Genomic DNA, 72089 nt, shown 5'->3' with positions numbered 1-72089 from the left:
TGTCCTATAAGGTGTTTACCTTTTATAGGCACTGTTTGTATGTAAATATTTATTTTCTGTATTTTGAAATATTGATTACAACAATTAAGAAGTTTTCCAATTACCTGAGGCATGTTATAAATTGCAGTGAAAATAATTTCTTCGTTATTCAGTAATTTATAATAGTAATTTCAGTCATTTTGTTTTGGTATTTAATGTGTAAATATCATGATTTTCTATTAAAACATACCATTTAAATATAGTCATCATATTTTCACCCTTTGTGAGCATATGGCAATCGTTGATTATATGTAGAAAAAGACAACTTGGCATAGCGACGTTCTTTAAAATTTGGGTTTCAATTTGGTTTCGTTGTCTTGACCTCTAGAAGTATTTTTAGATTTTAAGGAACTTCATTGACTTATTACAACAAAAAGATACTAAATCAGCTTAAAAGGTTCAAAATAATTAAAAACAAGAAGGGGACGTTATTTTAGTGACTTTTATTTTGGTTAACTAACCGCTGTCCCCTCAGCTTTTGCTTTGGTTAACAATAGATGTCTAATCTAAGTCTATTTGTGGTAACATTTGGATTTTTATTATCATAAATACTGTATTGATAAATTGTAAGTTACTTAACGTCCAGAGGCCAATATTACACGCATATTTATGATGGATAAACACTGTAAGCATGTAACGAAGGATTAAAACATGATTAGTTTCAAATGTGTACTAATATGAAACAGAAAATAAAGTTATTGTCTAAAATTGACTGAAAACACTATATTTTTTGATAAATTAGAAATTGTATTAACTCATAAAATAGATGCCAATTGCAAAAAGTTCAGACGATTTTTTTGTCTTTTTTTTTGTCGCGGTATTAAAGTGATATATATGTATATTTTAAGACGTAAAGGCCGCCGTATATGAGAGAAATGAATCGGGTTGTACTGATAATAAAAGAGGAAAAAACTATAAAAAAAAAAAACAAACATGTATCTTATCTCATCTCTTGCAATTTTCTTTTTTTAAATTGAATTATGAGAATAAATAAGCAGCATTTTCTTCAGTATCATCAAATAAATAACTCCTTTTCATTTTCGTTAACCGTTTTTAAATATCAAAGATTTACCTTTTGTCACCGTTTTAAAGTCTTATAATCAAAAGCATGTAGGCGCGTAAATGAGGCATGTGGCTAACTCATCTCGTGCAATCATCTTTTCGAACTCGAATAATTAGATAAAATCAACAGCTATGTATTCTGTATCTTGAAATAAATAAATCCTTTTAATCCTCGAAAATCGTTTTTAAATGACAAAGATTGCTTGTGATTTCATATTCATTGATATTTATGAAATAATTTAATAAAAAACAGTGATTTTTTTTTCTTTTCATGTATGAAACAATACTACTTATAATGAACGATTTCTATATATTTCTATTATACTGTTGTTGCAAGTAGATGATATTGTAAATTTTTAATGAGCACGTAATTGGACTAATATGTATACTGAGAAGATAAACAATGCCCAAAAAAGTACAAAAAAAAGAAAAGCAATACCCAATTTTTATAAGGACTTTTTTATTTTCAATTAACCGAAAAAAAATACATTTTTTACAGCATCGGCTAGAAGTATAGGGGTATGATTGATATTTCAAAACATGTGTAACCCCGCCGCATTTGTGCGCCGTCCCACGTCAGGAACATCTGGTCTTTGTAAGTCTTGTATTTTGTTTTTTAAATTTTGGTTCATATATCATTTTGGAGTTTAGTGTAACGTCCATTTTCGCTGAGCTAGTACACATTTTTTTTCGGGGCCAGCTGAAGCCCACCTCTGGGTGAGGGATTTTCTAGCTGTGTTGAAGACCCATTAGTGGCTTAGGCTGTCTACTGCTCTTTGGTCGGGTTGTCGTCTCTTTGACACATTTTCCGTTTCTATTCTCAATTTTATGTGTATTATGTTCAATATTCGATATTTGAGTGTGAATTCACATTACTGTCAAGACGTACAAGACGTGTCACGGTACTTTTCTATCCCAAATTCATGTATTTGGTTTTAATGTTATATTGGTTATTCTCATCGGATTTTGTCTAATGCTTAGTCCGTTGCTGTGTGTGTTACATTTTAATGTTGTGTCGTTGTTTTCCTCTCATATTTAGTGCGTTTCCCTAAGTTTTAGTTTGTTACCCCGATTTTTTTCCATAGATTTATGAGTTTTGAACAGCGGTATACTACTGTTTCCTTTATTTAAAAGTGATACTCTCGGGGACGAAACGTCCATCAGCAGTGACATCGACCCAGTGGGTTGAAACTTTGGAAAAAAATGATACGACAGTACAGGAATCTCGTTAAACATTTTTAAATACTGCAATCAAGATCACAACAATTTAAAAAAATAAATGGTGAAATGCAATGTCATATTTTTCTGAGACTGTTTTAAGACGTCTCTATTTTACATCCACTGAATATGTTCTGATGATACTTTAGTCTCGTATATGTGTTGGTTAGTAAATGTGGAGTGTTTCTCTTTCTGGTTTTTTTATATAGACTAGACCATTGGTTTTTTTTTTTGTTTGGATTGTTTTACACTAGTCATTTTGGGGCCCTTCATAGCTTGCTGGTCGGTGTGAACCAGGCTCCGTGTTGAAGGCCGTGCATTGACCTATAATTGATTATTGTTTACACATTGTGAATTGGATTGACAATTGGCACTCATACCACTACTTCTTATTTCTTTGTTCTGTTGCAGGTGTTATACCATAATTGTTTCCCCTATTAGTCTTTGTTAAATTTGCACTGTTAAAAAATGTACAGAATTTATCTTGGTTTCAAATTAAAATAAATACTTGCCATGAGTAAATTTTATCCTGTCCAGTACAACAGACAAAATTTCACATAACATGTCATTGCATATAAGATAACAACCATCACTTGAAGTGAACCAATCAAATTTTCACACCTTTTTTTTCCTGTCTTCAATCTTCAGTAACCATGTAACCTCAAATTACCAAAATATTTTATAGAAATAACAAAAAAATGGTGCTTTGGAACACCCAAGATCTATATTTATGACTCCGATTTTTTTTACTGCAATGAAATGTAGGATTTATTTCCTTCAACTGTCAGATTCAAAGGAATATATTTTTTTCGACCTTTTTGTGTGCAACCGGTTGTAACGTACTATGATTTGGTGGTACTACACCTTCATATTTTGTCATGTCGGGGCTCTTTCTAGCTGACTATACAGTATGGGTTATGGGCGTGGTTGGAGACCGTACATTGACCTACATATATAATTGCTTAAATTTACGTCATTTAGACTATCTTGTATACATTTTTGTAGTTGTCTCATATCACATTTCATTATGCAATCATCAGGACAGGTGTTTCAATCATTTTCATGTGCATTTTTGTCTCAATGCACGTACATCGTTTTCTTGGGTTATTGAAAGGTATGCGTACAATATCATTTGGGCACAAAGGAAACCTGGGCTTGACTTGAAGCATAATAATAACTAAAAATATTATAAATAAAATAACATAGAAACCAGGATTAAATTTAGTATATACGCCAAACGCGCGTTTCGTCTACACTTAAAACTTAGAAAAGCTCAAAAAGGATTTAGTTCTTGAAGTAATGTGGACACTAAAACTTAGGTTTTTACATGCAACTTTTTCAGAAATTATCCAATGTTTCATTGATAGTGCCTGACACGATTTTGAAGGGTGGACAAATCCGGCATTAAAATCATCAAATTGAATTTTATGTACAATATTAGGCAGATCGGTTATAATTATTTCTATGACACTTTATATGATAATATTTTTTCAAAAAATAAAAACGCATGCTCTGTATGATGTTTTTTTTCGAAATTTTAACATTGTTTAAAGAATACACTATTGTATGGTAAAAAAATTCTGTTATACGATCATTGTGTTTAAAAGTAAGGCCTGGCCAATCGAATCTTTCAACCCTTTTGTTTCATGGTTAAAATAACATGAAGTCGTTCAGTGTCCTGTAAATAACAATACATTATAATGTATATGTAAAACTAAATGCAAATTATCCTGATTTCAGATAAGAAGTTTTTCATACACAGGATATAATATACTTTGAAGGCGAAATAAGATTCGAAACTCCCAACAAGGTTTAATAATAACTTTGTTAAAGTATTATTATTAAATAATTCAATTTTAATGCAAATGTTTATATGTATTTATATCATGTATACAGACAATCAATTATTAAATTTGCTTTCGACTTGAATTTTTTGTATACAAGGGCTGACACTATTCACTACAATAACACATAGTCTCAAATAAGAGAGATCATACCTATAAATGGTAATCCACTAAGAAGAATAATTGTATAATTTCTTACAGAATTTTAATTTCAGATCTAGAGTTACCATCCCTGTCTTTATAAACAATCATAGTAAGATGACAAAATTTCACGTTCAGTATCATACGAAAACCTGCTTTGGTCCTCAATGCTTTGCAGTTATACTGTATTCTGCATTTTTTCACGTTTTTTATTCGAGCGTCACTCATGAGTCGTGGTATCTATGGTGAGTTTATTTCGAAAGGTGTGCCGGTGTTTATATCTGTCTTTAAATCAGCGGTCTTACTGTTGGTTACTGAAATGTACAGGATTTTTATTATTTTTAGTCTTACTATATGACATATTCTGTGCTCCTCTTTGTTTCGGTCTTCGTGTATATATCATTTTTTCAGAGGAGTCAAAAGTGGTTGGTTAATACGGTCTGTTTTACTCTGCGGTATTATATGCGATGACTGATATCCCTTTCTATGTATTACTTATTTAACGACATAGATATTATAAAATCAATGTATTTGCTCAAGAAATAAAACTTTTAATTATATGAAATCTTATTTTACGTATTCTAATGTAATAATTAGCATAAGCAGCAGATAATTATACAAACTGAAAATAATACAACATAGAACAATTAACTAGTGCGTTAATTTTCCTTGTATACAAATGCCTTAGAATTTTTACCATTGCACAATAATTTAATTTTGGATGTAACGCGTCTTCTGATTGGCTGACGTTATTTTGTTATGAGCCCATAGACATAATTTAGTCATGTGACCGTGACGTCATCAACGTTTTTCATGGTTTTCTACGGTTTAAAATGGAATTTAGAATTAAATTATAAGAAATGACTGTAATATTTTTTCTGTGTATTCGAAATAACATAAAAAATGTGGTCTACACTGTTAAATAACCCGCAGTGTTGCCGTTTAAGCTAACTGACACAACATTTTTAAACTTACACCCTGCTATAAAAATGTGATTTTCGTTTGAAGAAATTGACCTTGGTGATCTTAAATTTGAATCTTCAAATGTCCAAAGAGAAGACCCTTCCATATCATAACACTGTACTATGTCACTGCAATTGTCGGAACAATAAAGTCTGTCATTTTTAACGTGGATATAAAATATACCTTCACCTTTAATCGGTAAAGAAAACCTTAATACTCCGCACAAGTCCATTATCAAAATCCCTTCACACTTGACGATAACAAACAAATTACCATTACCGTATGAAATACCATAACATTTGTTTTTGTAAAAAATTTCGTGCTCCAATTGGTAATTAGTTGTATTGATCATATCGATTCTTTTGCGAGTATTCCATGGGAAACTCAGGGCAATATTGGTATTGCCAATCACGGCGATATCAAATGGTCTACTGGACAATTTAATATTGCGATTATGAGTACCGTCCTCATTGAAAATTATTAATCTTTTATTAAGAGCTTGATAATCTACAAAAATCAACTGTTTGCTGGGTAGTATGGCACAGTTATCTATAGTGCGTTTCTGTGGTATTTTAATTTCCAAAGCTTTGCTAAATTAAAAAAGGGTTTTTAATTTATTGCCTATGGGGTATTGTCCCTTGATCTTCTTGAAAATACAGTAACCTTTATCTAATGTCTTAACTTGAATATCTCCGAATGACTTTATTTTCCCGCGTATAACAAAAATCTGGATTTTTCTCAATGTCAATGTTGATACTTTGGATTTTCTCTAAAAATGATGTTACCATTACTTCTTCGGGTTAAACATCTTTCTCGAGGGCTCTTGCGCCTATAAACGTTTGCGTATCTGACGCATATTCTTTCAAAATTCCCATCTTTTTGTTTAAACCCATTCAAATAATCGCTAAAGAACTTGACATTCTTATCGATATCCAAGTTATATTTTTCGAATCTTTCATTTACATCTTCAGTAATTTTATTTTCTACCTGGTCTGAGCATTAATGCATTTTCTAATATCTTTAACAGTATCCAGGATTTCAGTCCTTTGTTTTTCAAGTTCTTGTTTATTGTTTTCACGATCTTATAAAATGTCTTTTAATGCTTCCATGACGACAATTACATTGTTTTCTAACACTAAGACGAATGGTGAAATTTTAGCGTTCTTAGAGACTTCACTCATTCGGACAGCTGGTTCACATTTTCCATGAATAGTCTGTGTACATGTAAAAGAGGGACGAAAGATATCAAAAGGACAGTCAAACCCATAAATCCAAAACAAACTGACAACGTCATGGCCAAAAACGAAAAAGACAAACTAACAACAGCACACACGACACAACACAGAAAACCAAAGAATAAACAACACGAACCCCACCAAAAAACTAGGGGTGATCTCAGGTGCTCCGGAAGGGTAAGCAGATCCTGCTCAACATGTGGCACAAGTCGTGTTGCTTATGTGATAACAAATCCGGTAAATAGTCTAATTCGGTAGGTCACTTTCATGAAAGGGAAGGGGATTGTAGTTACGACGTAAGGAACATATCCGATATCATTTGTGAAACGGTTATTCCATGATGGTCAACCAACTCGTGATGGCGTCCGTAAAATTTCCGAAGTTATGGTTTCAACTTCACCATTTGGAACTCTTGGTTTAATAGCTTCCTTGTGAGCAGCAACCCTCTATCAAGAAAATCGTGATAGGAAATGCAAGCACGGGAATATCGTATCAATTGGGAGATATATACCCCGTATGCAGGTGCTGCTGGAATGTTGCTACTTAGAAATGGAAAGTTCACAATTGGAAAGCTGAAATCATCTCTTTTGTCGTAGGTTTTGTTTTCAACCGACCCTCATTGTCAATTTCTAGATGTAAGTCAAGATATGAGGCCGACTTAACTGTATCTGTAGTATTCTTTATCTCTAGCTCGATTGGATAGATGCGTTCCACATAGTCACCAAATTTTGAATTATTTAGTGAAAGAACATCATCTACATAGCGAAAAGTAGAGTTAAAACATATCCTCTCGCTTTGTGAGGAACAATATAAGTCCTTTTCTGGATTATGATCTTTACAATTTTCATCAGGATGTATATATTGATTCTAGCTGTTGGATCCCTTCTAATAGTATAACATGATGGTCCTTGGAATAACACATAGAGGTTCTTTACAGTCAACACACCAATTTGTAGCTTCTTTTGTCTTGCTTTTAAATTGACAAGGACTGCAAATAATTTTTTTGTCATCAATATCCATAATTTACCTCTATAATAAAGATCAGAAAATCATCATTACAACATAAGATAATTCTTTTTACACAAAATATAAGGACAAATAAAACCTAATTTATAAGTCATGGATCAAATTAGCATCTGAGTTATATAGCAATGAGAGACAACAAATACAAAAGGAGCAATCCAACGTATAAGTAAAATAAGAACTGACAATGTCATGGCAAAAACAAACAAAACAACGCACAAACCTAAACAACAGTATTCAAAAACAAAACACAGAAAACAAAAGACTGAAAACACAAACCACATCGGTTGTAATATCAAGTGCCCTAGATGGTAGTCAGATACTGATCCACATGTGGCATCTGTAGTTTTGCTGGAATAAATTTCGAATTCGGGAAGCAATTCGAGTTAATTTTCGAAATTTACTAGTTCTTAGAATCGGAGCGATAGAACCCTATAATTATCGTTTATAAATTTTGACTTTTTTTTCTCTATTCTTTTCTTCCCTTATTACTCTACTTTTTTGCCAATTTTTCTCTTTTCTGGAAAACCATTTAAACTTAAACCCTCGGATACTACATGCCTGCTTCTGAAAACCTGAACAATTTTATATGTGTTGTGCAAAGTCACGACGGACATTTGAGCAGGCACTGCGTTCTTCTTGCCTAACCGATGTTTCCAAAATAACACATTGCGCTCCGATCACGAAAGTATGAGACATTGTTCAAAAGATCAAAATTTAAAAAATCGACAATGAAGAGAAGACAAACAGATATTGTCATTTTAAAGGTACAAAATGTACGAACATTAATACTATCAATAGTTTCTTAAACAGCGAAATCAATGTTACAATGTAGTATCTTGTAGTATAGGGCACGAACTGTGTTTTGCTGCAATGAGACAGAGCATACGTTAGGTAACCTTTTTACAATGACATTTGCACATAGCCAAAGGCGATAAACTAAGGTATCTGTACAAGAGCCTTTGAATTCTTGATTGATTACGAATTTAGTTTTAATGCACCTTGTAGAAGGCATGACATCAACTGAATATTAATTGAAATTTGTGTTTCTATATAGCAATAGGCTATTTTATACATTTTTATGCTGAACAATTTATATTCTGTTTTGTTGTGTGCATTTGCATGGCTGTTTTGTACAGTGAAGCATATTCTAAAGCTAGAAATATTATTAGTATTTTGTTGTCATTATATTACAAAATAATGATGCTAATTTTACTACACTAATTTAGTGTTTCGGCGGTTTTGGTATTATATGCTAATGATAAGTGTATAAGATTTCTGAATGGATTTAAGCAAACTTCTTAGGATATTCCTCATGTAAAATCTTTGGAAACCAAAGCACACAGGAAGCTTTTCCCAACAAAACATTTGATGATTAGGACATATAAATCGAAATAAATTGTTGCATTTTCGCGTGATCAAAATAAGGAATAAACAATAAATATGTAGGCTATTTAAATACTCAGCTATCCAAAAAATTTTTTTATTGCACACTAGCTCTCACATTTGAAAAATCCACAGGGGCCAAAATGCGAAACTACACACCTAACCGTGGAGTGCTAATTTAGGTGTCACTTTAATACAAAGACTGGGAAAAGTGAGAGAGGAGTCGAGGTATGTGAGTCAATTAAACTGATTTATGCCAAATAAATTATGTCCCTTTATCAAGTAACGCTATCGGGAATATGTTTTGTGAATGACTTTTTTATCAGTGAGGTTTTTATTGACGGTTGGTATTTTTTTCTGTGTAATAGTCTTTGCGACTACAAAGTGGTATTTTTGGTCACCCCTAGGCAGTATTTATGGCAATCCCCTAGCGCTAGTATTTGCGATTCCTTGTCGGTAGTCTTGGCGGTTCCCTTGCTGTATGTTATCCGATCTCCTAGAGCTAGTTACGGCAATTCCCAAGCGGTAGTCGTGGCAATTCCCTGGCGGGAGTTTTGGCGATCCCCTAGCTCTAGTTTTAGTGTTTAAATTATTTTATGTCACATGAAATCATTGATAATATCAAATCAAGATATTTTTAAGGCACAGTAACAAAAGTTAAGTACGAACGTTTTTAATGCCAACAAAGTTATAAGGAAACGTTAGAGATAATAATATGGATTGAAAAAAAATAAATAATCAAACAATGTAACTGATAATAACCTTATTTTTTCTTGTATAAAATTGCAATTGTATTTGAACTATTGCATACTAAAAGATTGGGTGAATCAAAACATATACTTGTTGGATTATTCATCCCGTCATCTGCATTACAAATAACGTTTGCAAAAATTCCATTTAAATAAATTGACACAACTTTATTTGTCTTGCATCCTGCTATTACAATAAAATTATCGTCTGATGAAATTGATCTTGGTGATTCTAAATTAGAATCTTTAAATGTCCAAATAGAACCTCCTTCCATATCATAACACTGTACTGTGTCATTGCATTCGTCAGAACAATAAATTCTGTCATTTTTTACATGAACATAGAATATTCCTATACTTTCAATCGGTAAACACGCGCTTATATTTCCACTTAAGTCCATTATCAAAATTCCTTCAGTCTTGACGACGACAAATAATCTACCTTTATCGTATGAAATACCATAACATTTGTTTTTCAAAAATATGTCGGGCTCTGATTTGTTATTGGTTATATCGATTATTCTGATTCTATTGCGCTTACTCCATGGGAAACTCAGGGCAATTTTGTTATTGTCAATCACGGCGATATCAAATGGCTTTTTGGTCAAGTTGATATTCCGATCATGAGTTCCATCTTCATTCAGAATTATTAATCGTTTATTACGAACATATGAGTCTACAAAAATCATCTGTTTGTTCGGAAGAATGACACAACTTAGTATGGTACTTCTAAAAAAAGATTCCTGTGGTATATTGATGTCTAACGCTTTGAATAGTTTTAATTGATGGTCAATGGGGCACTGTCCTCTATTTTTCTTACTATTAGAATATTCAGTATCTAGTGTGTTTACTCGAATATCTCCGAATGACTTTGTATCTGTGCACGTAACCAATATATCTTGATTAATGTCAATATTAATGTCGATGTTTCGGATTAACTCTAAAAACGATGTAAGTTTAACCTCTTTGTGGTGCAACGTTTTTTCAATAGCTTTTGAACCAATAAAAGTCTGTGTATCTGACGCATATTCCTTTAATACATCCATCTTTCTTCGCATTTCATCAAACTCATTCAGGTGATCGTTAAGTAACTTAATATTGTTGTCAATATCCAGGTTAGATTTTTCGCATTTTTCTTTCAACTCTTCTGTTATTATGTTTTCTAACTGATCTATCTTATCGTTAATACTTTTTCTGTAATTTTTAACTGCATCTAAGATTTTAGTTTTTTGTTTTTCAATTTTTACTCTATTGTTTTCTCTATCTCTTATAATGTGTCTCAATTTTTCTAAGGTGTCATCTGTATTTGCTTCTAATATTGAGACAAATGTCGAAGTTTTAGCGTTCTTAGTGACATCACTCAAATGGACAAGTGGTGGACATTTTTCATGAGAAGTATGTGTGCATGTCAGGCATATAATCTCGTCATGCAAGGTACAGAACAATTCCTTTTCCTGATCATGAACTTCACAGTATTCATTGAGAGGTATTTGTAGTGATGCCAGCAATTGGTTTCCTTCTACTGATATCACATGATGGTTCCTTAAAAATCTGTGTGCATTGTGGTTCTCATAACAGGTAACACAAAGACGCTCTTTACATTCAATGCACCATTTTGTAGCTATCTCTATCTTGCTTTTGAATTCACATGGACTACAAAGATGTTTTTTGTCAATAACATCCATATTTTAACTCTATAATAAAAATACAGAGGAAAAAAGAATTACTAGTAGATTTTTACTGTCAATATTAGATCTTCAGTTACTTATCGTTTGTGTATTTTTGGTAGATAAAGAAAAAACACTGCGAAGCTTAAAAATTTATCTTACCTTAAACCTAGCTACAGACGAGCAAACAATATCATTACAATACACCCAACCCCATCCCACCCACCTTCCCTCCCCACTCCGAATTTCTATAATTAGTATGGCGATCGATACAATAACCATAGGTAAGATCGGATATCAATTCATTTCGGTGAATTGTTTTATTAGAACTAATTTTGAAAATTACTTTTGCTTCAATGCACATGTAAACATATAATTTTCTATATATCTGCTCATGTTTATCTATATATGAAAAACTTACAATTACTTATTAAAGACATACATATTTTACTTTCTCGATAGTATCAATCCATGCTGGTAGACCGTTATCCGTAGTTTGTTCAGGTATTTTAAAAACATAAAACTTAAATACGTTTTGCGTAAATATCATATTGCGTGTCTTTTATCTACATGTTTTGTGTGTTAAATCTAAATTGAATTTAATTTAATTAGATGATAGGTTAAATCTAGTACGTAAGCCCTCGCAAAATAAATTAAAAGATATACATGCAAGTTAGTTTTAGAATTTGTAAGGATTCCTCGGAACACAGCGTCTCACCTAGTTTATGAATATAATAAATGTTTTAAGAACTTGAACTGCAGACTGTGTGTAATGTTAACTGGACGAAAACTAAGTCCATACATAAGTAATATACGGAAAATCAGGAAATATATTTTTTGCAAAATACCCTTCTAGATACTAGCTTTTGATCATAAACAAGCTTCTATCCAAGGTTGGTACATACCAAGGATAGTTTAAGAAAGTTATTAAAACTTCAAAAACTTTAACCACAGAGTGTTGGTAATGTTAACTGACTAAAAACGTCCATTTATAAGTAAAATACGGATAAACATATTTTTTTTAATTTACTTCTAAATACTAATTTATGATCATAAAGAAGGTTCTGTACAAGTTTGGGAGAAATCAAGGATAGTTTAAGAAAGTAATTAAGATTTCAAAAAGTTTACCACAGAGTGAATATTTGTGGACGCCGCCGACGACGACGGAATATGGGATCGCTATGTCTCGCTTTTGCCACAAAAGATTAAATCCAAACAATAAAATTGTTACCAAATACACATCTGACAAACAGAAATTTTTAATTTTTTTTTTAAACATGATGGTTCCTTAAAAGTCTATGTGTATTGTGGTTCTCATAACAGGTAACACAGAGACGCTCTTTAAATTCAATGCACCATTGTGTAGCTCTTTATATCTTGCTTTTGAATTCACATTGACTATAAAGATGTTTTTGTCAATAACATCCATATTTTAACTCTATAATAAAAAAAAAAAAAAAAAAAAAAAAAACAGAAGAAAAAAAGAATTACTAGTAGATTTACTGTCAATATTAGATCTTCAGTTACTTATCGTTTGTGTATTTTTGGCAGATGAAGAAAAAAAACACTGCGAAGCTTAAAAATATATCTTACCTTAAACCTAGTTACAGACGAGCAAACAATATCATTACAATACACCCAACCCCACCCCACCCACCTTCCCTCCCCGCTTCGAATTTCTATAATTAGTATGGCGATCGATACAATAACCATAGGTAAGATCGGATATCAATTCATTTCGGTGAAATTTTTTATTAGAACTGAAATTGAAAATTACTTTTGCTTTAATGCACATGTAAACATATAATTTTCTATATACCTGCTCATATTTATCTATATATGAAATACTTACAATTACTTAAAGACATAAATATTTTACTTTCTCGATAATATCAATCCATGCTGGTAGACCGTTATCTGCAGTTTGTTCAGGTATTTTAAAAACATAAAACTTAAATACGATATATCATATTGCGTGTCTTTTATCTACATGTTTTGTGTGTTAAATCCAATTTAATTAGATGACAAGTTAAATCTAGTACGTAAGCCCTCGCAAAATGAATTAAAAGATATACATGTAAGATAGTTTTAAAATTTGTAAGGGTTCCTCGGAACAAAGTGTCTCACCTAGTTTATGAATATAATACATGTTTAAGGGCTTTAACTGCAGACTGTATGTAATGTTAACTGGACGAAAAACTAAATCCATATTTAAGTAATATCAGGAAATATATTTTTACAAAATACCCTTCTAGCTTTTGATCATAAACAAGCTTCTATCCAAGGTTGGTACATACCAAGGATAGTTTAAGAAAGTTATTAAAACTTCAAAAACTTTAACCACAGTGTGTTTGTAATGTTAATTGACAGAAAACGTCCATTTATAATTAAAATACGGATAAACAGGATTGTTATTTTCAAAATTTACTTCTGGATACTAACTTATGATCATGAACAAGGTTCTGTCCAAGTTTGGTAGAAATCGAGGATAGTTTAAGAAAGTAATTAAAATTTCAAAAAGTTTACCACAGAGGGAATATGTGTGGACGCCGCCGCAGACGACGACGGAATATGGGATCGCTATGTCTCGCTTTTGCCACAAAAATAGGATTAAATCCAAACAATAGAATTGTAACCAAACACACATCTAACATAAAAAAAAAAACTTCTTCAACTATTTTGGTTCTTATATATCCTTGGCTTTCATATATTCGGCTTTGAGTGTTCCTGATGATGGTAAATCTTAAAAAGCACTCATGAAATTATTTTTATTAAGCGTTGCATACATAATTACAAAATGGAATGCACAACGGGTAAAATCTGTATTTTAGAGGAGTTGTGTTACATCTTCGGTGTTAGATACCTACATTGTAGTTTGTCATTACTAATACTTTTGTGACATAGTTTTTAATATATGTTATCTCAATGTAATAACATGTTTGTAACCTTATTTTGCAATGTTAATCAAATTAATCCAAAAAAATCGTTACTGAAGGCTTTAAATTCTTCTTTGGGTACCCAAAAATAAAAGTCTTTTCCAGTTATCAATCGCAAAAAGTTGTGACTCAAGTATTTTAATCATTGTACTTTACAAGAGGTCGTACCTCACCAAATTAAAGCATAATTGGTATATCACTACAATAAAGCATAATTGGACTAACACAAGAACACATAATGCACTATTGGACATTCTTTCATGATTCAATTTACAGATAATGAAGATAGTTATGTCTTCCGAACAAGAGACTTCTTATGTAAATATCGCTTACTACACAGTCATAACAGATTTGAAACTCACTGCAGTTCTTATACACTACTTACTTAGATATGTATGCATTTTCGTTTGTCTTTGTTCACATAATTTTATGTTTTGATAGTGATTAAGATTATAACTCAATGTTGACCTCTGTACCCCTATTGTTGACATGTAAACCTATTATTTCTCTTTGTCTTGTTAACACATATATTTCTATATCATGGTAATGTATGCGACCGTCATAAAATTTGAGAGGTTTAGCTAGCTATAAAACCAAGTTTAATAATATTTTTACATCAGATATTGCCTGTTCAAAATCAGGAATATGACAGTTGTTTTCCATTCGTTTGATGTGTTTGAGCTTTCGATTTTGCCATTTGTTTAGAGAATTTTCGTTTTGAATTTTCCTCGGAGTTCGGTATTTTTGTTATTTTACTTTTTAATGTTTACAACTCCGGTAAGACTGGGAAAATCATCAATTTAGTGGCAGCAAACCATTAATGGTTTGTAAGATTCATCTATAAAGTTCGGGCTGATAGAACTTGGCCTAATGAACGATTTTACCAGTCAGATTTGCTCTAAATGCATTTTACCCCCATGTCCTATTTCAGTCAGGTTGCATTTTTTTTATATAGATAAAACAGAAAATAAAACACAAACTTTATATTTATTCTAGATACCCGAAGGTTCATTCAGCTTGAGTGTGGTTGGAAATGGTTAATGTGGTTATGCAGTTTGAGGAAATGTTTGAAATAGTTTACTCCGGACGGACGACGACGACGGACGTCAAGCGATGGCAAAAGATCACATGTCCTTTGGAAAGATGAGGTACAAATATGTCGAGAACTGGTCAAGTAAAGGTGGAGAATAGGTTCAAGACTGTTTCAGAATTAAAATAAATAATAGTTAAGAATTAAAATGTCAATTGTTCTTGAACAATTGAGAGGTCTTTCCTTTTCGTAATGTAAAATGCATGTTCCAATAGTCGTAGAATGCATTGAAAAGCTCTCAAACACACATAAAACCGTTACAATATGACAAAAACAACAAATTCGCTTTTTAGGACATGACCTTGACTTTTGAGCTTGTGACCTTTGTAAAGGTCATTGGTCCACGATGTCATTTTAAAAGACCCCATGGGTCTAGGACCTTTGGTTCAAGAGTTGAAGCTAATTTTGTCTTTTCAGAAACCGTTAACGGGGGTTATGCCCCTTAAGGGTATGTCAAAGCTCTTCGGTCAAATGTAAAAAAGTTGCGCCTTAGTCAACTCAACATTTTTCACTATTTACTATTTCTGCAAGTATAATCGTTTTTGAGGTATCCAATAAAAAGTTGAAAGGTCAAAGGTCAAGGTCAACCTTAAAAAGCTCGAAAACACACTAAAAATCCTTTAAATAAGGTTGAAAACACTAAATTCGCTATCTGGGACATGACCTTGACCTTTGACCTTTGTCAAGGTCATTAGTCCCCAATGTCATTGCTGAAGACCCCATGGGTCTAGGACCTTTGGTCATATAGTAAAAGCTGATTTTGCCTTTTCAGAAACATAAAACAAGAGTTATGCCCCTTACAGAAAGGTCAAATCTCTTCGGTCAAAATGTAACAAAGTTGCGCCTTAATGACCCAAACATTTTCCACTATTCAAAACTTCTGTAAGTATAATGGTTTCTGAGATTATCCGGTAACAAGGTGTTAAGTCAAAGGTCAAGGTCAACATACACATTTGACCTTGAGGTATTTTTCAAAGTCACATGAATTGATGATGAATGGTGAAGATCCTAGGTGTCTACGACTTACGGTTTCTGAGTTTTGGTGGCCAACCGACACCGGTTAATTTTCATAGGGGCATAACCCTACCAATGAGTCTTTGAATCCTTTAGATCCAAATGTAAAGAAGAACCGGGGTCTGGTCCTGAACAAATTTCACCCTTTGTTTTTTTTCTACCTATTACGGTTACGGTGTTGGAACGGTAACAAGATTTTTGGGTTTCGGAGGGATTACTCCGAACCGACAAAATATTTCGACTCACAGGGTGAGTTCCAGATAGGTATTCATGACACCGATACAAAGTGTGAACATGAAAGCGACACGTCTTACGGTTAAGGCTGCTAACTTCGTCAAAGTTTGGCGGAAGAATAATAATAAACAGAAGAAATACAGTAAGGTCTTTCCCTTTTGAAAAAGGAAAGACCTTAATTATGGCAATGGTAAAGATACGATACAAGTACAAAGCAAAACAGTCGAGTAAACTTAAGATAGAGGACGATTAATATCAATTAAAATTCAGATCAGTATAGACTGGATTAGTAAAAATGAGAAGTCAATTACAGATAAAGGCCGTTTCAGTCTTTTACTGGTTTATAGAGACAAGATACCGAATGACACAAAATTAACAACTATAGGTAAGTGCAAGGTCATCAACAATGAGCATAGTCAGCGATAAAAGTCCCCAAAATGACATTGTAAAACAATTCAAACGACAAAACTAACAGCCTTAGGTATATACAAAATAATGAACGAAAACAAATATTTTACACAACAACAAACGACAACAACTGAATGACAGGTTCCTGTTACCTTTGATAACTATCCAGACTTACGACTAGCACATAAAGGATGTGACAGGGTTACACTTTGTTGGCGCCAAGCCCTTCCTCAACCATTAGACAGTGGTCCCAAGTACACGGATGCCCCATCCCCACTATCATTTTCTATGTTCAGTGGACCGTGAAAATGTGATAAAATCTCTAATTTGACGCTAAATTTAGAAAGATCATATCATAGGGAAAATGTTTACTAAGTTTCAAGTTGATTGGACTTCAGCTTCATCAAAAACTACCTCGACCAAAAACTTTAACCTGAAGCGGGACGAACGGACAGACAAACCAACGAACGGACAAACGTATAGACGAACGAACGGAGTGGCTTAATAATGCCATTTAAATGTTCATTGTATCTGTCATATTTTCTTCAAAAGCAAATAAATAAAATTAAAAGCATTTTACCCATATGTTCCATTTTAGCAGAAGTGTTTATGTTTCTTGACGTACAAGGAAATATAAATACAAAATGTATACTAGATTCATTTGAGAAGATTTATGAAGTTTAAAAAACATAAACAAATTGTGTAAAATTGTCTTTTAAGGGCAATAACTCCTTAAGGAGTCAATTGACAGTTTTTGTCATATATAACTTTTTGTAGATCTTACTTTGCCTAAAATTTTTGCTGTTTACAGTTTATCCTTACCATGTTTACCCTTAATAATATTCAAAATAAAACCAAAAACCGAAAAATTTTCTTAAAATAACAAATTAAGTGACAGCAACCCAACAATGGGTAGTTCGATTCGTCTGAAAATTTCAGAGCTGATAGATCTTGACCAATTGAACATTTCTACCTCATGTCAGATTTTTTCTAAAAGCTTTAGATTTTGAGATATAAGCCAAAAACTGCATTTGACCCCTTTGTTCTATTTTTAGCCAATGCAGCCATGTTTGTCAACGGATCAAAACTTCGGATATAATTTATAAACTAGATACCCTAAGGAACATTTAGTCAAAGTAAGAAGGTGTTTAGCCCAGTAGTTTCAGAGGAAAAGAATTTTGAAATAGTTAACGACGAAGACAGACATCGGACCCCAAATAATGGCATAAGCTCACAAGGGCCCCGGTGAACTAAAAAAGTATGGCTTTATAGATCAAAACTTCGGATATAATTTATAAACTAGATACCCTAAGGAACATTTAGTCAAAGTAAGAAGGTGTTTAGCCCAGTAGTTTCAGAGGAAAAGAATTTTGAAATAGTTAACGACGAAGACAGACATCGGACCCCAAATAATGGCATAAGCTCACAAGGGCCCCGGTGAACCAAAAAAGTATGGCTTTATAGATTGAAAAGGGTAGAATTAACCCTGAGTTAAAAATGTCTTTCAGAGATAAAATTAAAAATAAAATTTGAAGGTCAACCATTCAGTCAGTCAATCACACATGATATTGTTTTTGTAAAACGTACATGTACATAAAATAAAATCAAAGACATTTTGCATGGAAACTCTTTTTTTATTAAAGTATAATTTTAAACATATTAACAGCAAAAATACACTATTATTTTAATAAACAACTGATATGAATGCAATATATCCTATTTACATAACACAAAGTTCTGTTTAAACTAGATTCAAAGCTAACTGGAATTGAACAGAGTCAACATACTCTAAACTGTATACTAAGTAGTACATATAATCATTGTACAACCAGTGAACATACATAAGAAATGAAGGGAAATCTAGAACATAAAAGAGGTCAAAAGATACAAAAGGGACATTCAATATTAAGTCACAAAAACACTGACAACCATTTAGTAAAAAATAAAGACATACAACACTATTAAATATTAATCATATCTCATCAGATCTAGAAAATATTTGAAGTAAAAGTCACTTTGTATTGGACTGGTTTAAAGTAAATCTGGTATTGTTTTAAATTGGACATGTTGAAGAAGTAAATATTTGCAAACAAATATTGGTTAAATGATAATACTTAATACATTTGTACATTGTAAACACAATAACACACAGCATTAATAAAAAAAACCCACAGATAGGACAAGATACTCTCTTCAACACAGGAACTAAGTGTTTACACTGAATAATAAAGTGTAAAAAGTTAAAAAAAGGAAAAAAGGGAATATATTAGAAAGGAGGACACAACAAAAAATCAACAGGTCTTTCTGAAAATAGATGAGCTATTTTTCATTGGATGCTTAATGAATGATCATCAACATCATTGTTAATCATACAAATCATAAAAGCTGACACTTTACATATGTCCAATTGAATGGTAGACCACAAAATAAAATTCCATTTTTCAGTATATGACAATAATTTAATTTATCTAATATTGTTTTGGTTAATTGATAACCCATCATGTATGTTTTTAAGTAATTTTGGAAGCTTTTAGTAATTGATAGTCTGTCTATATTGTCTGTTTGTGTGTTCAAAATATATCCAGATGCCAACCAGACTTTCTCTGGCTTGATTTGAATGAAACGTAGACAGATGGTAAGACAATGAAGAGGGGAAGGCCAACTGAAATAAGGTTCAATTTCTGTTTTCTTTTTGAGGGGTAAGTTTCCTGATGGTAACTTGAGTTTCCCTTGCTGAGTGTTATGGGTGGAATCAGAAAAAATGAAGCAAAAGTGTGACATGGGGGGTCCAATTTCAAACTTAATATTTTGTATTTCTTTTTGTCTTGCCCTATTACCAATACTTTAAATTTTATAATTCCAAAGTTTCAGGCCGAACGAAACAGACACATTGAATAATCTTAAATTTTAATAGCATACATCTCAAAAATAATTAACAGAAACCATACTACTTAAAAACAAGTTTGGTAATAAAACAGTCAAGAAAACATTGCTCAGACCTTTTCCAAATGAAAGTTAATATAAAAAGGAAAATTTTAAAACCAAAATTTCCATCTTTTCTGCTAAATCATATAATAACAATCAAATTGAATAGCTTAATTTGAAAAAAATAATAGTAACTAGTGATTGAAGTTTTTGCCAATAAAAAGAATCTTAATATATTTCAGTTACAATAGTAAACTTTGAAAGCCCTGAGATTTTGTGATCATTTGCAAAAAACAAAATGTCATTTCATTGTACCGTTTTAATGTAATTGTATGTAGAAAAAGCCTTCTATTTTCAGTATTTTGTCACACTCCTGACATATTTTATAAAGATTGAAAAATGCTTTAAACTTTCACAAAAAATCACTAAACACATTGCTATATCATTGATTTCAATTTCTGATATCTTTACCCATAGAACAGGACTTTCTTTTTAGGACCATTTAAAAAAAACACAAAGAGAGGCACCCCAAAATGTCAGGAGTGTGACAACTGTCTTTAAACATCTACCAAAGAATACAAAGGACTTAAATGTTTTATTTTTTTTATTTTTCAGAAGTGGCTATTCCAAAGAGAAGAAAAAAAATCATTACCACTGTGATATGTTTATATCATAGATGTGGGAGTGCATTATATATGTCAGGAGTGTGACGCTTTTTTAAGGCATTTTCTGTCAATTCATAATTTCACAAGAACAAGTTCCACAAGTTTCTTTGTGTAAGAAATGTTAAAACCAAGTAATATTCATATCATTTACCTCTTAAATGTGTTATTTATCATGATTGTTTTGGCACAATCAGTTTTAATTAGTCATTTTCCTATTTTTTGTGCACTGAGTAATGCAAATTTATCAAAGGAAATAAGTGTGTACAACTATAATATCATATAGGAAAGTGAGGAAATGAATTTTGTACAAAATAGAACAATTATTTTGATTTAAAATGGTATATTTAAAGATGTTTCAAGGATTAACCATTCAGATGTAATTCGTCACACTCCTGACATGAATTTAACAATTTAAGAAAAATATGAAAATTAGCTTTATTTTTAGGACAGATAATTGAAAGACAGCTAGTAAAATGAAGAAACTTTTGGTAAACCTTCCATTCCTTAAAACATCTACCAGATTTGCTGAAATAAGCAGGGCAAAATTTTCTAGAAGAAATGATTCAAAGAAAGAGACTTCGAATGAGAGAACTCGCAAATACTGGCTGAATCTGAAATTAAAAATTGATCAGCGGAAGTTGGACCATCTTAAAATAAAAACCTATAAAACCAAGCTAACAAAAAAAAGCTTAAAAAAAGAAGAACTTCAAATTCCAAATTTTATAAACAATATAAAGAAAAACAAAGGCAGTGGCAGAGAAACAGTAGAAAAAAAAGAAGAAAGATAAAAAAGAAGTTGGGTTGAATAAGGACTTAGAATCGAACAAAAACAGCTCAAAAATTAAAATGAGAACAGATCTGTGACTGTGTCAGATTCCAGATCTACAGTGAGAAAACCTGCACAACAAACAAGAAAACAATTGCCACAAAACAAAAATGCTTATAAATGATCCCTTCTAGAAGGCCCTTCTGGGTGTAGCATTTTTTATGATGTGTTTCAAAGAACTCGTCCAAGCATTTGGGTTTTGTGGCAGTTGTTTTCTTGTGTGTTGTGCAGGTTTTCTCACTGTAGATCTGGAATCTGACACAGTTACAGATCTGTTCTCATTTGAATTTTTGAGCTGTTTTTGTTCGATTCTAAGTCCTTATTCAACCCAACTTCTTTTTTATCTTTCTTCCTTTTTTTCTACTGTTTTTCTGCTACTGCCTTTGTTTTTCTTTATATTGTTTATCAAATTTGGAATTCAAAGTTCTTCTTTCTTTAAGCCTTTTTTTGTTAGCATGGTTTTGTAGTTTTTTATTTTGTTTAAGATTGTCCAACTTCCTCTGATAATTTTTTAATTTTATATTCAGCCAATATTTGCGGGTTTTCTCTTTCCAAGTCTCTTTCTTTGAATCATTTCTTCCAGATAATTTTGCCTGGCTTATGTCAGCAAGTCTAGTGGATGTTTTAAGGAATGGAAGATTTACCAAAAGTTTCTAAATTACTAGCTGTCTTTCAACTATCTGTCCTAAAAATAAAGCTAATTTTCATATTTTTCTTAAATTGTTAAATTCATGTCAGGAGTGTGACGAATTACATCTGAATGGTTAATCCTTGAAACATCTTTAAATATACCATTTAAATTCAAAATGATTGTTCTATTTTGTACAACATTCATTTCCTCACTTTCCTATATGATTTTATAGTTGTACACACTTATTTCCTTTGATAAATTTGCATTACTGTGCACAAAAAATAGAAAAATGACTAATTAAAACTTATTGTGTCAAAACAATCATGATAAATAACACATTTAAGAGGTAAATGATAGGAATATAACTTTGTTTTAACATTTCTAACACAAAGAAACCTGTTGAACTTGTCCTTGTGAAATTATGAATTGACAGAAAATGCCTTAAAAAAAGCGTCACACTCCTGACATATATAATGCACTCCCACATCTATGATATAAACATATCACAGTTGTAATAAATTTTTTTCTTCTCTTTGGAATAGCCACTACTGAAAAATAAAGAAGAAGAACATATTTAAGTCCTATGTATTCTTTGGTACATGTTTAAAGACAGTTGTCACACTCCTGACATTTTTGGGTGCTTGTATAGAAGTTAATCCAATATGTGAATTATGCACCTCAGGATGTCTGTATAGCCTTTTATGGATAGCTTATACATGTATACAATAAATACTTACCAGTTTTACACACAAATACTCCTTTAAAATACAACCATAACACTTTAATTTAGAAATTATCAAATTTTGCCAATATTAATTTTTGGTACATACCTTTTCACAATGTATATTTATTTACATAATATTTGTGCAATGATAACACCAATCTATAATCTACAAAACCTAGTATTGAAGAATGATTATAAACCATCTTCATATACATGCATTCATCATAATAATTTTTACTCAACATGTAAATTATTTTAAAAAATCCTGTCACACAAAAAGCGTCACACTCCTGACAAATTTGACATGTTTTTTTAATAAAACTTTTGGCTGGTACAAGATATCTAAATGAAATTTGGCTGCAAGTTAGCTGGTATTGAACTTGTTGGTTTGACATTTAATTTACTTTCCTAAATATAATGGGGGAAACAATATGCCCCAATTTGTTAAAATCTTCATTTTTTCTGATTCCACCCATATATCAAAATCTTTACAGATGCCAGCTACTGTGAATAAGAGGACCCCTGTTACCTACATGTTAATTTTATATTTGTGCAACCAAGCTAAAACTGAACAGCTGATATACTGATTCAGCAGCAAACTTTAAGATAAATTGTTCATAATATCTTAACTAGTTACTCAAACTAAATATAAGTACACTTTCCACCAACAGCAAGTATGTAAGTTCAGTATAAAGACTAACAGAATCTCCAAATAATCAATATTCTATCTAAAAATCTAGCATCACTATTTTAGGTATGGATGAAAAATAGTTTTGAATATTGTAGTATTGTTTTGTGATTGGTTAACATGTAAATTTTAACTTCTAATGATTGGTTTAAACTACTCAAGTGTAAGCACTCTTAATATGCCAGAAAATGATGTATTTTCTGTTCCATTTTAAATCAGTCTTTGAAATAATATCAGCAATGAAGACACTTAGTGAGTCATTCTTTTGTTATAATGTGTAGCAAACACTAAAACTGGTTAGTACATAATAGTTATGATATAAATCCTTTACAAATGATGTATATGGCACATGTATGGTTTAAGCATATTTTTGCAATATTTGCATAACTTATTATAAATAGAATTCTGTTTTCCTCCTTTAAGAGTAGTATCTATACATGTATAACATAATTTTCAGCAATAGAAATCACAGGCTTAATATAAATGTACCCTTACATGTACATGATATATTTACATTCCTAGTATATACTAGTTTTCTTAGCCAACTTTTTAATGACAGGTTTTAGATAGTGACCATGTTGACTTGATAAAAGCTATCAACTAAAATGTCCCCTATGCTAAATGATGACTTTCTATGAAACTTTAATTGAAAGTGTTTAGAAAAAGCAATTTTACACTATGTTGTACAAGATTTAGTCATACAACACAAAATGACATATCGTCGCTGTTATACAAAAACCTCGTATCTAAGGTTTTGATTATTTTACACCAGGCAGTAAAAACTGAAATCTTTTTATCGATTATTTAGAATTAAATGTGTATGTTCCACTGTATGCGAAAATATCTGATCTTCTGATGTCTGCACCTATATTGTATTTTAAAAGCTTTTCATATTATTTCTAAGCTTTATTAGCTTTGAGAACCTAAAATTGATTCTGTAAACTGTAGCTGTTATGATGCCAGCTGCCGTGCCGTGTGTTTTTCTTTTGAGATACGATATTTTCGAACAACAAAATGTCTCACCAATCCGACTACACTTTTTCGTCACATGTCAGAATTCAGGTTAATGATTGGTTAGAAGATCAGATATTTTCGCATACAGTGGAACATACATATTTAATTCTAAATAATCAATAAAAAGATTTCCACAAAAAATTGAGATACGAGGTTTTTGCATAACAGCAACGATATGTCTTTCAAATACCTGGAATGGTTTTTTTTCTAATTTCATTGCAAGATTAAAATCCTCAAGTCACACATTCTGCAAGTTAAACATGTTAAAAGTGGTACTATATTACCCCAAAAAATGAAAAAATCAGTAAAACTAAAATAGTAAAAATTTTATTTTGATGTTGGAGGGACAAGTATCTCCAAAATATTTTTTTAGCCTTTTTCCACATGTTCCATACAAATTACTGACCCAAAACAAAACCTTAGACTGAAATATTAACATGATTAATGTCCTTATCAATCATGTGTCAATTAAAGGACAATGTTAATAACAACGCAAGGGTATATCCATACCATCATACAACCAAAATGTCTAGTAGTACTTAATTTATAAATGAGATAAAAAAAAACACAGCAATGATTTTTTTAGGAATGTTGAAAGCACACAACACATCAGATCTTTTTAATAAAGTTGAGAATGGAAATGAGGAATGTGTCAAAGATTGACAACAACCTGATCATAGAACAGACAACAGCAGAAGGTCACCAATAGGTCTTCAATGCAGCGAGAAACTCCAGCACCCTGAGGCATCCTTCAGCTGGCCCCTAAACAAATATCTATACTAGTTCAGTGATAATGCATCATACTAATTCTGAATTATACAAAAGAAAAGCTTAGAAATGAAAATATCTATAACATGTATAAAAAAATATATATAATAATAATAATATTCTTGACTCTATCTTATTTAAACAAGAGGTCCAACAAGAGACCTAACATCACATAACAGTTACAGAAACTAAAGGAAAATAAAAATGGCCACACACCTTAAACAGATTTTTTGTTTTAAAAAATTGAAGATTAATGTTATGCCATAATATGAGAATTGATCACTTAGTTGATGCTGCTAAACTAAAAATGAATTAAGGTGGTATGGGAGACTAAAATGAAAATGATAGAATTTGTTCATACTTTGCCAAAACGTAGTATCTATTGATATATGTTCAAAAATATTATAAAAATGATAGGTCACCGTGCATTTTCTCAAACTACAGGTCGTGATAAAATGGCACATTTTGTATGGTTTATACAGAAAAAAAACAACCATTTTGTGATTAGAAACTAAACAAAATGATAGAATTGTAAAATAAATTAGAAAAAGATAGCTTTCAGACAATGCTTTGAGAATATCAAAAGAAAAGATAGGGTCACTGTACGTTTTTTCCGGCTAAAATACAAAATAGGAAAATTCCATGTAGATTCCTTCAGAAAATGCACTGTTTTAGAGTTACCTCCCCTTAAAATGCCAATTTGAAAACATTTAAAAACAACCAAAAATGATCTACACTTGTATAAATATTAATATTTATAAGTAATATTCTTATAAATTTGTTCTTTTAAATGAAAATTCACATCAAATATCTCCATTCATTCATCAAATTTTGCTAACTTGATTGAAAATCTGGACCCTAGGTTCTCTGTTTTTTACCATCCAAGATGGCGAAAGACACTCATACCACCTTAAAATATAATCAAGAGATGTCTTGACAATGTATATGTTTATACATATATAATGGCTGTACATTCATGACATTGTAATTTATTTACTTTTTTCATTTTTTTTTCAAATATATATTATATCATTTTTTTTATAATTTCATTGACAAAATTTCTAAATTGATTATATTAAAACTTTAAAAATATGAAAAAGGGGCAATACAGATATTTGCCCCCTCTACAAGCTCTTTCAGCTACATGTAATTATATATAACTGTTATAATATATTTTCACAATGTTACCATATTTCACCTATTTCATTTACATATATATTCTATTAGGTAATAAAACCTTTGCAAAACAAACAGGTACAAAAAAATGTACATGTACCATGTGTTATCACATTGTTAAAAGAGAAAAATATATTTTACAAGGTTGTGGATTCAATTTTTACATCTTCTGTCTGTGTTGCCATGTGGTTATCAGTCCCAAAAGAGAGAGCTGATATAGTTTGTGTTCCCATGTCACCAGTGCCACAGAACTCTTTAATAGACCGTACACCAAACTTAACACTCTCCACACCACTCGCTACTTTGATAGCAGCCGATCCTTTTATGTTGGATAAATATCCAGATCCTGTTTCTTTTAGTGTATTGTAGTGACCTCTGACCTTTTCCATCTTTTTCTCCAGCCTCACTTTAACTTCGTCAAGAGTGTCTTTGATGTTAGGCGACTTGTTCTTGTCACTTGAATCAACACTTGGCGTTGGACACTTACGAGGGGATTCCCTTGGTGTTTGTTCAGTAGGTGAATTAAATGGCGTGTCTGGTGGTTCTGGGCAAAAGTAAAATTCATTGGAAGCACAGGAATCTAGAGTAGATCGTTTGCCATCTTCCAATACATCAATTTCTTCAATGGTATATTTAATATCTTTTTCCTCCGGTACAGATTCAGCACAATTGCAACATCCGCAGCATGAGCAGCAACAACTGCATTTCTGTACGCATAAAGATATTGACCCAATGATGATTCCAGTGACCAATATTACAAAAACACCGCCAGCGCCAATGAAATAACTCATGCCTTTAGTTTCAGCAATAGCATCATGAATACCAACTTCCATCGAGAAATTAGTAGACCCAATCCCATTCAAAGTGACGCATGTGAATTGGCCTGCAAAATAACCTCTCATCACATCAATATAAAGTGAGTCGCCATCTTTCATTTGTACAATGGATTCAAGTCCTAAACTGTATCCTATATAAGACGCAGAAGAGACAGTTGAGATATTGTAGGACTGCAGAATATTTCCCACATTTTCCTGGGCAAAATTGATACCCCATGGGGATTTCCAATAGTTGACTGGTTGAGGAACTCCATAACTTTTGCATTGCAGTAAAACACTTTGACGAGCAAGTATGCTGCTTGAATTTGTGATGAAATAAACCTCAGGTGGAGCACAAGGCATAGTTATATTTTCTAATTCAAGTAAATGGTATTTTCCATTACAAATCAAATCATCTGGATTTCCATATTTAGATGGATTGGCTTTAATTTTATGGATCAATGGTTGCAGTTCACATGAACAATCAAAATTATTTTTGGAGATAATAAATTCGACAACATTGTCAGAAAATTGAGCAACTGCATTAGGAATGGTGGCCAAATCGTTATGAGAAATATTCAGTGTGTGGACTGTTTCTATGCCAACCAACATTGGCATTGTTAAATGGACCAAGTCATTCGAAGTCAGATCTAAAATTCTCAGATTTTTTAATTCCTTAAAAGCGCCAAGTGGAAGATCAGTGATTGCATTCATGCTAAGGTTCAAATACTTCAGATTTTTTAAATTATCAAATAATCTTGAATCAAAAGTGTGCAAGTTATTATGACTTAAATCCAAAGTCACTAATTCAGAAAGACTTGAAAACGTTTCAAAATTCAAAATATCAATGTAGTTATTCATTAGCTTTAAAGTTTTGAGCTTCTTATTTCCTTTGAACGCATTCTTTGGCACTTCAGAAATAACATTGCTACTCAGATCCAAATTCTCTAGCTCTGTAAATTTTTCAAAGTTTATTTTCATCAACACTTCTTCAACTCTCTTAATAGAAAGTGTCTTCAATTGATACATGTGCTTTGTATCTTTCAGTATTGAAAGACTAAAACCATTCTGACAAACAGCCTGACTTAACTGAAAATTGCATGTGCATTCATACGGACATTTAATGTTGACTTCCATCATATCTGGATGCCTCGTTGACGGGATTGGAATGTAAGCACTGGAGCTTAGATGTACAAGTATAAGTAGCATAACATTTATACTCAGCAAGCTTTTCATACCAGCCATCTTTAGCACTAATATCGGCTTCAACCTGCAATAAGAAAACAAATTATTCCAGTTTAGTTTTATCCTTGTATTATTTATTTTTAAACAAATTGAATTTTATACAGCATATTCATCCTACATGTCCTAAGAGATTGATATTCAGCACACTAAAAGTCATCTACTTTTACCTAAATATTATACAATGGCAAAATGTTTGGTCTAAAATTTATCCTGCCGAGATATAGAATAAAACAATAACTTTCTTTTCATCAGTTAATATATGTTCAGGTATGTAGTTTATTGACCTTTAAAAAACAGATATTATGATATTCTCTGAGGCAAAAACAAAACCAGATGCTCCGCAGGGCGCATCTTTATACGACCGCAGAGGTTGAACCCTGAACGGTTGGGGCAAGTATGGACACAACATTCAAGCTAGATTCAGCTCTAAATTAGGATTGTGATTAAATAGTTGACATAGCATAGGTTTCGGACACAGAATGAATGTGGTCTTGTGAACTTAAAATATTTTTTTTGTCTTTGAGCAATTCACTATGCTGTTGAATATTAATCCTCTCAAAAAAACGTTTGAAGAAATTTTCTTTATTTATGAAATCTGAAATGAGAGAAATTTAACCCCCCCCCCCCCATTTTTTTTTTCACATCCCCCTTTCCCTTTTTCCAAAACTGATCTCAATTCTAATTTCTAATGGAGTTTGCAACAATAACTACTCATTTAAATACATCATAAAATATTAAAATGTAACAAAAAGTGCTTGTTATCACTGAATGGTAAAGATTGTTTTAATTTATCAGTTGGTAGCAAAAGTGAATATACATTCTATATTGTATAAAACAATGATTTAAGTTGATTCAACTACTATTCTGGACAAAGAAAGATAACTCCAATCAATTGAAAATTTCTTGCTATTGCACAATATTGTGCAATAAGATATTTCTTGCTATTGCGCAATACTGTGCAATTGAAAATATTTGCTATTGCACAATACTGTGCAATTGAAGATTTCTTGCTATTGCGCAATACAGTGCAATTGAAAAAATTTCTTGCTATTGCACAATACTGTGCAATTGAAGATTTCTTGTTATTGCTGAATACTGTGCAATTGAAAATTTCTTGCTATTGCACAATACTTAATATAATAATTTTGAATCCTGATTTGAACCAACTTGAAAACTGGGCCCATAATCAAAAATCTAAGAACATATTTAGATTCAACATATCAAAAAAGCCCAAGAATTCAATTTTTGTTCAAAATCAAACTTAGTTTAATTTTGAACCCTTTGGACTTTAATGTAGACCAATTTGAAAACGGAACCAAAAAATAAGAATCTACATACACAGTTAGATTTGGCATATCAAAGAACCCCAATTATTCAATTTTTGATGAAATCAAACAAAGTTTAATTTTGGACCCCGATTTGAACCAACTTGATAACTGGGCCAATAATCAAAAATCTAAGTACATTTTTAGATTCAACATATCAAAGAACCCCAGGGATTCAATTTTTGTTAAAATCAAACTTAGTTTAATTTTGGACCCTTTGGACTTTAATGTAGACCAATTTGAAAACGGGACCAAAAAATAAGAATCTACATACACAGTTAGATTTGGCATATCAAAGAACCCAAATTATTCAATTTTTGATGAAATCAAACAAAGTTTAATTTTGGACCCCGATTTGAATCAGCTTGAAAACTGGGCCAATAATCAAAAATCTCAGTTGATTTTTAGATTCAGCATATCAAAGAACCCCAAGGATTCCCAAAATCAATTCCAACCTTCCTTTAATGGTCATTAACCTTGTGTTTAAATTTCCTAGATTTCTATTTACTTATACTAAAGTTACAATGTATGGTGTGAAAACCAAGAAAAATGCTTATTTGGGCCCCTTTTTGGCCCCTAATTCCTAAACTGTGGGGACCTCAACTCCCAAATTCAATCCCAACTTTTCTTTTGTGGTCATAAACCTTGTGTCAAAATTTCATAGATTTCTATTTACTTACACTAAAGTTATGGTGCGAAAACCAAGAAAATGCTTATTTGGGCCCCTTTTGGCCCCTAATTCCTAAACTGTTGGGACCAAAACTTCCAAAATCAATGCCAACCTTCCTTTTGTGGACATAAACATTGTGTTCAAATTTAATAGATTTCTTTTTACTTAAACTAAAGTTATAGTGCAAAAACCAAAAGTATTCGGACAACGACGACGCAGACGACAACGTGATACCAATATATGACCAAAAAATTTTCAATTTTTGCGGTCGTATAAAAATGGCTTCAGGGTTACGACATCTTAGGAAGGTGTCCCAGAAAAAAAATAAAATAGCCTTGTCAAAACTTCCCAAGTTGTTAATGTCTACAGGTGTCATTTTGGTCTCTTGTGGACAGTTGTCTCATTGGCAATCATACCACATCTTCTTTTTTTATATCATAATTATTTGGACTAGTAAAACTGTAGTCCAAATAATAATGACGTCTTGGGTGGCTATCTTAATTTGTTTTCTATGAAGCCTTCCTGGGAATGGCCTTTAGAGACATATAAAATAATTAATAAATCAAGTCCAGAATTCCTACATAATTTAGTAAATATTAAAGAAAATTCATACCACTTCAGGTATAAAGGCATAGCAGATATACCACAGCCTAAAACAACAAGGTATGGTAAGAAAAGCTTTAGTTATGAGGCAGCAAAACTCTGGAACTCCTTACCAAATGAGGCAAGGAGCTTATCAACTTTTGGCCATTTCAAAATTTTTATCTCAAAATGGTGTTTTTCAGAAAAATGTACATGCAGTTTTGTAAATAATGTACTTACTTGCTGCCTCATACATTCATAACTTGATCTCGAAGCCTGCTGTTTGTTCTTTTTATGTTTTATCTTTTTGCAGTTATTTTTATTTTTTATTTAGCTTTTTATTTCTTTTGCTTATGCATTACCTTTGCTATAGCTGCATGCAGTCTTTTGTTTGTGCTTATAGTGTTTAATTTTGCATGTTCTACTCCGATATATATCTTGCTTAGCTTTTATTCTGCATGTGCTATCTATGTATTAATACATGTATGTGCTGTCTGTCTGTATGTTTGTGGTGTATGTGTATCTGATGTTATAACATGTATGTTTTGTTTATTAATATCAGTCGATTTACAGTCAGGGGTACTACTGGTACAAGTAATTTTTATTCACTTGGAGAAGTAAAAAAAAATTTATACTCATATAAGTAAATTTGTAGGGTACTTATACCATGTATACAAGAAAATGTTATTTTTAGGTAAAAAAAATGACTTGTAGTTATGTCCCTTAGACATTCAGATTTTTTTACTTATATGCATGTTAGTGAAAAGGTCATCTTATCTTTATTTCTTAAATTCTTAGGATTTCTTTGCTCTACTAGAATTTTAATTTGTCTGTCCATTGCAGATGCCTTTACTAATCATTTAAGTGTAATTTCATGGACAATGAAAATCCCATTTGTCTGTTATCTTCAGAACACTGGTCATTACAAGCCCCAAAGGAGCAATTTTTGAAGGCTTTGCTCAAATACTTAAGATCTTTGTGCAATCAGTTTCTTTGAAATTTTTTATTAGAGATCAATGTTTCATCTCATTAATTCAACAAATTACCTGGGAACCAGGTGCTCCGCAGGGCGCAGCTTTATACGACCGCAGAGGTCGATCCCTGAACAGTTGGGGCAGGTATGGACAAAACATTTAAGCGTGATACAGTTCTGAATTTGGATTGTGATCAAATTTTTGACATTATATGGGTTTTTTACACAAAACAAATGTCAAGATTTTACAAATCAATTAAAGATTTCTTCTTCAAACTTATTTAAATCTAAAATTAAATAGTTGACACAGCATAGGTTTCTGACACAGAATGAATGTGGTCTAATGAACTTAAAAATTTTTTTGCCTTTGAGCAATTCATTATGCTGTTGAATATTAATCCTGTCAAAAAAATGGTTGAAGAAATTTTCTTTTTATTTATGAAATCTGAAATGAGAACAAGTATGGACACAACTTTTAAGTTTGATACAGCTATAAATGTGGATTGTGATTAAATAGTTGACACAACATAGGTTTATGTCACATTATGAATTTGGTTTAAGAAATGAAAATTAGAATTTAAAGTTTTTAAATTTAATATTAAACTATAATGGTTCAATATCCAAAATGTAAATAGTCATGTCTGGCAAATGTCCAACATACATTATCTAAAAACATTTTAGATAAAATAAGGAAAAAAGCTTCATCAGCAACATTTTATATTGGCAAATTTCCAATGAAGTTATTTACATAAAGTTATTGGCAAAAAAAAATAGAAAATGACATCATAGTCATGTCTGGCAAATTTCCAACATATATTATCAACTACTATTCTATACAAAGAAAGATAACTTCAATTGAAAATTAATTGCTATTGCACAATATTGTGCAATTAGATATTTATTGCTATTGTGCAATACTGTGCAATTGAAAATTTCTTGCTATTGCACAATACTTGATATGGAATCCTGATTTGGACCAACTTGAAAACTGGACCCATAATCAAAAATCAAAGTACATGTTTAGATAAAGCATATCAAATAAGCCCAAGAATTTAATTTTTGTTAAAATCAAACTTAGTTTAATTTTGGACCCTTTGGACCTTAATGTAGACCAATTTGAAAACTGGACCAAAAATTAAGAATCTACATACACAGTTAGATTTGGTATATCAAAAAACCCATTTATTCAATTTTTGATGAAATCAAACAAAGTTTAGTTTTGGACCCCCATCTGGACCAACTTGAAAACTAGGCCAATAATTAAAAATCTAAGTACATTTTTAAATTCAGCATATCAAAGAACCCCAAGGATTCAATTTTTGTTAAAATTAAACTAAGTTTAATTTTGGACCCTTTGGACCTTAATGTAGACAAATTTGAAAACGGGACCAAAAATTAAGAATCTACATACATAGTTAGATTCGGCATATCAAAGAACCCCAATTATTCAATTTTTTATGAAATCACACAAAGTTCAATTTTGGGCCCCTTATTCCTAAACTGTTGGGACCAAAACTCCCAAAATCAAACCCAACCTTCCTTTTATGGTCATAAACCTTGTGTTTAAATTTCATAGATTTCTATTTACTTATACTAAAGTTATGGTGCAAAAACAAAAAATAATGCTTATTTGGGCCCCTTTTTGGCCCCTAATTCATAAACTGTTATTACCTCAACTCAAACCAGATGCTCCGCAGGGCGTAGCTTTATACGACCGCAGAGGTTGAACCCTGAACGGTTAGGGCTAGTATGGACACAACATTCAAGCTGGATTCAGCTCTAAATTTGGATTGTGATTAAATAGTTGACACAGCATAGGTTTCTGACACAGAATGAATGTGTTCTAATGAACTTAAAATTTTTGTTTCTCTTAGAGCAATTCACTATGCTGTTGAATATTAATCCTCTCAAAAAAATGTTTGAAGAAATTTTCTTTTTTATTTATGAAATTTCAAATGAGAAAAATTGAACCCAATTTTTTTAATCACATCCCCCTTTCCCTTATTCCAAAACTAATCTCAATTAAAATTTCTAATGGAGTTTACAACAATAACTACTCATTTAAATACATCATAAAATATTAAGATGTAAAAAAAACTGCTTGTTATCACTGAATGGTAAAGATTATTTTAATTTATCAGTTGGTAGTAAAAAGTGAATATACATTGTATATTGTATATAACAAAGATTTAAGTTGATTCTGGACAAAGAAAGATAACTCCAATTAAAAAAAAATCTTGCTATTGCACAATATTTTGCAATTAGATATTTCTTGCTTACTATTCTGGACAAAGAAAGATAACTCTAATTAAATTTCTTTTTGATATTTCACAATATTGTGCAATTAGATATTTCTTGCCATTGCGCAATACTGTGCAATTGAAAAGACTTGCTATTGCACAATACTTAATATAATAATTTTAGATCCTGATTTGGACCAACTTGAAAACTGGGCCCATAATAAAAAATCTAAGTACATTTTTGAATTCAGCATATCAAAGAACTTCAAGATTTCAATTTTTGTTAAAATCAGACTAAGTTTAATTTTGGACCCTTTGGACTTTAGTGTAGACCAATTTGAAAACAGGACCAAAAATGAAGAATCTACATACACAGTTAGATTTGGTATATCAAAGAACCCCATTTATTCAATTTTTGATGATATCAAACAAAGTTTAATTTTGGACCCCGATTTGGACCAACTTGAAAACTGGGCCAATAATCAAGAATCTAAGTACATTTTTAGATTCAGCATATCAAAGAACCTAACCGATTCATTTTTTGTCAAAATCAAACTAAGTTTAATTTTGGACCCTTTGGACCTTAATGTAGACCAATTTGAAAACGGGACCAAAAGTTAAGAATCTACATACACAGTCATGACAGTTAGATTCAGCATATCAAAGAACCCCAATTATTCAATTTTGATGAAATCAAACAAAAGTTTAATTTTGGACCCTTTGGGCCCCTTATTATGTTGGGACCAAAACTCCCAAAATCAAACCCAACCTTTCTTTTATGGTCATAAACCTTGTGTTTAAATTTCATAGATTTCTATTTACTTATACTAACGTTATGGTGCGAAAACCAAGAAAAATGCTTATTTGGGTCCCTTTTTGGCCCCTAATTCCTAAACTGTTGGGACCTAAACTCCCAAAATCAATACCAACCTTCCTTTTGTAGTCATTAACATTGTGTTTAAATTTCATTGATTTCTATTTACACTGTACTTAAACTAATGTTATTGTGCGAAAACCAAGAATAATGCTTATTTGGGCCCTTTTTTGGCCCCTAATTCCTAAACTGTTGGGACCTAAACTCCCAAAATCAATACCAACCTTCCTTTTGTAGTCATTAACATTGTGTTTAAATTTCATTGATTTCTATTTACTTAAACTAATGTTATTGTGCGAAAACCAAGAAAATGCTTATTTGGGCCCTTTTTGGCCCCTAATTCCTAAACTGTTGAGACCAAAACTCCCAAAATCAATCCCAACCGTTCTTTTGTGGTCATAAACCTTGTGTCAAAATTTCATAGATTTCTATTAAGTTAAACTAAAGTTATAGTGTGAAAACCAAGAAAATGCTTATTTGGGCCCTTTTTGGCCCCTAATTCCTAAAATGTTGGGACCAAAACTCCCAAAATCAATACCAACCTTCCTTTTGTGGTCATAAACCTTGTGTTAAAATTTCATAGATTTCCATTCACTTTTACTAAAGTTAGAGTGCGAAAACTAAAAGTATTCGGACGCCGGACGACGACGACGACGACGCCGCCGACGCCAACGTGATAGCAATATACGGCGAAAATTTTTTCAAAATTTGCGGTCGTATAAAAATCATTACAGGCATGAATTTTTATCTCAAACTTGAGAATTGTGGTGGGATTGCATTTTTTTTTTACTTGTATACATGGTATAAGCATGATACATGTAAGTAAATTTTTAAGAAAATTAAGGGGAGATTATTTAAACATTATAATTTACTTATATAAGTATATTTTTTTTACTTATTCAAGTAAATAAAAATAACTTGTACCAGGGTTGGCAAAAACCCGGGTTTGATGAGTATTGCCCAGCCCAGTGGGAAATACTGGGAAAACCCGGTTTTACTGGGTTTTAGTGGGTAATACTGGGTACTATAAAATATTTGTCTGAATTTTAAAGAGGATTCAGTGATAAACACAAATGCAATACATTTAATAAGATATTTATATTTTGTTTGTTTAGCATTTGTCTAGATTGGCAAACTGTAAATAAAAGCAAATAAATATTTTTTTTTCAAATGAATATAGCTCCTATTAAGAATTAACAATTACATGTATTAAAGAAACATCACATTTAAATAATGTATATATACTGTCACTAATTAATAAGTAATTATTCAGATTAGACATGTTAGAACACAGATTTGTTTATGTAACAATAATCAGTCCTTTCAATTTTATAAGTGTTAATGGCATGACCCTGTAGGGTGTTTATTTAGCAATATGAATGTATAACAATTAAAATTAACAATTCACTTAAACACTGCAATAAAATGCATTTTTCAGATTATTGAAACAATACTTGGTAATTAAAAGGTATCTTTAAATGTGCAAATTTTGTATTCTGCCAATATATAAAATTAATAGAGAAGAGAATGAAATGGAATTTTCTAGAAATGACTGTCAATGGTTATCTGTATAAAAAGTATATATTTAGCTGTTATACTATGAAACTACAACAAGTCTTTACTATTTTGTGTTAAAATAAGCTTAAAAAATTATATTGCCCAGTAATGCCCACTATTACCCATTTCTGGGAGTATTGCCCAGGCCGGGAAAACCCGTTTTTTCCCGACCGGGAATTCCAGGGTGGGTAATACTTTGCCAACCCTGACTTGTACAAGTAGTACCCCTGACTGGTTTTAAGAGCTCTTAAGAGCTCATGTCCATTGTTATTATGTATATATGTAGGACTCTAAAGTGCGATGGGGACGCTAAAGTACAATGGTCTCGCTAAAGTGCGATGGTATACGCTCAAGTACGATGATCTCGCTAAAGTGCGATGGTATACGCTAAAGTGCAATGGTCCGCAAAAGTATAGACGTTAGAAACGTAGTTGGATTATGACGTTAACAGTCGTTTATACAAACTAAATATGAATATGCCGGAAGATAGATGAGCAATATTTTGAGTAACAATTTTTACATCAAATGTCCATTACTTACTAGTAATTGATTTAATTTAACCGTGTTCTTTGTCGGCTGAATCACAATGTATATTTTTTTCGAGTGTTTTTTTAATTTTCAATGACAAATGTAAAATAGGTTGTAACATTACATGTAGTGTGAACAGCAATCTACACCAATTATCCAAATATTCAATATGCTTCAAATTGTTAAAAATTCATTTTACATGAAAAATAATATTTTGCAAAACATAAATTACCTTAATAGCAATTAGAACATGGTCGGACTTGTTAATTTAGAAACAATCACTTCAGCCTACCGGTAAATTGTAAAGCCTATCACATATGTTAAACCTTAGCATATTAGCTTTTACAAAAAGACTTTTTGAACCTCGATGTTTTAATCTTCGAATTTTACCATTTGGATCATTGCACTTTAGTGTGATACATCATCGTACTTTACCGAACAAACAACCATCGTACTTTAGCGTGAGACACCATCGTACTTTAGCGAACAAAGGACCATCGCACTTTAGCGTGAGACACCGTCGTACTTTAGCATACACCATCGCACTTTAGCGTGACCATCGCACTTTAGAGTCCTACATAAATATGCAACCCGACTTTAAATAAAGATTACTTTACTTTACTTTACTTTCAAGAAGTCATAATTATTTGGACTACAGAAACTCCAGTGTGTGCATATTTTGCTCTCTAGGCTCTATCATCTACAATGTATGCTGATTAAAAAGAACACACATCCAAATGCAGGTTACGTATTTTTTTTTGTCTGAAACATAAATGCATAACTTTTATTTATCTAGCTCTAGTCATGCCTAAATAACTTCACCAGTTTGTCTATATTCAGTGGAGATTGTGTAATGTAAAAACACGGCCATAAATCTACTCGTCATGTCAGCTGTTTGTTCTTTAGAAAAAAATTGTGAACCTAAGGTGAGTTCTTTATGGAGTCTAAACTTGTGACAATAAGTTCTGTACCTGTAGCAAGCTTTTATCTAATGCTTCATTTAGTTAGTTTGATACTCCAATTCCTTCATTCAGGTGTAATATGGTCTATATTTTACTTCTTATAAGGAAATCTTCAGGAATTTTCGTCTTTGTTTTGGCTCGTGTAAGAAAACATCACTTCCGTATGAACAAATCTGGTCTAGAAATGAGCAGATTCCGGAAATATAGTCTCTTCGCAAAATTATTTTATGTTCGAAATAGCTTTTGTCAAATTTAGAAACATTTAGAATGACATTATGGTTATGCATACATGATTATTTCTATGATGACTCACGGAGAACCTGTATATAATGTATACTTTAATTCTGTTACAAGAAATGTCTTGGTGCTCCTTAACGGCAGGATATACATATAGGAGAAAATGATTAGCTATGGTTTTATAACATACATATTTGGACTATTGCCCATTTAAATATAAATAAAACAATTCCAAGTATTCGTTTCTCGTGTATTTAAAGTAAATTAGTTTGTTTCTGGATAGTAAATGAAATTTATACTATATAAATTTGATGCGCCAAACTTGAATGCTTTTTTCTTATTAAGGGACTTATCATTATTTATCTGATTAGGGGGGGGGGGGGGGGGGGGGCTGGTCAAAATCAGGGGGGATCAAGTTTTTTTTATGTAATACTATGTGGAAAAGGGGGGTTCAAATTTTATATAAATTCAAAGTGTGGAGATCAATATTTTTTTGCACATGAAACTGAGTAGTTAAAATACTTCAACAGACCGTGGCCAAAAAGAACATTACAACAGTTCAAATTCGGAATGGAAATATATTTGTACCACCATTCATACAATTAAGTAAGACATCACAAGACTTGGTGGTGATATAGTAAGCTGTCATTTTGTGTCATTTTGTCCCATTTAGAATGCATAGGTGCTTCGCCATGTTCATAACCCGATTAATTCAGTCGTTATATTACACCCACTTCGATCACTACGTACATTAACAAGCATTACGGTGTCAACTTATGTTATAATAAGCTAAAAGTTTGAGAGAAATTAAGTATAAATTAAAATGAAATCTACAGCGATTTGTGCAAAACTTTGTCAAATAAATAAAATCACGCTGCATCATGAAAGAATATATAGTGTCCACAGAGCAATAAGTTCTCCAATAAATGATCAAATATTCTGCATAAAACCAGTTGAATATTGATACAAAAGATGATTCTGAGATGACAACACCACTAATGCACCTTTTTGCTTTCATTATCAGACCCCTTTGGGTCCATTTATACCTCTCATTGCAAAGTTTGTACTTTTAAGGCTAATGAGTCAAAATTTTGGGGTTACTATATCACACATTTATATGAAATATGACAACAAATTAGTAATTGAATTGTTCTGAAAGCTGAAAGCATAAACTATCCATACAGGTATCAAAATTCACGTAAAACTTAAGTTTAGGCAGCATATAAGAGAGGGACAATGTAATAGCACCTGAGATCACCCCTAGTTTTTGGTGGGATTCGTGTTGCTTATTCTTTAGTTTTCTATGTTGTGTCATGTGCACTATTGTGTGTCTGTTTGTCTTCGTTTTTATTTTTAGCCATGGCGTTGTCAGTTTATTTTCGATTTATGAGTTTGATTGTCCCTTTGGTATCTTTCGTCCCTCTTTTTTAAAAGATCCTTCTTAGTAAATAATGTGCATTTACTGTCTCAACAAGTTTCTTTAATAGCCCAATAAAGGAAATTAGAAAAAAATAGCTCCCCAAAGCACTGGCTTGCTCTACCCATTAATATTCATGAAAGAGTCCTATGTCAAGGCAATTTTCCTTCAAATATGGTTTTGGACTCATTCACTGAAAATATTTCATGTTTGCAATATTTCTGTGAAATAACATGATAAGTGTTTTGCATGTAAAAATTTTGGCATGTTTAATAGAGGGGGGGTCACATTTTATACTTTTGATTTCAAAATGACCAGCCCCCCCCCCCCCTCCCAGGTAAATAATGATAAGTCCCTAATCATAAGAAGGACAGTCAAGTTCACCGGCGGCTATGAACTCAGGCTCAAAAATTTAAAAAAAATGAAAGCCACAAGTGTATCATACTTCAATATTTGAAGATATACATATAAAGTTCGACATAGGCATGGTCGCCTTTCATAACGTCACAATAGGAAAATTCAGAAAAAATAAGAAAATAATAGAATTTCGACAAATGATTTGCCGAGAGCAAATTTTTCATTAGTGGGGAGAAATATTTTCTTCACACCAATCAAAAGCGTGAAAAAAGCACAAAAGTTCCACAAATTGTTATCCCTTGAAAAAAATAACATTGTTTTCTCTGTATTCCAGGCTGTTCTATTAGATCTTATTACCCTCTTAGATTTGTGTTAATATGTTCTATATAATACAAGAAAGTATAACATATTAACGTAGACACAGAACCATGACGAATTAAGGAAAATAATCATACATGTCCAGAAAATTGTATACTTTATAACCAAAAAAATAAGTCCTTTATTTTTCTAGATATATAAAAAAAAATGTAATTGGAAAACCCTAAAATAAATAATGGTCTCCGAAGAAAAATATATAGAACAGAAAAAAAAACATCGGTCTAAAAACTAGACTTTCAAGCATTATATAATCTGTTTTAGAAGTTTTGAAATTATTCTGCTGCAAAAGTGACGGTATTCTTTTTGTCTTAACCTATTGTCTTCCGTACCTGAATCATAACGAAATAAATGTATGACATGTACAGTGTATAATATTTTCGTTATTTCTTTGGCGGTGTCATACCATGTAATATATTGTATTCGAGATAAGATAAGGACTTTATTTCGAAATACAATACGGCATTATTGGATATGAAAGGTTTGTGTATGTTTGAAGTATTTCTAAAACGTATATTCAAGTGTAATATTTGGTTTGCATTGCAATTTTGAGCACTGTTTTTAACATATTAACATAAGGAGAAAATGTCTTGGACTGAATTTTCGGCGCTCTCTTGACACCATTTGCGAGTATGGACATGAGATACGATGATAGTTCGTCGGAATTGGACGATAAATGGCTGACCCGTGTTGATAGTTTATTCTCATAAAACTATGCAAGTGCAAAGGTAACAGAGAAGTTAAAAAATAATATACATAAAAATAAAAAAATGCATTAAAAATGCATAAAATTCAAAATTTCGGATGAGATAACATATAAAAGAATATATATATATATAGACTTATATAGTCAAATGTAAAAGTTAAAATTGTATAAAGAAATACATTTCTAAATTTCTATAAGTATAAGTATGGTAAATAAAGTATGGTTGTTAAGAAGGAGTGAGCTGACTATTAATACATCTTATAAAATTGCAGAGGTTTCTTAGTGTCTTTTTTTTTTTTTTAATTAAACAGTTTGTTGAATGTAATAATGTTATGTCTTGGAATTAGTTCATTTGGAATAAATCTTCTTCTTTCATCTTGTAAAGCCGGGCAAACAAAAATATAGTGGTATTCGTCTCCGATATCTCTTTTCGTACATATTGAACATTTTCTATCACTTCTGTCAATGTTATGCCATCTCCCCTTTTCTATTGGCAGTGAATGATTCGATGTTCGGAATTTACAAAGTGTATATGTATCTCGGTCATTTATGATGTTGAAATAATTCTCAAATTCAACATTTTCCTTAAAGAGCCTATAAGTAGTGCATTTTGATGTGTTCTGAATAGCTGAATTCCAATCTAAGTTTGATATTTTTTTGGTAACCATTTGGTGAGGTCGGTATTTTGCATATAAAATAAGTTTGAAAATCCAATATATTTTTAATGTTCTTTATCAATAAAATATCATCATTGTTTGTGTGATATCGGGAATATAATATATAAGATTGATGATGACTTATTTTCATCTATAAGCAGCCTGCACCAATATGATATCACTCGACATTTAATGCTTATTTCCAATGGGTATCGTCCAGTTTCACCGTACACAATCATGCTTGGGGTAGATCTCTTGAGGTGAAGTAAATGCTTTAAAAACTTGAGATGAACTTGTTCAATAATGTCATTTTTTCCAAATCCCCATACTTCACATCCGTATAAAAGAATTGGTTTCACCAGTTTGTCAAATAACTCTAATCGGCATTCAATTGATAAATTAAACTGCCTCCCTTTTTTGATACCTGAATCATAACGAAATAAATGTATGACAGTGTATAACATTTTCGTTATTTCTTTGGCGGTGTCATAATCAAATCAAATCAAATATTTTATTGTCATATAAACTTTACAGTTTGTGACCAACATATATTAACACAATAAACACAATAAACATACATATTAAACATACACAATAACAACAGCATCAATTTTTTTTTTAACAACAAACAAGTTGTTAAGAGTCCCCTGCCCTCAGTTCTAATGACTTTTTCCAGAAGGATCCTAACTTATTTGTTTGTAAAGGCGATGATGGATTTAGTAAATATTGAATTTTTTCTTCTTCATTTAAATTATTAAAGTTATTATTTTCAGTACATATGTGATGAAAAAAATCATTTCTTAGAGTTTTATTATACTCACAATAGAGTAAAAAATGTTTCTCATTCTCTAGTATTTTACATTTATGGCAAAGTCGTTCCTCTCTTGGGATTTTAAAATGTCATACAATGTAATATAATGTATTCGAGATAAGATAAGGACTTTATTTCGAAATACTATACGGCATTATCAGACATGAAAGGTTTGTGTATGTTTGAAGTATTTTTAAAACGAATATTCAAGTGTAATATTTGTTTGCATTGCAATTTTGAGCACTGTTTTTAACATATTAACATAAGGAGAAATTAAATGTCATGGACTGAATTTTCGGCGCTCTCTTGACACCATTTGCGAGTATGGACATGAGATACGATGATATAGTCCGTCGGAATTGGACGATAAATGGCTGACCCGTGCATGTTAACATGGTTAAGAGAGAGCGGCTGGCCTATCTCTTGCATGTAAAAGACACCCCTTTCGATAAGACTGCAGGATAATATTATGCCACTACAAGACAGCACTCGCACCCACACAGTGGAAAGGGATTAATATAAGTTGCAATAATTTTTTTCCAAATCCGCTATAAATAAATATGTTTGAATTCATTTCTCTATAAATATTCTATTCAAATAACCGATACAGTAAATCCGACTTGAAATTACATACTTCTTTTTTCATTACAATCTACCAGGCTGCAGAAAGACCTGTCACAAAAACCGGACCCATGATTATGATACCTAGCGTAGTGGCATTTACCCTTATGCAAAATTCTTAAGACATAGAACAAAGGTTCCAAAGTCGTTCTTCAACAAGATGGGTTATCGAGTCCGTTCCTGCGAGTGCACTGCTATACCCCATGCATATACGTCAATGTTGATGCGGCTAAAATGATGACGACAAACAAACAAATTTCAGAAGCCAATAAGGGGATAATTTGAACTGTGATCTGAATTAATCTGTAGCTAGAGAGAGAAAAAAGGTTTATGACAAGACAAGACAAGACAAGACATGTCTTGTCTTGTCTTGTCTTAAATAAATTAAAAATTTTACTTTGTGCCGGTGTTAAATTAGTGTCAAATCATCACTAACATTTTTGATATTAGAACACAAACATTGATGAGAAAAAAAAATAACTACAGTAACTTATTTATCGTACATTTAAATTGATATTTGATAATTATAACAGATAACTATTGGAATTTTAGAAGTACAGTGCATCGTAAGCCTATAAAGGCTGGCTGACATAAAATATGTATTATTTGTATTATTATGTTATATCAGGCTGCACTTTAATAAAACAATATATATATATATTATACTACTATCTGATAATTTTTAATCAATTGACATTTTAATGGTCTTCGACTTCGTACTTTATTTTTCTATTAAAATTTTTGTATTAAGAGTGCATGTATCTAATGAGTGTTTCGTAGACAAAACGTCCGTCCGGTGGACAAAACTAAAGACTGCATGTTAGCAATGATGAGTTTTGTTTATCACACAATCTATATTAAACACTGAGACAAAAAAAAAAAACGTCTTTTTTACAGGAATTCATCTTCTCCTTGGTTTTCTTCTACAGGAGGCAACATTCAGTGAGTATAGTCCTTCAGAAAACATATTATGATAACCAATTCATATTGAAATGATCGTCTTTAAAATTCATTTCGAAAAATATCCGCTTTGAGGAGTAACTTGTGTGTGCAAGTTGGACTTTTATTGTGAAAATCTTTGATTTTTTTTTCTGTGAAATACTTGGTTAATAACATTTTGCATGGTAATATTTTTCTTTCAAACTGAAAAAAAATCATTATGTTACTTATTTATATATTTACAGTTTAAGCTAATTTATCACATCATTCCTTATATTTTTGGAACTGGTCACTCCAATTTAAAAGTCATTTGATCAAAACGCCCAATAAGTTCTGAAATCAATTTCCCAAAGAAATGAGATTGGAGGTTCGCCTTGAATTCAATTTATTTCAGATGAACAATTTTAGTTTCGAAATATTTCTAACTTTATTAGATTTTTACAATTGTCGAATATCGACAAGAAGAACTACAAACATTATTCAGAAATGATAAATTAATTTTACGACGGTACACGTGTATTTTTAATCACATTGTAAATAATGATCGAGGTTCTTGATTTACAAAATAGAGAATAATTGGCAACAAAAATAGAATAAAGGGGGAAATATATGAAATAGGGATAAATAAGGAAAAATATATAATGAACCGAGAATAAAAGGACTTAAGATATAACGAATAGAGAATGGGCATTATAATTCTAGAAGACAGAAAAATGATATAACAATATAGACAAAGGAGTTGAAGACACCTCTCCACCCTACACCCAGATCTTCAATAATGTTTTTATTGAATGTTTTTGACAGATGCTTACGCCTTACAGTGTTTACGTTGTGATCGAGTTATCTCACCACGACATTGTCATGGAAAAACAACATGCGACTCTCATGAGGTATTTTATTTTGCTTGGATTTTTTGGTGTTACATTTTATTGCCTTATTCACTAAACTTTGATATATCATGGCTCCCATTATTAGTTGAGGTTGCGCAAAAACTTGAAAGGCACCAAACGACCCATCACAGAAAATCTTGCAATTTTCGATAGTTCATATCGAACTAATATCAGAGTCGAAAACTACTCGCTTCAAGTGGCGTTCACCAGTTCACTAGAGATGATTTTCAGAAGTGTAATATGGGTAGGAGGTCATGGGAATTTATGACGTACTGAGCATTTATTTTCATCTGGCTAGTACGGCTTATTTCCACCTCCGATTGCACAATTATTTCCTGCACATTGTGTAGCTGATAATACATTTTCGTTATAAATATATGTTTAAGGAGGCTCGCGGGTCTAAATCATTTTTTTTTTAATTTAATATAAGATTTCTCTATATTTTTCTTTAGATGAACTTTATCTTATACTTAATTGAAAAATGAAATAAAAAATGAGGTCACCGTTCATTTACGCTCAAAATCTGCCTTCGAAAGAAGCATACATTTTTGTTCATGTCCTTTTTTTCTGTTGAACTAATAGGAGAAATAGCGGTAATATCGAAATAAAAAAAAGAACTTAATTACAGAAATCGCTTACATTTTACAATTATCTAGTTTTTGTACAGCTTATTCGAAAACAACAATAAAAAGTATAGGTCACCGATGAGTTAAAAAAGATATTTCAATTTTAATGCCAAAAAAATGGCATTTTTGCACTAAAAGGAGATAATTTGGAGCTTTTCAATGATATCTGCATTTTAAAAGTCACCTGGGGCCAACACGAATTCATTTTCTTGGAATGAATTTTGTGTACCATATGATAAAGTAACAATTACTTAAGGTAATAAATAAAATTTGTAATGACAAATTAATGTTCAATTTTTTTCTGAAAATCTTATACTCACAAGCCTCCTTAAGGCTAGTGCTTTTTAGCTATGAATCAAATGAGGCCGATAGAAGGAATGCAAGTATCTTTAAGAAAAAGGTTATGACATGCTACTTCATGTTTTACACGCTATGGTAATGTTCTTATACTGTAAGACCTCGCTGGACTGTATGGTTTGCTTTCAGCGGTTTTTTTAATGTCAATACCTCTAAATAAATTCCTATACAAAACATACATTTCAACCCCGTCAGTATTGTATGCTTTTTAATTTATGTTTCTTGTGTATAATTCGGAGTTTAGTATGACGTCCATTATCTTTGAACTAGTATACATATTTGTTTAGGGGCCAGCTGAAGGACGCCTCCAGGTGCAAGAGTTTCTCTCTACATTGGAGACCCGTTGGTGGCCTTCGGCTGACGCTGTTCTATGGTGGGGTTGTTGTCGCTTTGACACATTCCCTATTTCCATTCTCAATTTTATTAATATACATTTGTAACATAACATTTATTTTAAATGACCAATAAAATAACCAACGAAATAGGCCATCGATAATTTTATGAAAATATAATTTACAAATATTCTTTAATACAGAAATACCATAGTTTTCACAAACACTTTCATGTTTAAGGTCACCATATGAAAACACCTTCTCTTTTAAATCAGCTTTTTTTTATTCTGTTTTCTTTTCAGACTTGCTATTTGGATCAATACACAGGACTAGACGGGGAGCTTTTGTACGATGTTGGATGTAGGTCAAAAGAGGTCGGTTTTCTATTATTTAATAAAATTCATTTCAAATCCGTCTACAATAATCGTGCTATTTCAACAATGTGAAAGCGATGAAACAAAGTATTTAGTAATCAAGAAATTAAGAACTCTATTTCGCAATATATGATTAATTGATTTGTATAGATTTTATAAGGGTCTAGATGGGGTTAACAGAATAGAGAATAATGAACAAAAACGATAAATAAATTATTAAAAATAATATATAGAAAAGAGAAAAATGGGTAAAACATCAAACTAAAGCATAAGGAATAGTATGGTGCTGAAATATAAAGAATAGAGAGATTTTGATTAAAGGGAAAATTAAATACAGAATTGAAGAAATGGTCTAAAACATTTAAGGATATAGAAATAAGGCACCCAAACATGACCTGCTTGTATTTGTCTTAACAGTGACAAGCATTTGTTGTAAATTAATTTTTTTATTTATTTTTTTTCGTGTTTAATTCATAAGATATTGGAAATTGATTTTAATGTGCTAAATGTAGAATGGCAAATATCGGTGCATTATTTTTGCGCGCATTACTATAAAACTTGCGCACAAGAATTCATTGAGTTTGCGCGAAGGTTTTTGGTTACGTTTGCGAGCAGGTTTTGGTTGAATACAGATAGATTATACTTATTTATCTATTTCTAACTTTTATTTCCGAGCAGGATCGTTCCGTTTTATGATATATACACAGGCACTAAGTGTGAAAATATACTGTGACAGATAAAATGTAAAAACAAAGCAAGATTGTATGTAAAGATGTCTAGTATTGCCGTTCATTCGACGTGTTGATTTGTAATTACGTTATGAAGAAATTAAGGTTAAATCTCCCGCAAGCAAGGATGACCTTACACGATTTTTTTAGTTTATGCCCCCTTTAATCATCATATGTAGCTTCGATATTTCTTGGACTTCTACATACATGGTCTATATTTTTTTACTTAAATAGCGTTGTTGAAGAAGTTCGCTCGATAGCCCACCATTTATGAAGTGGTGCTTAATTTTCATACGTCATAACAATAGTAAAAACAATTTCAAACGGAGTTATTATGTATATTGTTACATTTTCGTGAACCCTAAATTCCATATATTTGAAGCTTTGCACCAATACAACACCTGGACTACGATCGACAGCTCAGGCAGGGACAAAGACATGTTCTAGGTGTTGTTCTGGTGATTTGTGTAATGCAAAAGGCTGTGGAGAACAAGGTATACTTTTTTTTTAATTTACAGCAAATGTTTTGATTGTTTAGGTAAAGGTTATATGCTTGGTTAGCTTGTTTGATAGCTAAACTGTGAAGTTAATGATAAGTTAGGCATGATACCCAGGCCTTCATTTATTAGAATTGACTAGAACAATCTCAATTAATTTAAAATATAGATCTCTGATTTTGCTATATTACATATGCAGTGTAGTATAACGAAATTAGAGATCTATATTCTAATTTGACTGGACCAATCTATCGTTCTGTAGGACTAGACTACTCCGAAAGGATGGTAGTATACCTTACCTTATAATGATTTCACGGTTCAGCTAACAAGAAAGCTTACCAAAGATATAAAGATTCAATTCAATATTTTATTTAAGTCTCATCTCTCAATAATATATAATACAACATTACATGAAATCAAATAATATATAGATATAAAAAGAGGGCCATTCTGTACAGAATTATATGAGACTATAACATTAAAAACATTATATAAAGAATTCATCTATTATAAAACATATTGATAAGAACATTATTTACGTCTATAAGAAGCTCTCAACAAATTGAAAGAGAAACATTTGGTAACTTGAAAGTTATATGACAAACGGGACCAAAAAAGAAAAAAATACTTATGCACCTAACATCCTAAGGTCAACTTGGGGGAACAGGATCGTTATCAAAGTCCGTTACAGTACATTTAAATACGGGAACAATATGAATATCAACTAATTGAAAGTTCAACCAGTCTTCCTGTTACTCATAATATAGCATTGTCAACTATTCAACTGTAGTATTCTAATAAAATTATGTACATCTGTTTTTATTCAGGTTTCCCAACGTATAGAGGTCCTATTTGTTATAACTGTCAACAGGCACGGAATCCTGAGAAGTGCGACTCGATTACTGTTTGTGGGAGAGATGATGTAGGTAGCTTTGGCTAACAACATGACTAATGAAAATGGTGCCAGCATTTTCAATAAACTTCAATGTACAAATTAAGGCACTCAAAAGGGAAAGGATAATGGCAATATAATTTAAAACACAATATAAAAGTTAAAAGAAATAGGTCAAACAAAGTATATCAACACATCTGAGTGTCGACCGTGGTTATGCAGGATCTATAATTCGAAATTTCAGAAGATTATACATTATGGTTATTATATTTTCAAAAGTGTACCGTAAAATATTGTGATTGGCCTACATGGAAGTTCCACCAATGATAAGACGTAAATTTCCATTTAAGAGTAATAACAATAAAGTTACCAATTGTCCTCAAGATAGTCATATAGATTCTGAAAAGGCGAATTACACAGTCAATTTGTCAGTTACATTCAGTTAGGGTTATATACAATGTAGACTTAAGTGATCAATATGTTTTTAAGCGGTCGGCCTTTCATTCTCCTGTCCGTACTACCGTTTTGTTAGTTTGTCCGTGTGCATGATATATTTAAAACCTGACAGTATAGGAACCCTTTTAAATTTAGGATTTATTGAATATGATTTATGGTAGCCCTTGCTATAGTTACCACAAGAGCAAGGCATCATGTTTTTGAGATCCTCACTAAATCATTGACCAGATTTAAATAAAACTTTCACAAAATCTTTAGCACCTTTATTATACATATGAGTTTTTAACCCAAACGACCAATACAATCACATTGATTTTGATAATACACACACTGGTAAGAGTGCTTTTTCTACAATGCACTGCTAATTGCATGAAGGTGATAGTCATTTTGTTTTGTATCTGCATGTAGCTATCTATGTTTTCAGATAATGGTTTGAAATGGAACTATACAACTAAAAATTCGTTTCTCCAAAATTATAGTAAATATATTTCTTTTATTTTCATTTCCAGTCATGTCATATTGAACAGCAAGAAGAGTTTGGTGATATCTTTTACGCAACCAAATGTATTTCAAAGCACGTAAGGATATTAATACTTATAGCAGTTTATCAATACATACTCTCATTATTCTACCGATTAATAGTTCTTAGAAACAAAACGACATTATGAGGAAAAATCAATTTGATATATTTGGCTGCTACTAAAACTATGTTCATTGTCGTTGAATAACAGGAATTTCGTCACTATAACCTGCTATGAAAAATAATAAAATGTCCGAAAAATGCTTGCAAATTCTTTGCAACAGATGTACGGTATCAACTTTCCATTATATAATTGGCAGTCTCAATAGTAAAAGGCCATTCTAACACGCTAACCTGATGGGACTAATTATCAGATGTCCATAGCTTTGTATTCAATCGTTGCTGAACATATACGGTATCTGTTTACTATCAGATATAAATGGTTTTCTTATGTGGCACTATTATTCCACTATTCCAGGTTAAGGGTAGGGTTGGGGTCCCGCCAACATGTTTAACCCCACCATGTGCCTTTTCCAAGTCATGAGCCTGTAATTAAGTAGTTGTTGTTTGTTTATGTGTTACATATTTGTTTTTCGTTCATTTTTTATACATGAAATAGGCCGTTAGTTTTCTCGTTTGCATTGTTTTACATTGTCTTATTAGGGCCTTTTATAGCTGACTATGCGTTATGGGCTTTGCTCATTGTTGAAGGCCGTACGGTGACTTATAGTTGTTAACTTCTTTGTAATTTTGGTCTCATGTGGAGGGTTGTCTCATAAGCAATCATACCACAGCTTCTTTTTTTTATATATAATATTTGTTGATTGTTAAGTCAAAAAAGTAAAAATTATATAGAACTGATAAGAAACTTATAAAACTTTGATTTGGATAATTTATTAATTTGTTTGATGATGTCAGTTTAATGTGACCCGCTTATGATAAGGTGATGGTATTTGGTATGCAGTTGCAGTTGCAGTAGCGTTTCTTTTAATATTGTTTTCAATTTGGCATAGTAGGATATTAAGCTCTGAATCTTCAATTAGCGTTAATTCACTTTAAATGGTTTGCATAGTCTAAATGTTGAAATATTGCCATTTTGATTGCAACATTTGCTTTATGCTATAAAATTGCATATATGCGAGATATATATTTTTGTGCCTACAGATTATTACAATTGTAGCTGTGTTCTATAAATGGTGGCAGCATATTTGGTAAACGCAGCGGAAATAGACGTAATGGTAAAAGAAACACGTTATGTTCAGCGTGTTGCACGAGCGACTTGTGTAATAAGAATTGTAAGCTCATTATGACATATATACTATTATCACTATTTTACAAAATTTTCTAGCGGAGTCTAGTGATATGAAAAAATCGCTACAAACTAAAGGGGCACGTGGCGTCATACATGTAGGTAAAATAGTGATAAACAGGTTATCATTGGTCATCTCAACTCGGTTGCTTTTCTCACTTTCGTCGTACCGGCTTAAGCGAGAAAATGAATCTCGACGAGATGATCAACGATAATCTATAATTATTCTGTGATTATCCGATTTACAGTACTTGTATTACTGATAAGTACATATACATTAATGTTAATCTTATTTAATAAAAAATCTTTTTGATTTGGTTATTTTTACATGAATTTTTTATTTTGGTTCCATAAAGATTATAAGCAGAACATTGAAATACTGCCGTGTTATTCACATATTTCTTTAAGCGGGCAAATCTAAATTATATCAATTTCTATAGGTATTTTTTATTCAAATGCACAAAAAAAGTAGGACAGCGCGGACCATGCATGGGTAGTCAAATAATGTAGTTTTAAAAAACTCATTGGTGCCAAATCCATACCTATCGAAATTACACATTTGCTAAAATTTTATTTATAAGATTTCTGTCATTTCTATACTGAAAAGAATATAAAATCAGAAAAAAAATATTTATAGGAAACTATAAACAATGGATGCACACGTTGTAAATAAAGGCAACAGTAGTATACCGCTGTTCGAAACTCATAAATCGATCTGTAAAGCGCTTTTTATTTCATTAACTATCGACATGGCCACCGGAAACTGCAGATGGGTATGTGTCTCTGATATAGCTATAAATATGCATGAATATAAAATCGCAGGTAAACTGGTCAAAGATACCAGGTTTATAATTTGTTACGAAAGAAGCGCTTTTCGTCTTCATAGGACACCCTTAGTGACACTCGACTCATCAATACTGAAGGGTAAATCAAGACGAAAAGCTTTAAATCCAACAATTTCAAAAAATACAGATGCAGTATTATGGTGATGATTGCACAGTTTGATTTTAGAGCACAGATTAATAACCGTTTTACATTTTTGTTCTTTTCGAATATGTCAACAAAAAAGCTTCCCTTTCTTGTTAGTTTACTACGGGCACGTTAGTAAGGGCCATTAATTTCAAGATGCAATCACATCGTAATATTAGCATGTGAACATATTAATCGAATCAGTAATGGGTCCTTTGTCGTCTTAAACTTATAAATGTTGAATACACTTCAATATAGGTCACAAAAACAGTATCTCATTCACCACAAGTAATCATTATAACAGTACACGACCATGGCACTATGAAACCACTGAACCTCATCATCACTGGACCACTTTACCAATGTACAATACTACTTCTTATACAACAAAGGGTTGGAGAAATTACAGCACCACGACACAATCAGGTAATTTCCATTTATATTCTGTTCTGCATTAGTGTTATTTATAGGCGAATTCACTTTGACCAATGTCAAAGTAATCGTCAATCTATGTTATGCGGAAAATGTTGGATTACACCTGGTTTTATAGGTAGCCTAACTAAGGGTGAAATATAGTTGAAAACAGTTTACATTAAATCTAATCTTTAATATATTTTACGCTGCTCTTGTTATGTATGAGGATTTGTTTCCGAACTTTTTTCTTTAGTAATTTTTGGTGATGATATTATTACGAAGAATTTAAAATATTCCAAATTTGAACTCGGCAGCCATTGCTGAGTTAGTTGAATACAGAATCTCTGTAAAAAAATAAGAACCACAACACACAAACGAAGTTGGAATTTGAACAGTATATACCGTTCTGACGTTATGTTCATATTTAACTTAGAAAATAGCAATGTTTGAGCATGGGCATTCCACAGGCACATTGATCTTTTATTATTTATTTTAATATTCACAAGGATAGATATGGGATATCCATACGGTTTGAAACCTATATTTTGCTTTTGTGACATAATATTTGTTATCTTGAGTATTTATCGTTCTTTTAGAATTTGTTGCTGCGAGTGGTAAGTAGTGTTTTCTTATAAATGTCATGCAGATCAAAAACACACTTTTCAGATAGCAGCATTTTGTTAAGACATATAGTACTTTGTTTATTATTTTGTTGTTTGTGTCTTGAATGATGTAATTTGCAACACGCATTTATAATTCTTCTACTCCATCAAAGCACAATTAATGTTAGATTATTTTGGCTGTCTTGATTAGGACCCTTGGTTCTGCAAATAATGTTTAATGTGAATGGCCTTCCAGTCTGTTGGTCTTAAAATAAATTAATCATTAAATTTTGTGTTTACGCCAGATGCGCGTTTCGTCTACAAAAGACTAATCAGTGACGCTCGAATCCAAAAAAGTTAAAAAGGCCAAATAAAGTACGAAGTTGAAGAGCAATGTGGACAAAAATTCCTAATGGTTTTGCCAAATACAACTAAGGTAATCTATTCCTGTAGTAGAACAGCCTTAGTATTTATAAACTCTCTGCAAACGACACGATTGGCATTTAAAATATCTTCTATACTATAAACGTCAAATGATAGGTCGAAGGCCACATGTTAAAAACAGAGATTCTCAAATTATATAAAAAGAAACAGAATTGCTTTTAATACAATAGATTGACAAGCTTCTGGAGTTTATACATTACCTTGATTTAAAAGACCGGCTCTCTCCTCAAGTGTTCAAAAAGTAGTTAAGTAGAGATTATAATTTTGCATAACCATAAGCTCTTCACTTAACTGCATGGGGTTTCTTCCATTAACACATGGTCATTCATGTTTGCCATTTTAAAAATGAAAACAGCACTTCATTCGTTGATAAATTTTACAACAATACTTATGTCCCCAGATCTCCGACTCTCTTTTTTTCTAAGTATAAAACAAGATGCATAAAAAGTTATAATATTGTCTATACAGTTTAATCCATTTTACAGGTCACTATGGGAATTTATTCGCTATTTTCTTCATGCCAAATCATCAACGTACGAATACCAACATAAGCCTTGAGATTCTTATAACGTCACCATATACTAACTATAATGTTAAAATTAGCTCAAAGCACAATGGACTTCAACTTACTGGACAGGCTAATGGACATGTCATTCGAACACACGTACCAAACACACTTCACAGTTTTAGTAAACGGTCTGACAACGCTAAATATAATATTTATGACACCGGAATTACCATCTCTTCGAATAAGCCTATATTTGTCGCTGCAATAAATGAATACTCATGTTGTTCCGGAGAGGCTTTCAGTGCTATTCCGGTTAAGGACATTGGGAGAAACTACATTATTGCAACATACCCGAAGGAAATCAAATCGGTGGGCGTTGTAGCGATAGAAGACAACACTTCCATTAGGGCAAAGTTACAACCAGGAAACAACACTATGGACATTCTGATAAAGAATGCTTTTGAAGGATTATTATTTACATCAGATGATATTAATATTTCGACTGGAGGAACAATCGAGAGTGACAAACCAATTGCGGTACTTTCTGGAAACATGGACTCTCCCATTAATTTAGGTGAAAGAAATTTCCAAACAGAAATGCTTATACCGACAAATCAATTTGCCGAGACATATATGGTTCCTAAAATAGCAAATGCCAAACATATCATTCTTCGAATAGTTGCAAGAGATCCGTTTACGACTGTTTATATCACGGGAAAGAATGGGTTCTATAAGAACACCTACAAGCAATATGTAAATCAGCTAGAATTACCAAATGATGGATACTTTATCAACGCCCAGAGACCAGTCATGGTTACTTTGTACACAATGTATGAAAGATCAAATGTTACTGTCAACCCGTTCATGACCTTACTGCCCGCCATCGACCATTTTTCTAGCAACTACGTCATTACTACACCAACCACTTCTGACTTTACCAATTACGTCACTGTGATTATAAATTCAAATGATAATGTAGATGGTCTCCGTCTTAATGGCGGTAATTTATTATTCCATGCGGTTGATGTAACACCAGTTAAGAAGTTCAATACTGTTTATAAGAGTATATCTGCCAGCTTGGATGTAAGGTATACTTCATTCACAATTTCCCACATTGACAAAAATGTTAAGTTTGGTCTCCTGGTATATGGTTATAAATATCGTGCGGCTTACGGATATCCAGGTGGATTTGTTTTAAATAAATAAATATGTACTAGTATCTATTTTTTCTTTATTTTGGTTGAATGTACAAAAATTAGAAATTACCAATGAGACGCCTATACACCATAAACCGACGGACGACCTTTAAATACCCCAAAATATACGGCTTCCGGCAAAGAGCACAATCAATTTTGTAAAGTAAGCTATGAAGTTCACGGCATGACAAAATGTGGAATCATTCAAAGTAGGAAAATAACATTTGTCACAGTAAACAGTTATTGATTTCCGTGTATTTTATGGGACCACACTTGTATATATACTAGTACTCACAATGTCAGTGCTTTCGAATAGTACGCAAGACTGATTCAGTAAATTAAGTATTTATTATATCAACGTGCTAGCGTAAAAAGTAATTCATAAAAATGCTGTACTCCGAAGAAATTTCAAAAAGGAAAGTCTCTAATTAAATGTCAAAATTAAAAGCTCAATCACATGAATAAATGAATAACAACTGTCATATTACTGACTTGGTACAGGCATTTCTTATGTAGAAAATGGGTGATTGAACGTGGTTTTATAGCTAGATAAAACTCTCACTTGTATGACAGTCGCATTAAATTCCATTATACTGACAACGATGCGTAAAACAGACACAACAGGTAAAAATGCCCCAAAAGGGGTACAGCAGTCAACATTGCGTTATCATCTATTAACATCACTATAAAACAGGTTAACTAAAGAAACGTGTGTATGCCTTAAGAACCCATCATTATTCAGCAGCAGACAAAAAATTACGATTCTCCTAGCTTGCATAGCAAATATTTTTTGTTCCATCGCATGGTGTACTAGTGCAAGTCGAACCTTTTGCATCGGACTCACCCACCCTTATTCACTTTTTTTTTTAAACCTGTAGGAACCACTGACACTGTTTATCTTTAAGACGATCAAGTCGGATCAAAACAAATCGTGAATGCGTAGGAAAAGATATACTTAAAACTTTGAATTTTCGAAATACTAAGATTACCTTAGCCGTATTTGGCACAACTTTTTTGGAATTTTGAATCCTCAATGCTCTTCAACTTTGTACTTGTTTGGCTTTATAAATATTTTGATATGAGCGTCACTGATGAGTCTTATGTAGACGAAACGCACTTCTGGCGTACTAAATTATAATCCTGGTACCTTTGATATCTTTTTAAAACACTGGGTCGATGCCACTGCTGGTGGACGTTTCGTCCCCGAGGGTATCACCAGCCCAGTAGTCACTTTGGTGTTGACATGAGTATCAATAATGTGGTCATTTTATAAATTTCCTCTGTACAAACCTTTGAATTTTCGAAAAACTAAGGATTTTCTTATCCCATGCTTAGATTACCTTAGCCGTATTTGGCACAACTTTTTGGAATTTTGAATCCTCAATGCTCTTCAACTTTGTACTTGTTTGGCTTTATAAATATTTTGATATGAGCGTCACTGATGAGTCTCATGTAGACGAAACGCACGTCTGGCGTACTAAATTATAATCCTGGTACCTATGATAACTATACTTCCTTACATTTTCTACTTTTATTTAAAACGAAAAGACATTTCCCAATGTAATAAAAAGAATAACAAATATCGAAAGATATTCAACTCGTGACCAATTAACACTGATAATTAACTCATGCGCTACACGCTTTTGTGAATTAGTGTGCTGTTCGGTCACTCGTTGAATACTTTTCTCTTTTTAAATTCTTCGGTTAGTTATTCTATAATTATCCGTATCATAATCATGAGGATGAACTACATGCAGGATAATTAAAATATTTGTATAATCGTAAATTGAATGACTGTATGCAAGGACTTTATCATTTACATTTTTCACGAATGCGAATATTAACATTATACAATGTTATACAAAAGAACAATCATACGTAAAGTGGTGTAAGCCGTTACGGAAAGCTAGTACTTTTTTTATTATTATTATTGCAAGGAGAACATTATTTTCAATAGACTTAATATTGTCAGATGGACAGATTCGTTAGAAAAAATAATACACTATGGTATCATCATTAATATCGATGACAAGCGACTGTTTTCCTTTACCAATCGCGTAGTTGTTCTATCAAAACACCTTTCAGCTGATCTGTCAAGACCGTGATAATGCCTGCAACTAGATCCGTCTCCTACAAATTAAGTAAACTATATCAAATAAAGGCAACAGTAGCATACCTCTGATCGAAAGTCATTAATCGATTGAGAGAAAACAAACCCGGATTACAAAATAAAACAGATGAAAACACATCATATATAAAAAATACACTCATAAAAAAAACTCCGAAGAAAATTCAAAAAGGAAACTCCCTAATCAAATAGCAAAACCAAAAGCCCAAAAACATCAAACGAATGGAAAACAACTGTCATATTCCTGACTTGGTACAGGCTATTTCTTATGTAGAAAAAGGTGGATTTAATATGGTTATAGCTAGCTAAACCTCTCTGTTGTGAATTAGTTATAGTTTCAGTTTAGTATTTTATACTCTTTTATTTGCTTAACGTTTTACCGCCATTTTACGTAACAATAGGCCCGCAACGTCGTCACTTGACGACGTCTCTTTGTATATCTTAGACTCTAGTAAAGCATACGAAACATTGAAGACGCTTTTGTGTTTACTCGCCTTTATTATCGATACGTCCAAAACATTGCTGCCTTGACAAAAACTGAAGAATACGAAAGATGAGTACCGCGACAACGAAGATGAAGACCAGACGAGCTGGACATCGGGGAGTTCTTACAAAGCTGCTAAAGAAAGTGGAACCGAGTTCCGAGGAACTTTTGCAGGAATATGACGTTAGCGAACTTTCTACCATTCGAGGACTTATTGCTAAGAAGCAGGAAACGATCGACCAACTGAACGAGAAAATTGTGGAGGAATTATCAGAAGAGGAAGTGAGCGAAGAAATAGAGGAAGCCGACAGATACACGTATGACATAGAAATGGCTGTAACCAAACTTTCAAAAATCATTAAGGAATCGGAAATCACAGACAAACAGTCAAATAAGTCATTGCTAAACCCAAATGCACACGAGTTTATTAATTTCACGAATCATCAAGAAAGTCAGCCACAGCCCAGTTTCATGCACGCAAATACATCAGCGTCCGTTTTTTCAAACTCCAGCATGTACCACAAACTTCCCAAGTTAAATTTACCAACGTTCGGCGGGAATATGTTAGAATGGCAACCCTTTTGGGATTCGTTTAGTGCTGCCGTACACGATAACCTGTCTTTAAACGATGTACAGAAATTTAATTATTTGAAATCTCAACTGTTCGGAGAACCACCCAATGCATAGCAGGTCTACAAATAACTAACACAAATTACGGACAAGCATTACATGTACTGAAACAAAGATTCGGTCAACCACACAAGATAATACAAACATACATGCAGAGTTTAATCAGCCTTCCTAGTCCAACGTCAAATATTACACATTTGAAAAAATTCTACGACAGCATGGAAAACTACATCCGTGGCCTTGAAAGTATAGGGGAGTCTCACGAGTCGTTCGGAAGCCTTTTAGTGCCCATAATATTAAATAAACTACCTGGGAATGTACGAGAAAACATGGTACGTGCCCACGGAGGCGACCACTGGAACTTGCCGTCGTTACGGCAAGCTATTCAACATGAGATTACGATTAAGGAAGCGGGTCAGTCGGTAAACGGGAATGATATAGAGCCAAATTACACACCCACATCAGCATTCTTTACGGGTACAAATCGCAACTACGCAAATCAGAAAGGGAAAAGAGACATAACAAGAAGCCGTTTTGTCAAGGAGTTCACGCCCCATTAGCTTGTAAAAATGTCATGGAAATTGAAGATCGAAAACGAATTGTTAAGGAAAAACAGGCATGTTTCAATTGCTTAGGAAATCACAGAGTTGCCGATTGCAAATCCGATAAAACATGTAAAAACTGCAATAACGACACCATACTAGCATTTGTTCAAAGAATGAAACACACTTGTATACCAAGTCTAAAGATAGCAGTACATCAAAACCAGATACCGATACCGCAATCGCAAGCATGCATTCATCCACATCATCGGTTAGATCGCAGGTATTGTTGAAAACCGCGATAGCACCTATCACGTATGACAAGACACATTTTAACACCGCCAATATACTATTCGACGAAGGAGCCCAGCGAAGCTTTATCACTCAAGAGATGGCCGATTTATTGAACCTGAGACCACATAGGAAAGAAGCGATAACGATATCCGGTTTCGGTGAATCCAACAAGAAGGTTAGAAATTTACCAATTGCTACTATCTATATAAAAGGTATAACGAATACGCTTATCCCTATTGAAGTTCTTATAGTACCACAGATTGCTTATCCGATACATACATACGCAAGGAACCAGTCTAGTTTTACGCATTTAAATGGATTGAAGTTAGCCCACCCAGCTTTACAGGACAAGGATTTTGAGATATCAGTCTTAGTTGGCGCCGATTATTATTGGGATATAGTTGGAGACAGAGTAATTAGAGGTTCCGGACCAACCGCTGTACAGTCCAAAGTTGGATACTTGCTATCAGGACCTATAAATAAAGGCAACATATAAAATTGAACACTAACAGTAATAATCAATCAACGTCATCGATTATGAATATTTTGACCCCGCACAGACTAGAAGAATGTGAAATACATAAATTTTGGGAAATCGAATCCATAGGAACAGAAAATGACAGGGAAGTAAAAGCGAAAACGGACTTACAAGAAATGACCACTTACCAAGAGAATAACATTCATTTGAAAGACAATAGGTACATTGCCAAGTTCCCATGGAAACAGGAACATCCGGAGTTGCCTAGCAACGCGATGATCGCCAAAAAGAGAACATACAACGTGATAAACAGACTAGCTAAAGAACCAGAGATGCTAAAGATATACGGTAACATTATCAACGACCAAGAAAATCGAGGTTTCATAGAGAAGGTTGAAACCCCGTATGAGACTACTAATCGAGTGCATTATATTCCGCACCACCCAGTGAAAAAAGATTCATCGACTACACCGATACGTATAGTATATGATTGCAGTTGTCGTCAAGATTCAGAATCACCCAGCTTAAATGATTGCCTTTCTTCTACACCGCCACAGCTTAATAAGCTAACAGATATACTTACAAGATTCCGCTACGGGAAATACGCATTAACAACTGATATTGAGAAAGCATTCCTCCAGATTGGACTAGACGAAGAAGACCGCGATTCCACCCGATTTTTCTGGCTTAGAGATCCAAGCAACCCCAAGAGCGGACTCGAGACTTACAGATTCAAGGTAATTTTATTCGGAGCGACATGTTCGCCATTTATTCTGAACGCTACATTATTGAAACATTTATCAACGGTTAAAAGTGCTACTGCTGAAATACTCAAGCGTGATTTGTATGTAGACAACGTACTTACAAGTGTCAATACGGAAGAAGCCGCCTTAAATTTCTTTGAAGAATCTAGAGAACTCATGACAAATGCAGGATTCAATTTGAGAACATGGAAGTCAAATAGCAATCAACTTAGCAACGAAGCTACAAAGGCAAACGTACTTGATAAGGATAGCGAGACGAAAATTCTTGGAATGCGTTGGGATGCGAAGTCAGACATATTGACATTTGCGAAACTAAATGAAGATCGCATAGGTACTGATAATTCACAAGCGACAAAGAGAGAAGTATTGCGTAAATCATCGTCAATTTACGACCCACTCGGAATTCTTGGACCAGTGACTGTAAGAGCTAAGCTACTGATACAAACATTATGGAAAGAGGGATACGATTGGGACCAGGTGTTACCTAGCAACATAGTCAAATCATGGTATGAAATTTTAGATGACATCCGAGATGTAACTGTTAAAACGAAAATCGCACGACATTATTTTAACGATCAAAATGAGAACGAGAAAATAACATTACATGTCTTTGTTGATGCCAGCCAACGCGCGTATTGAGCTAGTGCCTACTTATGTAAAGGAAACACTTCTTCTCTAGTAATTGCAAAAAACCGGATCGCTCCGCTCGCAAAAATGACATTATCAAAGCTAGAATTGATGGCTGCAGTAATAGGAGCTCGAATGGCTAAAAACCTCACGAAAACCCTAAAACCACAACGCACAGTACTATGGAGTGACAGTCAGATCGTTCTGCACTGGATTTCGTCTTTAAAATCATTTGGAAGATTTGTTCAGAATCGTGTGATAGAAATTAAAGAAACGACACAGCACTACGACTGGAAATACGTACCAACAGACTCAAATCCAGCCGACCTTCAAACTCGAGGAATATCATCAACGCAATTCAAAGAATCGACTTTGTGGATGCAAGGACCGTCATGGATATCGGATGAGACCAGTTGGCCTACATGGACCCCACAAGTTAAACAAGAGACTCTTTTGTTAACGACAACAGATGACAGCGAAAAGATAAAACCGTCTGTATTAAATGGAATTTCGAAAATAATCGATCTATCAAGATTCTCGTCATTAAAGACGTTACTACGAGTTACATGCTACGTGTTTAAATTTGTGAATATATGTAAAAGTAAGCGACCGTATAACTTAAGGAAATATGCTAGACACGGAAAAGTTATTACGAAAGATGAAATCGACCGCGCAACTTATACATGGATTACAGATATTCAAAATGAAAAATTCAGTAGTGAAAAGATGCAACTCGCAAACCCGTCACATGACAAGAATCTACCGTTAGTAAGACAATTGCGCTTGTTCATAGATACAGAAGGTGTTATTCGATGCGCCGGGCGCATACACAATTCACAGCTAGACGACTCCGCGAAATATCCAGTGTTACTTCCGAAGAAAAATCAATTTACGGACTTAATTATATTGAACGCGCACCTGCAGATGTTGCATTCTGGTGCTGGACAGACAATTACGCAAATCCGTCAATCATATTGGATACCTTCCATTAGACAATGCGTTAACCACATCGTTCAGAAATGTGTAAAGTGCCGAAAAGTGACCGGAAAAGCATTTCCACAGCAAATTTCGCCTCCGCTACCAAAGGATAGAGTCACCGATATGATTCCGTTTACGACAACTGGTGTTGATTTCGCTGGACCACTATTCGTTAAAGATAATGGACTTGTTACAAAATCGTATATTTGCCTATTCACATGTGCTTGTATTCGTGCCGTTCACCTAGAACTTGTTACAGATATGACAATGGAATCATTCAAATTAGCGTTTAGACGATTCGTTAGTAGGAGAGGAATTCCCAGTACTGTGTATTCCGACAATGCACCAACCTTTGTTTCCGCTTCACATGATATTCCGAAGGAAATGAACATTCAGATTAATTGGAAATTTATTCCGAAAGCAGCACCGTGGTATGGTGGATGGTGGAAGAGACTAGTTGGAATTACGAAAACGACATTGAAAAAAGTGCTCGGGAAATCTCAAGTAAATTCTGACGTATTACGAACAACTTTGATAGAAATTGAACGTGTAATCAACGATCGTCCGATTACATATGTGTCGTCCGACATCCGAGATCCAGAGCCGCTAACGCCGTCACATCTACTGCAGGGAAGAAGATTATCACAAGAGAACAATTCTGATTCAGAGGACAATAATTTAAATTTAGATTTCACAGAAGCAAACAAACGTTTTAATCATAAAGTAACTTTGATTGAACACTTTGCAAAACGATGGAGAATGGAATACCTCACCGGATTAAGAGAATTTCATCGCGTCGCCGGAGACCAAAGCGCACATGTGAAAATCGGTTCCGTCGTACAAATCATGGACAATTCACCGAGAATGATGTGGAAACTAGCAGTAATAGAAGATTTGATCAGCGGGAAAGATGGAGTAGTGAGAGCAGTCAAACTTCGTACATCAAATGGACTGATTACAACAAGACCAATTGTGAAACTGGTGCCATTGGAAATATGAACTTTAATTGTTAAAAGTGTTTTTTTCAATACCCTTCTTATGAACAATACATGAACAATAATTGCATTTTGCGGCCCCCAGAATGTTGTGAATTAGTTATAGTTTCAGTTTAGTATTTTATACTCTTTTATTTGCTTAACGTTTTACCGCCATTTTACGTAACAATAGGCCCGCAACGTCGTCACTTGACGACGTCTCTGTGTATATTTTAGACTCTAGTAAAGCATACGAAACATTGAAGACGCTTTTGTGTTTACTCGCCTTTATTATCGATACGTCCAAAACACTCTCACTTGTATGACAGTTGCATAAAACTCCACTTTATTGACAAAGATGTGCAAACACAACAAACAGACACAATAGGCAAACATGTCATCAATAGGCGTACAGCAGTCAACATTGTGTTATCATCTTAATCACTCCAGAAATAAACAACATATTGACAAACATTGACCATTGCAAAATAAAACAGTGGCGGGATGTTTAAGTCCATAACTACGTCATATCGTCGCTGGTATTTCAAAATGTTGTAGTTTACAAATATTTTAAGAAATAAATATCTCACAAACAGGCATTGAAAATTTTGACAAAATGCATGCTTCCAAAATGTCGTATGTGAACTTGAACATTTTTGTAAATAGCATTTCTGGATTATCCGGGAACTTGAATTATTTTCACAGAAATAAAGAAATGTACAATTATTGTATTCCCAAAGCCATTATACAACGATTTTCAAGTGTTAATACAACATATTGGAAGCAACCTTTACAAACAACTGACATCGGCAATTTTGTAATATGTCTTATTTCAAACGTTTTGATTAGTCTAGCTGTATGCTATTTTGTAATACCAAAGATTTCCTCCCGCCCAGGCTATAGGTGTCAAAAAGTATTTTTAGCCAAAAAAGTCATATACGACATTTTGGAAGCCCAGCGACGATATATAAGAAAGAAACACAAAAAGGCATATAGACAAAGCGTATTAGCCAAAATGAAAGACAAGAAAACAAAAATTATAAAACGAAATAAAACAAAGTACAGAGCCATATTGAATGTAACAAAGAATACCACAAATGCATATAGACAAAGCGTATAACAAAAAATTAGATACAAGAATACAGAAATTATAATAGAACAATAACACAATGACGGGATGTATAAGACATAGCCACTTCAAATGAATACCATCAAAAGCAGACCAAACAGCATCAGTTATATTCATAAAGACAAATAAAAGGACACGTTATTAAGATAATAAATAACGTCAGTACCTAGAATCTATACTGGAACGAATACTGCTTTCTCAAAAGTTGCTAAGAAAGGGCTATGAATCAATCAAATTAAGGTCATCACTCAAGAAATTGTACGGTCGCCATCATGAGCTGATTGGCCATTATTACAAAAGTGTGTCAGAAATAATAACTGATATTCTTCCTCAGTCATAATAACCTTCCATCATTACCGAACTGAACAAAGAAATAACACGACGGGTGCCGTATACGGTGCAGGAAATGCTTCCCCTTCCAGAGTACCTGATTTCACTCCCGGTTTTCAGAGGAGTTCGTGTTGTTTCTTATTTATTATTTATAACTGTCGATGTAAATGTCCTTTGGTTTTTTTAGTCTTTGTTTACTCCTTGGTTTTGATTGTTATTGTCTTCAAGACCATTGTTTATTATTTGTGAACAAGGTCCTGGATTCTTTCGATGAAACTTTTTAGAAAAAGGACGAGACATTCTTTGACATACTCCTAGTTCATTAACTTTCTGCTCAGACACTGGTAACGTTTTACAGAGTCTATTTAGTTACTGCATGCTCTTGAATGATTATTTCAAAATTAAAATCTTTTCGTTTGACATAGATTCTGGTACTTAGATGACTATGTATTTCAAATTAGAGGTATAGGTCTAAAATAAGGCGAAAGAAGCTGGGTCTGTTATGTCTTTAATCTCTAATTCTAAAAGTTTAATTGAAATGTAAGAAAGATGGAATACATACCATTTCCGAATCTGCTTCAGAAGAATTCGACGATCTTTTCTTCCGCTTTATTGTTGGAGCAGATGCCGCTGGAATGATACATCCTCAACCTTTATATATGTTACGTTTTACCATCAATTACAACTTACATTTAAGTATTAGGTATGAACACACTTTGCGGTCACTTCCATTTAAGACGAAAACCGTCTAAGATTTAACTCAAATGCTAAAATTGTGAAGATTTTAGTAATTTAGCATAACTTAATGATGCTAGTACCCGATATATGTGCATTATATTGATCAAAACAGCTCATATTATGTATGTAGCAGAAGTATTCTACTTTCCAATAAATAGGTAAAAGTTTTCATTTTCACAATTTTGTAAAACTGATATATTATTGGGCCAAAAAGGGGTCTTACTGAACCTACTCCTTTATATCAATATAAAAAAGAAGAGGTGGTATGATTGCCAATGAGACAACTCCTATATAGAGACCAAATGACACATACATTTAAACTATAGGTCACCGTATGGCCTTCAACAATGCACAAAGCCCATACCGCATAGTCAGTTATAAAAGGCCTCGAAATGACCTGAATGTAAAACATTTCAAATGAGAAAACTAACGGCCTAATTTAGGGAAAAAAATAATGATAAACGAAAAACAAATATGTAGCACATCAACAAACGACAACCACTTAATTACAGGCTCCTGATTTGGGACAGGCACAAACAAACATAATGTGGAGGGATTAAACATGTCAGTCTACTTATATTGAAATAAGTCCGGTTAACTGGTTAACGTATTCGATATTCGGTCATTCCGATGGTTAACCGGTTAAACATTGACAACACCAAAACATACCTATCCATGGAATGTTACATGGAAGCTGAACCGGTTTTCCTCGTCTTTCTTGCCACACTTTGTACATCAGGAAAGCAGTGACTGGTTTGATTATCAAGTTCAAAATGCATATACTAATGTACAGTTCAAGAAGAATATTCAATATGTGATGTTACGTAATTCAAAGTTTAGATATTCATTCATTCATATCTTTCAATGTATAGTTCTGCTAGTTTTGTTAACTTAAAACCAATATCCAAGCAAGTAGAGTGATATTCCGTATTAAAATCTGAGTTAATATTGAAAATTATTGACTGGCGCGGACAATGCATCCATTTGAACGTTCTTACCTTTTAATTCTTCATATTTCATTGACACTACAGGGTTGTCAAATAAAATCTTACCCCGGCTCCCTGCTTAGGTTTGTTCTCAAATTACTTTTTATAATGGTTGTATTTTTTTGTGTCTTTTAACCTTTTTTATTGTTGGGCAATCGATTCATGAAGGAGAAGACACTATTTAAAACGATGTAAATCGAAGAAGTATTGCGATTGAGACAAAATCACATGTAAACATTACGGACGCCATCATGCTTTGGTTGATTATTATGGAATATCCGTTTCACAGATGATATCGAATATGTTTATGTCGTAAAATATACAATCCCATCCCTCTTCACGTATGTGACCTACCGAATACGACTTATTCCCTGATTTGTATTAACATGAGCCACACGACGGGTGCCACATGTGGAGCAGGATCTGCTTACCCTTGCGGAGCACAGGAGATGACCCCCAGTTTTTAGTGGGGTTCGTGTTGCTTAGTCTTTATCTTGTGTCTTGTGAACTTTAATTTGTCTGTTTGTCATTTTTCCTTTTTAAGCAATGGCGTTGTAAGTTTATTTTCGATATATTATCTTTTTCCTCTCTTTCAATGCGTTTTGTTTTTTGTATTGAATTGGTGGCGGTCAGTTTGATGTAAGATTGTTTATTCCCGGAATGCTTTTTTTTATAGGTTGTGCTGTTTACAAATGATTGGAATCATTACGGCAAAAGGATACCCAAGACTAAATCTGTACACATTCTTTACAGTGTCTAAAATATAAAGCAATATAATAATCTTTATGTATACAAACAAGTATGTTTTACATTTCATTTTTAAACATGTTAAAGAACAGGTGCACAAAATTGAGAACTTTTACATTTATTATTTTGAAACTAGGAGTGCATAGTAGCATCTTCTACCAAGATCTAAGTATTTACAAAACAATGGAACAGTTCCAGCACATGTATGAATGAATACAGTATATTTAGGGGCATTTGTTTTAAATTTTGACATATTGCCCAAACTTGAAACTTAAAAACGTAATATAGATGAAAAAGTCGTACTAAATTCTTTACTGTGTTTTGAGGCAAATCGTGTTTATTCTCTCAAAAAAAACTCAAAGTTCGATGTATGATTTGATAATCCCGAAAATATTGAAAACAACAAAATATAAAGTTGATGTGTCAAAGCGCTTTTCAATATTTAACAGGAAGGTATAAGGACCAAAAACGTTAAGGGATAAAACAAAAATGACATAACAAAATAGCTAACTTTGCTCAACTAGAGCCTAATATTTCTGATATTGACTAACCTAAAATCTGTGTTTGTGGAAAAGAAAGAACAAGCACTCTAGTAAAAATATACTTACTAGGTTGCTTGGGTACCTCATATGTTGCATCTCCTATAGGTTGGTATATACCAATGAATAACATGTCTTGTCCAATGGTTATGCAATGGAGGACAAAAAACTGAAACCATAAGCAAGAGAACTTTAACCGCTGAATTATAATTATATTTTTTTATTTATTTAGAACAATTTTGTTTTACTCAATCATTTAAAAGATTAGGCAACAGGAACCTCACCAAAATACCGACTATAACGTGTAAGTTTATTGAAAATAATATATTAAATGTGTATGATCAGCATTCACTTTGTTTAATTAATGTCCACTTGCTTTAATATGTTAGCCCGAAATAATTTTGTACTGATGGGTTCCTAGAAGGTTTTTTTTTCTTCAAAATAGCGGTTTAATACTTTACAAATATAGCTTTTGTATGAGGTCGATACAAGGGATATATTGGCCCCGAAAGAAGTATATTAACTGAGGACGAGGTCGATATACTTCCTTGGTCGATATATCCTGTATTGACCTCATAAAAAGGCTATATTTGTTATATATTATTAATCTCCGATCATATGTGTATCAAAATCGTCATTTGATTTTGTTGGAATGATATCATATTGTCTCTTAGACAATAACAACATATTATTTTTTATTTCATTTACTTTTTTTTTTTTTTTTTTTTTTTACATCTTATGTATTTGAATATTTTTTTGCGTCAAATAGCCGATTACAGATATCATTTGTTTCAAAACGTTTAACAATATCAAAGTATATCGTTTTTCAGATATTCTAAAAATAACCGTGTAATAGGTTTTTTGCTGTGCAGTATGCTTTTTTGCTATCCGACGTTTTCTCTCTACCCTCTTCAGATTTACTACGTACATTGGCAAACACACTAATCAGCAACTCAAAAAAAATTCATATAAATATAAGATTCCGGTAGAAAGCTGCGTGTACTTGCCCTGCATCAATAAAAATAAAAATGTAGTATAACAACAACGTGTATACGAATCAAATTTGTTAAAATATACGAATTAATAATACACGACAATATTAGTTTATTTGTCTTTATTACTTTATGTGTGTTTTACATCTAGAACAGCTTATGGTTTTGAAAATTTGCTTGCACTCACAAAAGCATTTGAAAAAAAGACATGTATGACGTAAAGATGTTGCAATTATGCGTTTTGGTCATTGCCGCATCAGATATGCATAAAATATTAAAATGCAAAAATGCGTAAACACAATGACGAAAACTCTTAATGACAGCATCCGGTTAATTAATAAACATATCACATGATGAAAGATAACAAACCAAGAAAACTGCCTCTTCAGATTTACTATGTACATTGGCCAATACACCAATCAGCAAAACAAACAAATTCATATAAATGTAAGATTCCGGTAAAAAGCTGCTTGTACTTGCCCTGCATCAATAAAAATAAATATGTAGTATAAAAACAATGTGCGTAACTGTTTTTTTAAGGTTTTTTTTATAAATAAGCTAAATTCATAACAGATATTGCATATATCCAGTAGTTATTATTCTTAAAGACTTTGTGCCAGTCAGTCTTGATATCTGATCTACTTGGTATATTGTACAGAAATTTAAAATATTGTTAAGGTTAAAGATACTGACAATGACACTTTAAAAGCATGCGTAGAACCAGACAAATACAAAGGAAACGTACAATACACATAATATGAAGATGCGGTATGATTGTCAATTGGACAGCGCTCCACGAAATATCAAATGGCGTAGTAGCAGTTAGCAACTGTCATCTTAAATAAAGATCATGATATCTATGCATACAAAGCCTTTCAAAGGCCTGACATGTAAAATACTCCCCACACCGCTAATAAAAGAATTTAGTAAATATTCCGAGTTCGTCAAAATGTAGTGTGAAAAGGTTTAAGTGTATTAGTCTTTTATCCAAATTTATCATTTAGTATTTTAAAACGCTGATATAACTTAGTGTAAGAATTAAATGCAAAGATCAGATATATTACTTACCACACAATTAAAATGAAGTGTATAATCACAGTAACCTAAAATAATGTAAAATTATTATCATCATCATCATCATCATCATCATCATCATCATCATCATCATCATCATCATCATCATCATCATCATCATCATCATCATCATCATCATCATCATCATCATCATCATCATCATCATCATCATCATCATCATCATCATCATCATCATCATCATCATCATCATCATCATCATCATCATCATCATCATCATCATCATCATCATCATCATCATCATCAGTGCATATCAACAATATCATCATTGCATATCAACAATATCTAGTTTGATTTTGATATATTATTAACAAAATCAATATTCACACCGATAAAATCATATCGAAAAGATCCCGTTACAAAGTCGTCTTGGTAACCTATTAGAATAAGTTAACTTTAAAAAACGATAAGTTTACCCTAACGTATATATTTAAATCAACGGGCTCGGGAAACAACATCACCGTAAAAATGAGTATACCGTCTGCATACGTTTTCTATGGATACAGCAAAACTTAGAAAAAAAAGGTAATTTAGATTAAGATTTAGTGGATTGAAACTCAAAATAATTGTCATTTTTTCGTATGTATTTGTGCTGAAATTCTTGTGTAAAACTAATTTATCTAAATCTAGGAATCAACAGTTATTTTTTTTCGCTGTTGATATTCGCTTTATTTAAAGTAAGTTCTTTGATAAAATTTCGGCAGTATATCTATACTTATTTCACGAAAACAAGATAACAAACGGTAGGTGTTGTTGAATTCATCAATATCGACGGGTCGTTTATTGACCTTGGGCGTAAACTGTGATTTGTCACAGTAAATCAGCATGACTGCTTCTAAACGGGCACAATAGGTGCCTTTAGGAATTCCTTCAACCTAACTATCGATAAACTTTATTGCCGAAACGTACATAAATGATGATCAAGTATAAAATTTAACAGCTTTAATCATCTTATTTATCTTTCTCATAAGAGAAGACGACCTTATATGACTTCAAATTTTTACTTTTTACTTTTTAATATAAAAATTTGTAAAGATAAGTTATTCAATGCTTTTGAAGATTATTGGCCATACTCAATTGGCGACGATAGATTGTGGTTTAATTCGTGACCATTTGCTCCTTTTTTAAATTTTCGAGGGCATGCAATATGCTGTGTCAGTATTGAGTGTAACAGATTTTTTTCTGTCGTAGCTAAGAAGGTTAATATTTATATTGAATGAGAGACATCCTTCCTTGTTTTAAATTTCCAGCTTTAAAAGAGGAATGAAAGATACCAGATGGACATTTCAACTTCTTTATAAAAAATCAAACATGGCTACAAAAGAAAAAAAAACAAACAGACAAACAATAGTACACAACAAAGAGAAATAAACACTTATCATCAAGCCGATCCTGTCGGGTTGCTCATTTAATTTAACATACGGTAAATAGTATAGTTCGGTAGGTCAAATTCGCGAAAAAGGAATAGGGATTGTTCTTACGGTATTAGGAACATAAAGGCAGTGTTTTCAATTTAAACTGTAATTTATACACTGTCAATAATACTATTGAATTTTTATTGCCATATCTATAAACAAAAACAAACTAAATACATAATTATTCATATATAAATATTACCTTCAACACAATTTTAGACGACTCCATTATTCTGTTGTCATTTACATTAAACATGTAAAGTATTCTCAGAATCCTTTATACATGTAAGTATTCCAAGAACCCTTCAATAAAATAAATAATGAAGTAATCCTGGTTATTTGGTGAGGAAATCAACAATTATCTAAAAATACAGAAATAAGTATGATATCCTGTCTCTCCTCAATGCTCTTGAACTTTGTACTTGTTTGGCTTTATAAATATTTTGATATGAGCGTCAATGATGAGTTTTATGTAGACGAAACGCGCGTCTGGTGTACTAAATTATAATCCTGGAACCTTTGATAATTTCTTCAAGTACAAGTGCATATTTTACTCTATTATAGACGAAAGTAATCAATAAGCTGGAACGTGTGTGGCAATGTAATTATTTTACAATGATATAGATTTAGAGAAAAATGTCAAAAGAGAGAAAAATTAGTGATTTAGGAAACATTTGTTTATGCTAATCAAGTATTCGTTTCTCTATTCTTTATTTGGGAGCATAACATAGTATACAAAAAAGTAACATAACTTAAACGACAGCTACTCATTTTGATAGGTTGTTTATCTAT

At 32.5% G+C, this 72089-nt stretch overlaps 3 protein-coding genes across 5 annotated transcripts; 1 reads left to right on the top strand and 2 right to left on the bottom strand.

Moving 5' to 3' along the window:
• Nucleotides 1-26253: 26253 nt before the first annotated feature.
• Nucleotides 26254-38352, bottom strand: LOC143056867 (uncharacterized). Its single transcript, XM_076230036.1, has 2 exons — nt 38207-38352; nt 26254-28511 (listed from the first exon to the last, which is right to left on the bottom strand). Exon 2 carries the CDS (start codon nt 28484-28486, stop codon nt 26564-26566), a length of 1923 nt encoding a protein of 640 aa, XP_076086151.1. The 5' UTR covers nt 28487-28511; nt 38207-38352; the 3' UTR covers nt 26254-26563.
• Nucleotides 38353-41030: 2678 nt separating this feature from the next.
• On the top strand, nt 41031-55453 carry LOC143056866 (uncharacterized). Of its 2 annotated transcripts, none has more exons than XM_076230034.1 (11): nt 41031-41064; nt 44275-44319; nt 45121-45206; nt 46824-46895; nt 48006-48117; nt 48948-49042; nt 49978-50046; nt 51169-51283; nt 52525-52692; nt 53277-53294; nt 54212-55453. In XM_076230034.1, exons 1-11 carry the CDS (start codon nt 41058-41060, stop codon nt 55438-55440), a joined length of 2016 nt encoding a protein of 671 aa, XP_076086149.1. In that variant the 5' UTR covers nt 41031-41057; the 3' UTR covers nt 55441-55453. The 2 variants fall into 2 exon arrangements, with proteins under 2 accessions (XP_076086149.1, XP_076086150.1); XM_076230035.1 differs by lacking the exon at nt 41031-41064 and adding an exon at nt 42905-42926.
• A 1861-nt stretch (nt 55454-57314) lies between these two features.
• On the bottom strand, nt 57315-71606 carry LOC143056555 (type-1 angiotensin II receptor-associated protein-like). Of its 2 annotated transcripts, XM_076229658.1 has the most exons (8): nt 71500-71606; nt 69859-69893; nt 69160-69271; nt 67868-67967; nt 67235-67268; nt 66196-66308; nt 65351-65418; nt 57315-57560 (listed from the first exon to the last, which is right to left on the bottom strand). In XM_076229658.1, exons 1-8 carry the CDS (start codon nt 71551-71553, stop codon nt 57477-57479), a joined length of 600 nt encoding a protein of 199 aa, XP_076085773.1. In that variant the 5' UTR covers nt 71554-71606; the 3' UTR covers nt 57315-57476. The 2 variants fall into 2 exon arrangements, with proteins under 2 accessions (XP_076085773.1, XP_076085774.1); XM_076229659.1 differs by lacking the exon at nt 69160-69271 and having other exon boundaries at nt 71500-71551.
• Nucleotides 71607-72089: the final 483 nt, after the last annotated feature.

This window comes from Mytilus galloprovincialis, chromosome 13, assembly GCF_965363235.1.
Source record: "Mytilus galloprovincialis chromosome 13, xbMytGall1.hap1.1, whole genome shotgun sequence".
Taxonomy (NCBI): domain Eukaryota; kingdom Metazoa; phylum Mollusca; class Bivalvia; order Mytilida; family Mytilidae; genus Mytilus; species Mytilus galloprovincialis.
Note: the sequence above shows the minus strand (reverse complement) of the source record. Positions and strands in the feature narration are given on the sequence as shown.

Excerpts from the sequence above, each read along its gene's own strand:
- LOC143056555 (XM_076229658.1), bottom strand. The coding sequence starts at position 71,553 with ATGTTTAATGTAAATGACAACAGAATAATGGAGTCGTCTAAAATTGTG. Across the intron at positions 69,272-69,858 it reads CACTTCATTTTAATTGTGTG|GGCAAGTACAAGCAGCTTTT; the intron begins GTAAGTAATATA and ends TTATTGATGCAG. Across the intron at positions 66,309-67,234 it reads GTGTACAGATTTAGTCTTGG|TATATGCATTTTGAACTTGA; the intron begins GTATCCTTTTGC and ends ACTGTACATTAG.
- LOC143056867 (XM_076230036.1), bottom strand. The coding sequence starts at position 28,486 with ATGGCTGGTATGAAAAGCTTGCTGAGTATAAATGTTATGCTACTTATA.
- LOC143056866 (XM_076230034.1), top strand. Across the intron at positions 44,320-45,120 it reads TCTACAGGAGGCAACATTCA|ATGCTTACGCCTTACAGTGT; the intron begins GTGAGTATAGTC and ends TGTTTTTGACAG. Across the intron at positions 49,043-49,977 it reads CTGTTTGTGGGAGAGATGAT|TCATGTCATATTGAACAGCA; the intron begins GTAGGTAGCTTT and ends TTTCATTTCCAG.